This window comes from Toxorhynchites rutilus, chromosome 1 (assembly GCF_029784135.1).
Source record: "Toxorhynchites rutilus septentrionalis strain SRP chromosome 1, ASM2978413v1, whole genome shotgun sequence".
NCBI lineage: Eukaryota > Metazoa > Arthropoda > Insecta > Diptera > Culicidae > Toxorhynchites > Toxorhynchites rutilus.
Genome location: NC_073744.1, coordinates 166,425,903 through 166,497,991, shown reverse-complemented (window position 1 = coordinate 166,497,991; position 72,089 = coordinate 166,425,903). Strand labels below are relative to the sequence as shown.

The following is a 72,089-nucleotide window of genomic DNA, read 5'->3' as shown; positions in this document are numbered from 1 at the left end:
GGACGGATGGAACTGGAAAACCTCAACACGACACGGCGGAGGCAAATTTCAACAGCTGATGGGATCGGGAGCTGATGATGATTTGCTATGCTGAATAAGCATGGATGGTCTAATTTGAAATGAATAGGAGCTAATCGGTTCGGGTTTCCCCTTTTTTGTTGGAATACGACCGCGTAGCAGGGAGCGGGGATCGCTTCTGGGTAATGAATTGATACACGTATCAGGCTTGTAAATCAACAAATGGTGCTCACAGATGATCACGATTTGTAGGTGTTGTTATTTTCTGCTATGTTATTCTTTTTTTAAGTCAGGTTTAGTTTTCAACTAGTGATTTTAATAGTTCCGGAAGCAGAAGCACTTATACTTTAATTGCATCGGTTCTGTTCTTTCGCTAATTTTAAATATAATGACACTGAGTGGCCAATTTATCGTACTCAAAGTAAAAGTGTTCGAAACATCTATTCATCAAATCGTTGGAAGAATCGATTTTTTCGTTAAGGCTAAGCCTTTAGTTTCCAAATCAACTCAATAACAATTTAAAATCGCTATCTAGCTTACTTCTGCTTTCTAGAACGTTCCAGTGAGACTTTTTACTACAGACATATTTTGATTGAATTGAAAACTACCCTTAATTAATTCATCTTTGATTGTGAATATTTCAAAAATAACAGCACAGCACAGAGAATTGCTATTCAGTTCTGGAAACGTGTACGAGCCTCAATAAATTCGTTCATTGAAGAATATTATCACAACTTTTTTACATTTGAATTTGAAAAATATCAAGACCAAGTTTTTGTAGTGTTTATATGTTTTAGCAAGCTACAGGTTTGTTTACCGATAAATTCCTAGTCTAATGTACCGTTCTAAATCATATTTCTGACACTTTATAATAATATCTCGAAATGCTTAATGCTCTGATGATCTATATATTAGGCTGATCTATATATTAGTCCTGCGGTATTTCCGCGAGGTGTCGTTGTAAGCGCCTAGTTCTAGTTGTATTCATTGTATCGAGTCATACTATAGCTTGTTGGAAAGGTATTTTATAGTCCTATAAAATACGCCTATATTATAGGCGCTATAATATAGTCCTTGACAGTGTTTTGTTTGGTTAAGTCGTTCGTGAGTTATAGTGTCGCAAATATGGAGCAAAATAAAGAGAAAATCCGACATATTTTACAGTACTACTATGACAAAGGCAAAAATGCATCTCAAGCTCAATAAAATTTGTGCAGTTAATGGACCTGATACAGTTTCCATTTCCTCCGCAAAACGATGGTTTCAACGTTTTCGTTCTGGTGTAGAGGTCGTCGAAGATGCGCCACGCTCCGGAAGGCCTGTCGTCGAAAATTGCGACAAAATCGCTGAATTAGCCGAGAAAGACCGGCATAGTAGCAGCCGAAGCATCGGCCAAGAGCTGGGGATAAGTCATCAAACCGTTATTAACCATTTGAAGAAGCTTGGATTCACAAAGAAGCTCGATGTATGGGTGCCACACACGTTGACGCAAAAAAACATTTTTGACCGTATCGACGCATGTGAATCGCTGCTGAATCGCAACAAAATCGACCCATTTCTGAAGCGGATGGTGACTGGCGATGAAAGTGGGTCACTTACGACAACGTGAAGCGCAAACGGTCGTGGTCGTAGCCCGCTGAAGCGGCTCAGACGGTGGCCAAGCTGTCATTAACGGCCAGGTAGGTTCTGCTGTGTGTTTGGTGGGATTGTCAAGGAATAATCTATTATGAGCTGCTTCCCTATGGCCAAACGCTCAATTCGGACCTGTACTGCCAACAACTGGACCGCTTGAAGGTAGCACTCATGAAGAAGAGGCCATCTTTGATAAACAGAGGCCGCATTGTCTTCCATCAGGACAACGCCAGGCCACATACTTCTTTGGTGACGCGCCAAAAGCTCCGGGAGCTCGGATGGGAGGTTCTTTTGCATCCGCCGTATAGTCCGGACCTTGCACCAAGTGACTACCACCTGTTTTTGTCCATGGCGAACGAGCTAGGTAGTCAGAAGTTAACCACAAAAGAGGCCTGTGAAAATTGGCTATCCGAGTTTTTTGCCAATAAGGAAGCGAGCTTCTATAACAGGGGTATTATGAAGTTGGCATCTCGTTGGGAACAAGTCATCGAACAAAACGGCGCATATTTGACTTAAAACAGATGATTGTAACTAATTTTATGAACAAATGAAAATTCAAAAAAAAATACCGCAGGACATTTTGACAGCCTAATATATATATATATATATATATATATATATATATATATATATATATATATATATATATATATATATATATATATATATATATATATATATCTATCTATCTATATATATAAAAATGGAGTGATGTCTGTCTGTCTGTCTGATTCTTATAGACTCGGAAACTACTGAACCGATCGACATAAAAATTGGTATGTAGGGGTTTTTGGGGCCGGGGAAGGTTTTCGTCATAGTTTGAGACCCCTCCCCCCTCTCTAAGGGGGGCTGCCATACAAATGAAACACAAATTTCTGCATTACTCGAGAATTAATCAAGCAAATGAAACCAAATTTGGCATGTGGAGGTTTTAGGGTGCAATAAATGTTTCTATGGTGATAAGATACTCCTTCCCCCTCTCTTAGAGGGGGCTGCCATACAAATGAAACACAATTTTTTGCATTACTCGAGAATTAATCAAGCAAATGAAACCAAATTTGGCATGTGGAGGTTTTAGGATGCAATAAATGTTTCTATGGTGTTAAGATACTCCTTCCCCCTCTCTTAGAGGGGGCTACCGTACAAATGAAACACAAATTTTTGCATTATCCGAGAATTAATCAAGCAAATTAAACCAAATTAGGCATATGGAAACTTTAGGGTGCAATGAATGTTTCTATGGTGGTTAGATACCCCTCCCCCGTCTCTTAGGGGTGGCTGCCATACAAATAAAACACAAAGTTCTGCATTACTCGAGAATTAATCAAGTAAATGGGCGGGACGAAGTTTGCCGGGTTAGCTAGTATATATATATATATATATATATATATATATATATATATATATATATATATATATATATATATATATATATATATATATATATATATATATATATATATATATATATATGTATATATATATATATATAGGTAAACTTCGATATAACGTACACATGATCGAAGTCCAAAAAAAAAAATTTTTTTTATTTTTTTTCTGAAAGAACAATAAATTATCTGTATTTTGATACTAAAGCTTGTGTTGTAACATTAATCAATCCCGAAATACTACTGTTTTGTGATTCCGGATTCTAAATGAATCAAACTTCAATCAACTGGACGAAGGGAAACATCATGAGAAAAGTTGGCTTTGTCTTCTTATTGATTTTATTCATCAACCTTACTCAAACAGCAACACAAAAAAGTAATATAAGCTACGTTTCAGAGTTCATTATTATGCTTCGATATAACGTACATTTCGATACAACGTACAATTTTGAAATCAAAATGTACGTTATATCGAAGTTACCCTGTATATATACTGGATTTGTGTCTGTCTGTCTGATTCTTATGGACTCGGAAATTACTGAACCGATCAACATGAAAATTGGTATGTAGGGGTTTTTGGAACCGGGGAAGGTTTTCGTCATAGTTTGAGACCCCTCCCTCTTTCTCTAAGGGGGGGCTGCCATACAAATTAAACACAAAATTCTACATTACTCGGGAATTAATCAAGCAAATGAAACGAAATTGGGCATATTGAGGTATTAAGGTGCAATAAATGTATCTATCGTGGTTAGACTCTCCACCCCCTCTCTAAGGGGGGGCTGCCATGCAAATGAAATACAAATTTCTGCATTACTCAAGAATTATTCAAGCAAATGAAACCAAATTGGGCATATTGAGGTATTAGGGTGCAATAAATGTTTCTATGGTGGTTAGACTCTCCACACCCCCCCCCCCTCTCTAAGGGGGCGGGGAGTCTGCCATACAAATGAAACACAAATTTCTACATTACTCGGGAATGTAAGTGGTTGAAAAATCTTGAACGAAAATTTTGCAGAATTTAACCGTTCATTAATATTTAAATTTCTCTCGTGTTCCATCAGTTCTCATCATCGTTATCAGTTTTCTGTTATTGCTCTAAAAGAAGAAACGTTGCTGGAGGCGATCTGGCGTAGTGCGTTAAAGATCACGAGTTCAATTCTCACTCCCGACATTCTTCCAAAAATGGAAGTAAAGTGACGAACCAGCCAAAAAGTGTTGAAAGTCACTATGATACAGATAAAAAAAAAAGAGGAAACGTTGAATCCTCCCTATGCTGTCGTGTATCCTGGCAACTCATCAACTCACGGTGAAAGTAAGCCTCACGTTACACCTGCAGTTGCCACAAACGAGTCCTGGGATATGTTGTACAAAGAAGTAGAACCTGTGAAGAAGTTGATTAAAACGACGAAGCGCCAACAACTTGAGGAAAGGAAAAGTGAGACTGAGAAAGCTGCAAATTCACGAATCACGCTAAGTTGAGGAAACAGTAAGAACGGATGAAGCAGAGAGAAATACTTGAAGAACTGAGAAAGCTGCAAATTCACGAATTAGAAAGCGAACGTGTCAGACGTGGTTTGCACGGTTTAAAAGTGTTAATTTTGACTTGGAAGGCGAAGAACGTTCCGGACCGCCAAAATAGTTAGAAGATGAAGAAGTGCAGGCTTTACTCGATCCAAATCCGTCACAAACGCCATAAGAACTTGCAGATACACTTCACGTAGATCGTTTAAAAGCAATGAGAATGATCCGAAAGATAGAACATTGGGTGCCGTATTAATTGAAGTCACGAGATGTCGAACGCCGTTTTTTCACGTGCGAAGAACTGCTACAACGGCATAAAAGAAAGGGTTTTTGCATCGAATCGTTACTGGCGATGAAAAGTGGGTCCATCACGACAATCCTAAACGTCGAGCAAGGTATGGATACCCCGGCCATGCATCAACGTCGACGACCCCGCGGAATATTCACGGCCAGAAGGTTATGCTTTTTTTTATTTGGTGGAACCAGCTGGGTGTGGTGTACTATGAGCGACGACAATTGATGCGTTTGAGCCCCGCACTGAAGGAAAAACGGCCACAATACGAGCAAAGACACGATGAAGTTATATTGCAGCACAACAATGCTTGGCCGCATGTCGCGAAACCGGTCAAAATATACTTGAAAAGGCTGAAATGGGAGGTACTATCCCAACCGCCGTATTCTCCAGACATTGCTCCGTCCGATTACTACCTTTTTCGATCGATGCAACATGGCCTGGTTGACCAGCACTTCTCCAATTTTGATGAAGTTAAAAATTGGATCGAATCGTGGTTAGCCGACAAACCGGCTGATTATTTCCACAAAGGGATCCGTGAATCTCCAGAAAGATGGGAAAAAAGTTGTGACTACTTTGAATATTAAATTTGTATCCATTTTTGCAGAATAAACCATTAACTTTAAAAAAAAACGAAGAAACTTACCAGTACTCCTATTATAATTATCATTTAGTAATATAACCCTTACGGTATTTCAAACCATGAAGCTACAACATAAAGAAACATCAATAAACAACGAGCATTTCGGGGGAAAATAGGGGAAAGGGTCAAATGCTTGCAAATATCACAAATGAGGTTGTTGAAAATTGTTTCAAGTTAATTAAAAAAAACAAGTGGTGAACGTTCTATTACAAGTTTACAAGCCATCAATAGTTGTAGACAATATTTAAGTCATGTTTGTGTGTATGGAAGGTTGCCGTACACTTTTAGACAGTGTAAGTCGTTGTTTTTCCGCATGTTTGATGATTTTGTTGCATTAGAAATTGTACAGAAATATAAATTGAGCTTAAAACGACAAAACACGCTATGGAAATAGAATGTCCGAAATTCTAATTCACTCTGTCCGAAGTTCGATATTTTTCATAAATAGTGTCCGAAGTTTGATTCTAATTCGCTTCAATTGAAAATCATTTTTATTCTGTATTTTTTATGTATTTTATCAAATAGGTTCCACAATAGGAAGCTTAAAAGCATATTGAACTAGTTTACCTGTGCATAAAATTTTCATCTGTTTTCTGCATCAAATGCCTCAAGCGTCCGAAATATGATTCAGAACGGTATATACAGTTTGAGAAGAAAGTTCAAATTTCAAATATGACTTTTTTCAAAAAAGCATAAAGCACGCTCTTCAATCCTATGAACTGACAGAATGCCTTCTATTGTTCATATGCTTTGTTTGTTGTTTGTCAGTCAAGATATTTCGTTGGATCTCCATAGTGGGATTAGACGATGTGCCTATACTTGCAGATAGGGTCACCAGCGATTGTGCCTCTGCATCAACAAGAAGCAATCAAGTTTGTTATGCACTTTTTGGGATAAAAATGATAACAACAACTTAAAAACCATTAACTTTTATGCTTTCTACTCACAAAATGTTACTTAAATCTACCAATTTAGATCTTTCATATAAAATATTTAAAAAAAATGAAATATAGAAATATGAAATACACTCGACAAAAAAATTAAAGGAGCAGAGTGCGAAGTCGGAAACTTAAGGTGATTTTTGACATGCTGTAACTTCGTGAAATATCAACGCATATCGATCATTTTGAAGCTACGCCTTTCAGGTATTAGAATATTTTACGTACATATTTTTATCTTGGTGTGTGTAGGTGTGGTGGGCAACAATAGCGAGAAGAAATGAAAGCGAGTTTTCTCTGTTTTTTTCAAGAATATTCTGGACCAACACATTTTTTTGCTAACCAACTCAACAGCAAATCCAATTAACCTTATCAACCAGCTTTCATTTGATTCCAAGAACGTTCCTGTAGGACCTTCCCACACAGAGATATTTCAGATTGAATGTAAAATTATCCCTTCGTCTTTGATGATTCATTATTGTGCTCGCAGAACAACACATGCTCGAGATAAGCGCAGTTGTCATCCCTAGTGGAGAAAGTTTTGCTACTGGCAAGCGAAACCAAATAACATACAAAATTCCAGAACGACATTTACCTTTTTGGTGACTAAATAAACGAAATCAACTCTATCTGTTAATCTCCAAAACCTCGAAAAAAGTAGCACTGCTTCATTATGATCAAGATTAACGCAAATACAATCCTAGTTGAAAGCAGTTTTGCGACTGGCACGCGAGCCCAAATAAATTAATAACTTAATATAACTTATTGAATAACTTGGTATTCCCCAAAACATTTTTTGGTGCACAACCTTAACACCTGCTTCACCATAGCGTCAGTTCAATGCATCGATTACAGAAAATGAACTAGCGTAAATACTTCCCTCCCGCTATCTCCCCTCCTTGTTTATATTTATCATTACGACTGCATAATTTGCAACACCAAACAATCGTCAATCATATCATAAAAAAATTAGGCGATTTTTGCATCGTTACGGGGCCAATGCACACGGGAGCCGATACAAATGGGGTTTCAGCGTAGCGTAGATGCACTATTTGTACGTACGGGTTTATGAAGCACGCACGTACGCACACAAATATCCATATACGATGGATTGAAGCAACTAAATATAGACACACTTATCTCCGTTTTGCACTCTTCTCAACAGAAGCCCTTTCTGTTAATATTGCCAGTCTAGATTAGCTTACCTATCATCCTTTGTGGAGAGAGTTTTCCTACCGTCATGCGAAACCAAATCAGTGACAAAATTCTAGAACATTTATTTTCTTGGTGAGCTGACGATAGTCTAGCTTGATGATTCCAACAATTATGTAGCTCAGAAGCTTAATGCAATGGCGTCAGTTTGATGCAATGATTGCAATGCTAGAGATATCAGCAAATGAGTAATTTGGTCGCGTTCACAGCTCAATCCGAAACGTAGACATGTGATGACACAAAACAAGGAAAAACAAGCGATATTCATTGCTTTGAATACAGAAAAATACTGAAAATTTGCCTTCCTTCCGTGCTTCCTTGAGACTTTAAGCTCTTCAGTTCATTCGTCTCTAACCTGGGCCCTTGGAAAACTTTACTTTATCCATCATATTACTCCTCCACCCCCATTGCCTTCAGAAAGGCATTCGATCACTCGCCGTCCAGCTCGCCCAGCAACGATGTTGTTCAGTCGATTTCCTCACTAAGAATGAAAGTGTGCCTCAGCGAGATCCACTGTTTATACTCTAGGAAAATATTCCCCTTCGTTCTTCTTCTTTTCCTTTGTTCACGGAGACTTTACATCTTACGATTTCACCTTCGATGCTCGTCGATAAGTTGCACGTTATTGACAGCTCTGTTGGGGAAAGCACACAAATGGACAGAACAAATGTATGAGAAAATGGGAATGCTTTTCATCAATTTAAATCATATACAGACTATGGGATTGTAATGTATACGATATCAAACAAATCTTAGAAAATTTCCGATTCGTTTGGTATGTAAATCGCCAAAATCCGTTTGCGGCAAAAATAGTTATTAACGTTAACTTTATTCCATAGAAACGTGACATGTTTTCTGACTTGGCACCCTTAATGAAAGACGTAGTTCTACGTCAAAAAAATCGCTCGAAAGTTGTGGAGGAGTGAGGTATAATGAGAACGTTACAAACAAAACATCGGAGCGCAGAAAATGCGAGCGAACCTTCAATTCTTTTAAGACATCCAATTTTTGTCCACCAATTCTGCACATGCTAGTTTTCCGAAACTGTGATTTCATTACGGAGTAATTCTATCTTTAAGACGCGGTGCGTTATATAATCCCATCATACACTCTGAAAACGAATACCGAGTTTTTGTGACTAAATCTTTGGGGGTAGTCAATATTCTGCATGCAGTCTGATTTTTGTCACATTCATACTAAATGGTGAAAAACAAAATTTACTCTGAAAATCGTGAAATTCATCTCTTCACCAGAGCCGCTAATGAAAGACAACTGGCGGCCGAAGCGTGTAGGATTTCAAGCGGCTTGAATTCTAGTCTTTTTTTTTTGGGCTATTGAAGTCATATTCAACTGAAGCGGACTATGAAGAAATTCACCTTCGTATTCAATTGGAAATGAGTTTTAGCTTCTTCATGCAGTTTTCCGTCAACATGACATAACAGTCATTCGGGCGTTTAGTTGCTATCTCACTCTAAGACTCCACTATCGCATTTTCTTCCCCGTCAAATGGACGTCAATGCATATTGAAGTGACTCCCCCCATAATGAATTCGTTTCTCTCTCTCATGTATCACGTATGCATGTATCGATGTTTGAGTTCAACGTGGTTGGACATATACAAATTCCTTCCAAGTTTTCTTTTCACTCTACAAGGACGTAAAAAGGTTGTGTACGCGAGCAACAAGATTCATATCAGAGGGAGTAGAAGTGTGGATTGAAGTCAGGTTGAATGAGGAGGCAGATTTGTATTCATTAGTCACGTCAATTAGAATAACCATTGACTTGGATAGTTCATCAGTCATCCTTGCTCTCAACGCTAGTCAATTAATGTTCTAATCAATTCAAATCATGTGGACGGCAAATGCCGAAGTAGTACTAGTCGAAACGAAGCTACTGAGAGGAGAGTCGATTTTCAATATTCATCTTCGAAGATCCTGCATATAGGTATATATGTACCTCATTAAATGCTCAAGATAGTCAGGGATTTTCTCACATGCATAACTGGCGACCAAAGCCAGCGAATAACATGTACATTTGACGGCTACCAAAACTGAGCAATCGATTTTGAGCAAACATATTGTGGCATTCAAAACCCCCATCACCACGGTCGCACCTTCCGACGCGAATCCTTTCAGACGATCCTTGTAAGGAATTCCATCCTTATGAATCTGATCAATCATTGCATTGTTAATGTTTTTATGATCAGCAGCACCAATCAATACTGCGGCGTAAAAGTCCACATGTACCCTCATGTTGCTTTGTTCAAATGTAAGAAATTTCACACGCAGAAAAAATCTGAACCAATCTATACTTTTTGACAAAAATTACGAAAAAAAATCTGTACCTTTCCCGATAAATCTGTACGTGTGGCAACACTGTACACAAACTGTATATGCCTCATGTACATCTATGATGCCATTTAAATCGATCTTGCGATAGTGTATATCATAAAACCTATCCTTGTTATTCCGAATTACGAGTTAATCTGTAGAAATAAGTAAATCGTTTGTTCGCATTTTATATGATTTTAGGTATACGAAGGGTATAATTTCTTCGACATTGTAATTTGATCCCACTTTGTATGCCGCTTAGAATTGTTTGTTGGGTATTGTATCATTATATCAAGATCGTTAGTATTTTTATTCAGTAGGTATTTTCCTCGCGATATTTTGACGACCAGTTTTACCAAGGATCCCTCACACGTAATAATTTGTGTGTGAAAACATATCAGTTACATCAGTCGAAGCCTCGGGCAGATTCTCAACTGAAACCCCGGACAGTCGACACAATTCCCACCGCTCAGCCGGTTCTTCTCGCCGTCTACTCATGTACTCCTATAAACTGTCCATTCCCCAATCTGGTGGTCATCACAGCGGCATTGACAGCCCTTTCTAAAAACCTGCCGATGATAACCGACAAACCTTTTTAATTACGGCTTAGGTTTGGTTGAGTGCCGCCAAATGAAAGTTTATATTCACCATCACTTAGGCAACCGTTTCCCGGCTGTGGATCAGCGCCGCCAGTAAGTCCTTTTTATTTTTTTTATTTTAATCAATCTTGGCGCTAACACTGGTAGCTAAATGGCTACGGACAGCTTTCGCAACGCCTTCCATCAATTAGCACCGGCAATTATTGCTTAAAAGCCGCCACACACTCGCACAAGACCGGTAGCCGCAAAGGAATTTTACATCACGGCTCGACAGTACGATAGATTACAACCTATCGGCTGCTGCTGCTGCTATCCGATATGGATCTACCGCCCCACTTGGAGAGGGTTGGACGGCCGAAAAGTGACCCCTGCGCCAACGGACATCACCCGGCACAAAAGGTGTACACATATCGGATGGCTCGTGAATAAATTATCGACTCTTAGCACTCGTGATCGCTTACTAATAATAATGGTTGACTGGCAAGCGATCGCAACATTTGAACCGGCCAGGAGAGAAAGAGGACGCGAGACGCGCATATCATGATCGCGCGGAACGTCAGCGGTGATTTAAAGTGCTACCCCAGTGCTACATTCATGTGGGCACACATCAAGCGGGAAAAGCGAAAAGAAAAACAAAATGATCTTCAAAAGCAAAAAAAAAAAAAGAAATATGTTAGCGCACGACGGCTTGGCGGCTACCGGTGTTTAGCCATAGAAGCGGCCGCGGCACAGATAACGACGCCGATGGCCCCAAGTTGAACGTGACGATGCAGAAAATGGTCGCCAACTGAGGGCAAGGGTCTGTGAGAGGAGTCGGTAATTAAAGCAGAGATGATCGAGAAGTGTACTGCTAATCGGTTGACCGACGCTCGCTTGTAGATTCGGTTGTCGTGGCGTTCGGGTTCTTGAACATCCTCTGCGTAGAGTTTCACTCCCGTCCAAATGGTCCCAATGGTCGATCGGCAGAGTAAGATTCCATCTCCCGCCCGATTATCGGTGCATTATCCGCCGCTAATGATGATTATGATTTAAAGCGGAAAACTACGAATATTAGAATAATAAGTTTTTGTTTTCTCCGCGAAAAAAAAATTTTGGGCTCCATTGAAGCGCGGAACCAACTTTTTCGGAAGTACGTGATTTCAGCGTGATGAATGGCGCTTTTTTGATGATGATGAAAAACGGCTGATTAATGCCCATACCAAACGAAACGGTGTGCGTTTTTGAACCGCATGGTTCGATGCGCCAAATTAGTCGTCGTCGTCGTTGTCGGCGTTTGCCAGCCGGCCTAACCGGAATGTGGTTTCATCGTGGAAAAAGCGCGAGCCTGCGCGGTGAAAATCGTTGGACAAAATCGGCAAACGATTTTCCTTTGTTGCTGAAGTACCCGTGGGGTCATCCGGCGCAATCGACGATGCGATTGTAACATTATAACCGACCGAGAGCCATTCAAACAGGCCCCATCATCAATTTGTAAGTGAGGTTAGTTGTGTGTGGCAATCGGCACCGGGCAGAGAGCGGCAGAGGAAAATGGAAATAATCAATGATCGCGCTCAGGTTTTGAGGTCTCTCGCCTCGAGAGCTGCTGCGCCTTAAGTATTATTGACAGAAGATGATTAGGCAGAATTAGCATGTTTACATTAGCTGTGATTTCTCCTCGGTTTCTTTTAAAGTAAACTTTTCGTCTGTTCGAGCTACCTATGTGTTTCGACGGATCAATACGGTACATTGGAGCATTTCATCATAAGTTGATTGTTGATCGATTTTGCTATTATCATTCGTAAAGTGAGTATAACCTTCATACAGTGGCAGACGATTGCATGAAATCGCTGTAACTCCGTTCGATCGATTTGAGAAATTTTCCATCTATTTGAAACATTGATATTTATTGGGTAGAGCAAGTTAAGCACATCTACCGTCGAGCGGGGCTCCTGGCAATTCAGGATTGCAATAATTTCTGGTAAAATAACATTTTTAAAACATGTACAGTGTCGGACATTAGGACCACTGATCAAGCAAAAAACAAAGAAAGTGACAAAACATTGAGAAAAAATCATCTAATCCAGATAATTCAATATACAGGGTTTTCCAACTTTAAATTCCGAAAGTAAATTGAAATAAAACACACTTAGAATTCGAAATTCGATTAAACTTTTATTTCAAATTAAAGTTTGGTTTATGCCATTATGTGTGAAATACAACATCATTCAAATGTCCACCTAGGGCTTCCTCGTACACCTTGATTCGGAACAGGTAATTTTCGATGACTTTTCGGCACATATGGGGCGGTATCTCGGTCATAACTTCACGAATGTTGTCTTTCAAATGTTCAAGAGTTTGCGGAGAGTTGGCATAGACACGGTCTTTCGCATAACCCCACAAAAAAAATCGCAATATTTTCGGTCGAACGCACATTACGATGATGCACAGGTTTCACAATATCCGCTCCGGATCCAGTTTGTTCGAATTTACGCACTACATTAGCGATTGTGTGCTCTGTAGGCCGTCCATGACGACCAAAATCCGTCCGTAATGCTCGAAAAACATTTGTCGGTTTTTCGTCATTTTTATAGTATAATTTAACAAAATTAACATGTTGTGCGATGCTAAAACGATCCATATTGTAAAATGGCAGACATTCAACTAACGATATGACGCTTTGGTTGACAGCTATGTCAAACGGTTGTCAGCGCAGGGCTGTATACTTTCGGAAGCCCGTAATTTAAAACCCTGTATTTATAATATTTTATTTGTATTGTTCGAAGAAATTTATAACATATGTAGTTAAAACAATAGTCATTCATTAAACAATGAGTTTTAAGCATACTTATCAACTAAAACGACGCAACAAAAATTAAAACCGGCCCATAAATTCATGGTAGAAAATAAAAAACAAAAACAAATTCCTACTGTGAGAAGCTTCTAGGCTTAATACTTGGTCGTGTAACCTTTGTTACGCATCACTTCACTCACCCGGTTCGGCATGGATTCCACCAGCTTCTGGCACGTGGTGACCGGGATGGCGCACAGTGGTCCCTGAGAAAATTTAGGCGGCGAAAACCCAAAAAATGAAGTTGCATAGAATCAAAAATATCCTACAGTCCGTTATTCTAGGATGTTCAACGCATCTAGGATCACGTGTTTCACCCCATTCCGCGCGCGCATCATTGCTCTGGCAACGCGATAAGATAGGGGTATTGGGGGCAAATTGGTCATGGGGGGCAAAGTGGTCACCTGCTTGTTTGGTAGGATAACTATTGACTATAGATGCCGTATTGATAGTCACCTTATGTTTGAAGAATTTAATGGCTTTTGAGTCACCCTGTACTTCAGTAGAGCTGTCGTATGTCAAAATACAAATAAAAACAGAAATTACTCTCTCGATAGCCATTCGGCCGTAGTTCTGTGCGCATGGTATCTAAGGAATTTCTCGTGAAATTTAGTTTATTCAATCTGATATGTTGGACAAATCATCAGTTTGGACGACTGTTCACATATTCTAGGAGAGATGAACAAATATTTTGTTTAATCTCAGCGATTAATTAGCATAGAAATTATTTTCATGTTTGGGGGCAAAGTGGTCATAGGTGAATAGCAACTTACAATGTTCTGTTTACTAAAGCTGATATACCTCATCACACTCTGCTTTCGAAGAAGATCCTTTTGTGGCTTTGACCCTGGATAAATATGCCACTCCAACTAAACCAAGCCTTATTATGCGGAATGTTATGTTTTTCTTGCTACGTTTTTGTATGCAAGATTGCATTTTCTCTTGATTTTATTTTAGTCTTATCAATGCCCTAGACTAATGAAGGAGAGGTGTGACAACTGCCAACTGCTACTTGCCTAATTATTTTCTAGCTTTTAGTACATTATTATGTTTAATTACAATTAAACCGTTTAACTTAAAAAGTTTTTTTTACTTATTTTTGGTTTTGGTTAAGTTTTTGAACGATTTTTTTTGGCTCATTGTGTTTCTTGAAGCATTTTTAACGAAGAAGTTGCATTTGTTGTCGGTTTCAAAATTCGGTTGGTTGTAGTATGTGTTCACTCCACACAAAGTAAGTACTATTTTGGAAGTTTAATTTTGTTCTGGATGGACTTATAAAACTTGCCCCGCATTTTCCCGCAAAACTTTTTTAATGAAAGTGTTCCTCAAAGTGTCTTTTATCACTCAGCACTTGAGTTTTTCACCCGAAATCCCCCCCTTTTGGATTTTTTTCTCTATATTAACCTGAAATCAGCCATTCCATGCCAAACCGATCCAGTGGTTCTCAGATTTCCGTGAAAAGTGGCAGTTTTGTTCTTTGTCGCAAAACATTAGACCTGTATTTTTTTTTCAGTAGGGTGACCATTTCCTTTTTAGGGTTATCCGAAAAATCAACTTTTTCCTCATTTTTCCAAAAATGACTTTTTTCTCAAATTAATAACTACTGAACCGATTCAGATGATCGACATATAAAATTGAAGGCAGTCGTATTTTTATTTCTGAAAAGCTGAGGATTTTTCACATAATATATATCGAAACCAGAGAGTTTGTTTTTGAGTTATGATTTTTCATAATTAACCGATGGTCCAAAAAATAATTTTTCACTTTCTTTCCAAAAATGACTGTTTTCAAAAATTTATTACTTTTGAACTGCTGGACCGATTCAGATGATCGATATATCAAATTAAAGCCAATTAGCTAGCCTTTTTCAAAAAATTGTCATACAAATTTGCCAATAAATTAAATTGATAATGTTCTAGGGCAATTCTCCGTGGAACCAGCCGAAGCTTCATATAAATGTTATAGAAGGTGAGAGAATGCATCGTAATACAGGGTCCTTCAGATCAAACGTTCACGCAACAAAAATCGAATGGCTCCTTATATTTTTTTTGACGTAGGACTACGTCTTTCATTTCTATACCGGGGTGTAAAATCAAAGTTTCGAAAACGAAAGCGTTACGCCGGAGACCGAGATTCTGAGCGTTAATAGCTCCTAAACAACTGAACGAAATGGTATGATAAACACTTCATTCGAAAGATAAAATGTCTACGCGTTCTATACTTGTTACTTTTTGATCCAAAAACTTGTTTCAATAGTCTAAAAATTGCTTTGAAAACAGGCTATTGAAATCACCAATCGGTATATAAGCGAGCGCCGCTCGGAAATCCACTCATTTATAATTGAACAGCGATTGGAGCATGTTGTCACTGTTGTGGTAAAGCTCTTCGTTTATCATGAATGCGCGGATGAACGGTGTCACCAAGAGCCTGTTTGTGCACCTTAGGCCAGAAGGGAATCCATCAGGAGGAGAGTGATGCCACCCGGGAAGATCTCGAAGCAGCCGCTACACACACACACATACACGCGCGGAATTCTTTCCGTTTGGATGCCATTCAGCATCGAGAAAGATCCGGAAAATAATCTGCCAGTTCCTCTGGGAATTTAAAAATACATTCATGTGAAAGAGTTTATTTGAATGTTTTCTATCCATGTAACACTGTGACCAAATATTTTTCAATCAAGTACTATAAACAGGTGGTTATCGAGTTAGTATTAACCACTGGTGGGCTTCCAGTACCGAGGAAAATGTAGAAATATCTAATCGTTGCTGGAAAATAATCTGCCAGTTCCCCTTGGAATTGAAAATTACATTCAAGCGAAAGAGTTTATTTTAATGTTTTCTATCCATAAAATATCCAAATAATACATTTGGGTTTGTGATTTGTCAATCAAGTACAGTTAGCAGGTTAGCTTATGAAGATTATTTTTCAGAACAAGGTTTTTCGTATCCTATATTGGATGCATAAAACCTTGTGCCTCCAACGTAACGCTCTCGTTTTCGTCCCCCAAATATTCATTTATTCATTCATTCAGAATTGATTTAGATTCAACTTCAAACAAATGATCTCTAAATCAACGATAGTCCTACGTCACCCTTGCGGTTATACCATAGATATAACCCGCTTCCTGTTTTTCGTTCCGTCGATGGTAACACTGCATTGCCCACTTCGGGACGATAATATTCGGCTACCCGTTCCGTCTGATCGGATGGTTTTTAGTGTCAAGATGTACAATTTACAAGAACGTGTATTTTTAGTGAAATCTTATTACTCGAGCAACCGAACCGAATAAAAATCGGTTCACTTTTGAAGAAGTTATCAAAATTTGTTGCGTGAACGTTTAATCTGAAAAATCCTGTATTAGAATTAACCTTTAGTGGAATGTTCTGGTGGCCCTGAGCAGGGCGTGTAGTGTGTAGTTTTGTAGAAGTAGCTAAAAATGAGTGGTTCATAAATCATTTTTGCTCCTACGAGAATTATACACAAGCTCCTTCTCCTGCACTGCATTTGCATTTCGAGCGGGCGATTTACGCCGGCTGATTTGCACCGCAGACTTCGTAAAGGTACTAGAATATAAAAAAAATGTGCCTCGTCACTGCATTAGTTGATCGTTATAGGCCACAGAAATAGTAGAACAAATGTATGAGTAAATGGGAGTGAGACCAATTCCCGTCAATTTAAACCATTTTCGGATGAGGGAACTGTAATGTCTAGCACATCAAACAAATCCTAAAGAAATTCCGGTGCAAATGGTATGCAGATCATCAAAATCCGTTCACAACGAAAATAATCATTAGCGATAAAACTATTTCCTGAAATCGTAAAAATGTTTTCTGATTTGGCACCCTTACTTGAAAAAACGTAGTCCTATGTCAGACAAAAATAACCGTCGGATTTGATACGACACATAGAACAGGTTACGAAATCGTTTGATAGCCTACAAATGACGCTTAATCATGTTCCCATCTTTAACAGACCGCCCCTAACATAGTTTAAGGACAGCCTCAATTTACTCACTTGCATAATAAGCTGTTTCCCACATTTAAAATTATTGAGTTCATTGAATTCATCAAAACATCGAAATTTATTGAGAAAAATCATGGTCACTCCAAACGGACGCGAGCCCGGAAGCTGTACACCGAAATGCTGACGAAGCTTACTACCACTATTGAAGCAGCACGAGGGCCCGACCATCTTCTGGCCGGATCTCGCTTCGTGCCACTATTCAAAGGACGTGTTGGAGTGGTACGAAGTCAACGGGGTTCCTTCGTGCCAAAGGAAATGAACCCGCCCAACGCGCCGGAGCTTCGCCCAATAGAGAAATATTGGGCGATTATGAAGCAGGCCCTCCGGAAGAACCCAAAAGTTGTCAAATCGGAGGCGGACTTCAAGAAAAAATGGATTTCTGTTCAAAAAAAAATACAACCTGACGTTGTACAGAACCTTATGGACGGGGTAAAGAGGAAGGTGCGAGCATACGGGCTTGGGCTCGAAGTATGAATAAAAAGTCACAGGAGGGTTGTGTCCGAGACACGACCGCATAGTTGACGTAGGATTCCATTAGGATATCTGCTGATTTTGGATATGTTTGAAGAAATACATCGTTTAACTCTTTGATAACGATTTGGTGGCCCTGAAATGGACCGTTTTGTTGAGTTGTTGGGAACTGTTTGTTCACCCCACCAGTGTTTGCCGAGTGATGATGACAGAAGGATGGTAAACAGTCGTTGGATGGTGCGTATCAGATAAAAGATACTGAAGTAAAACGAGATATGATGAAAAACGCCCTCTGTGATCCTAGACGAGATGCCTTCTGGATTATGTATAGATGAAATAAAGAAAAAAAAACTCACCAATGTAATATAAGATAATTACCAATACCGAATACAATTATCAATTTTTCTCATCAGTAAAAACATGTTACTTTAGTATAGAGAAAACATATTTGAAATGGAAAAGGTAAATTTATTTTATAATTTTTACTTTCTGTGTGTTTATTCAACCAAATGCGGATTTTAATTGAACTAACAAAAACTAATACTAAATATAGAGCATATGGGAAATCACTTTTTGTACTATTTCTACACTTTTCCAATTTTTATTGCCGCATAAACTCTCCTTGGGTGAAAATGAACTAAATAAAACAGACAGTCTCAACCAAACGACTCTAGCGGGAACACACCTTGGTTTTTTTTATGAAAATTGAAAAAAATCGTTTCATATTTCAAGTCATTTTCAACACAACTGCTACCATATACAATTTTACACTTGCACTTGTGCTAAATTTTTCACAATACACAACGGTCATTGATATGAAATTTCACGAAGCAACGAACATTAAAGTTCCAAATTTTTAAATTTTATTTGCTAGAATTGTAGCATACAGGCTAACTTCAATGCAATTCCTCGCTAAAACCATCGCGACCCAATTCCGTATTCCTAAAATCCCAATAAAGGAAAACCACTTTTCCGCATACCACATTAACATCCGTGTCTAAGACTTTTCCGCTTTCTTCTCTAGCAACTCTCATCATAACACAGGTAAGCTAAACGCTTCCGCCTGTGTTAAAATAATAAAGGAATTTCCGTAAAATAACCCTCATGGAAATTCCGCTAACGACCTTCAAACTAACAAATAAATAACCCCGGCTGAACGCTAATTATTATGCGCCAGCTGTCCCAACATTTCCCATTATGCGACCTTCAATAAAATAACAACAATAAACGTAAACACCCCGCTCGACGCTTGTCGTAAAAAGAAAACAGAAAAACCGAAAACAAGTAAGCAATAAACCTCATTTGTAGGAAATTATGTAACCGCTTTAGGCTAGCTCGTAAGATAGTTAGTAAGAAATAATACAGTTCAGTTCAAACCTTACAAGAGCAACATCGTTATTCCCTAAATCCGAAATCCCTAGTTTGTTGGGCAAACGGGTTGATCTGATCGAGTGAGTGCCAAAAGTAAGAAAGGACAATAACATAATTAATCATATCACTCACCTTACTTGCAATATACAAATACCCCCGACTTGTATATATTTGCAATGCCGATTTCCCCCGGGCACCTTGGTTTTGATATCTCTGTTAGGGAATATATTTCGGTAGGAACAAAAACTCCCCCTTCTTTTATGTATTTGCAAAGCCGTTTTCCCACAGTCAGTTTGATTTTGATGTCTCTGTTAGGGAACACTTTTCGATGGGAACAAAAGCTCCCCCTACCTTCATGCATTTGCAATGTCGATTTCCCCCAGGCAGCTTGGTTTTGATGTCTCTGTTAGGGACCCGCCGCATGTGTCGTCAATTTCAACCAATCAGAAGTGGGTATTTCCGTTAGGATAGGGAATGAGATTTTTCAATTGTTCGATAGTTAGTTTCATGACATATATTATTTTCTTCAATATAAAAAATTGTTATGAAGTACCGAAATCGATTGACGCAAAAAATTCATCAATCCATCATGAAATGACTGAGCAATAAGCGTTTGAAATTGGACAATTTTCACGATGTGATCGATTTTAGATTTTCAATTTGTACCCCAATATGTTCCCGAAAGACGTAATCCTACGTCAAAAGAAAATGCCAAAAGTTGTTTAATAGTTTTTATTTTACTGTCTAAAATTTTCAAAAGGATCGGTCTACTGGGCGAATTTCTACAGCGTTTTTTCCGTGATGCAATTTGATGTGACACACCCTTTATTCGTCTCTACTCATCAATGTTACGACGAGAAAAATCGTAGAATTTTTAGAAAACTTTGAAGGAAAATGGAATTTATTTTTACGCATCAAATATGTATTACATGTAATATAGATGTGTGTTTGGGATTTTTTGGTTTTTGTTTGCAAATCATTCAAGAATTTTGACCAAAAATTATATCCGATAATATTTTCTATTATGATGACGAGTTGTGAAAAAAATAATTGTGAAACGGCCAATGAAAAGATCAATTAATGAATAGTTCTACGATGAAGCTTAGTAAGAAAATGTGAATGTTCGAATGTATTCATATCAAAAATCAATTTTAAGCGAGACGAAGTCACTGGTTCAGCTAGTAAAGTATATATTTCATTTTTATCATCATCATCAACAACAACAACACCAAACTGATGTCAAAACATTACGGAATCGACCATTAGGGGCGTTGTCATAAACTGAGCAGAGATTCCAGATGCTAAATTACTACAGCTCCAGCTTCCGGAAAGCTTAGAATTTTCTACAAACAAAACCATTATGACTTCAATATCAAGGCTTGCGCTCAGACAAACGGCTTTTACACACGCTCCTTTTCCGCCGCAATGAAACCGTTGAAAACATTTCCAAAGCCAGCATATTCTCCAAATAATTCGAGCCGCCATTAGCGGCGCTAGGCGTGATAGCAAACAGGGGCCCCCCTCACTAAGAGACCGGAGAAGCAATGAAGCAAGATGATTTGTTTAAATTTGTTCATTTGTACGTGATTATTTGTGATTCCGGGGCTTTTCGGAAGGAAGGAACTAACGAAACACACTCTCATCGGAAATTGGCTCAAATTGGTGATAATGATGAGAATTCTCGACAGAAGGCAGAAAAATAAAGCTTATTTACGCACCCCAAAAACGATCCGAGACTGGAAGGAGGAGAGAGGTGGAGGAGAGCAAAATAAAACCTTCCAAAACCCAATCTAGCCTTCCGAATTACGCTGTGGCAAAGAGAGATGCTTCATGGTTAAAAGTGCGCTGCTAATTGGGCAAAGCACAGCTTCTCGAGCGAGAGATAAAAGCATTTGTGAGGTGAAGTGATTTGCTACAGCACTTTCCACCGTTGTTTTCCAATGGAGACCCACCGTAAAGTGAGAAAATGACTTTTTAGCACTTTTCGCCTCTCTGTGTTCGATGGACAAAACGAAAAACAAATAAGCTTCGGTGCCGTTGATGGATTATCACCGAGAGAAGAAACAATTAAAGCAAACGGAAATGACCAATCGGTTGTTTGTTTGCCTGTTTGGATCGCGTTAACCGAATCCTTGGCCAGAACAAATGCGTCAGCGCGGAGCACACCGTTACTCGGAGGTTTAATCGTAGAGATTGGAAAATCAGCTTACAAGTGAACGGATCACTCCTAACAGCTCTTCCGCTCAGTTAAAACTTCAAGCCCTGGTATATCAGACATATTTGACAATGATATGACAAAACATTCAGGATAACACCCTGAAAATCCGAAAATAATTTAATAATTTTTGTTCTCATATTCCATCCGGTTTTATAAGGTTATTAGCTGACCCGGCAAACTTCGTCCCGCCCAAAATTTATTTTTTGTCATCAATACCTTCAAACATGCACGTTTTCTTACTAAGTGCAAGTTCATGGGTCCAATCGCAGAACTGTTGATTGATCTTCTAATCGACCCCGTTGAATTTACTTTTTACTATAAAATTCCTAGTACTTCTATCAAAACTCATCATTATAATATCAGATTATTTTCAGACACAATTCTCGTTTAAGATTTTTCAACCACTTGCAAATAACATGTTTCTCCGTTACATGGAATAAATGTTTGATACAGAAAATATGATATACTAAAGACAGACTCCCCTTCTCCACCTTAGAGAGGGAGAAGTGTCGATTCGCCATAGAGACGTTTCGTGTCTTCTAAAATCTTCACATGCCAAACATTTGCTTGATTAGCTCTCGAGTTATGCATTTGTATTTCATTTGTATGGGAGCCCCTCCCCCCTTAGAGAGGGAAAAGGAGTGTCAAACCACCATAAAAACATTTATTGCTCCCTAAAACCTCCATATGCCAAATTTGGTTCCATTTGCTTGATTAGTTCTAGAGTAATGCAGAAATTTGTGTTTCATTTCTATGGAAGCCCCCCTACCCCCTCCTTAGAGAGTGGGGTGTGGTGTCTTACCACCATAGAAACATTTATTGCCCCATAAAACCTCCATATGCATAATTTGGTTTCATTTGCTTGATTAATTCTCGAATAATGCAGACATTTATGTTTCATTTGTATAGCACAAATCTTTGTATGGCATATCCATAGTTAGTAATGACTTTTGGCTTCTTCACGCAGTTTCTCCGCCAAAACGACTGAACAGTCAGTCGGGCGACCTAACGCTAGTCCCACGTCAACTTTGCGGTTATATCATAGATATAACCATTTTCTCGTGTGTTAACACATTAAGGACTAGGAAAAAAAATTTTAGACATACGCCTGGAACCGCACGTTTTGACTTGTGTGAAGTTACGCGGATGAAAGTTCAGCGAATAAAAATTTTTGTTGCGCGCAAGTTTCTGTTCAACGTATTGCTGGATTGATTGAATAATGAATTATTTCAGTAGAAATAAATTGATAGTTTATCAAGTAGCAACCTTCAAAATCATGCTCATTAGATAGAGAATTAATTCAATCATCTTTCCACATAATTCATTTTTTTCTTGATCGTGACGGAGAAAAGTTATACACTGAAACGTGAGCATGGGTCAATATAGGAAAATATACAGAATTTATAAAAACATTAAAAGTTGTTCGAATAGAATTATCGAAGTTATTCTACAGAGAAATATTTTACCTATCTTCCACACACACAATATTTGCAGAATTACAGCAGATTTTACAAAACACTGTGAAAATGTAAATCGATGCAGACATTATATATTTGTTTCGTCAAAGTAACAAATTATTATTGCACACCGAGGTTTTCATCGAGTTTTTTTCCGTGAATTTTCCAATTAACGCGGTTTTTACGGAGTCCTCGCGCAAAAAAAAAACTGAGCAATATCACATCTCTCCCTTATGCTCCCTCAAAGCATATGACGATAGTGCTTGGACTTGTGCTTGTGACGGAACATAGTGCTTATGACGTAAATTAATACCCATCCTATCACGATTCTCACGTGAATTTTTAGGTGACATAGTTTTTTTTTATTGCGGATTTTCCAAAATTCCAAATTTCGACTTCGCATTCTGTTCCTTCAATTTTTTTTTTCGAGTATGAAAAAGTTCTATGTACAGGTCGGACTCGATTATATGTGATTCAATTATATTCCATTGACCCCGCGGTGCAGACTTATCCGCATATTCTCGGCTATATGATCGGTATTTCACTGGCAATCGTGTTCCGTGGATGACAAAAGAGCTCAGACAACTGAAGACCCTAAAGAGAGTAGCACTCAGTCAGTATTCAAGGGCAAAAGTGTGTCGCTCTGCGAATCACGTTGTGCTGCCGCTTGGAGAACACTACCGTAGACTGAACCAAATGTATAAATCACAAAGTAGGCGCAGCTTCGCTAAACATCAGACACGCATCCAGCCAAAGCTAAAATCAAATCCGAAAGCCTTCTGGAAATATGTCAAAGATCAACGGAAGGAATGCGACTTGCCGTCATCAATGTTTTACAAAGAGGAAGTCGCGACAGACACAGACGATATTCGACGACTTTTCGCACTCAAATTCTCGGGAATGTTCGATAATGCCACGATATCACCCGAAGACAGCTTCGACAGCCGGGAATGTTCCGGTTAATGAGGTTATGTTGAGCCGAATTCTCGTTAACGATGAGTGTATTCTCAAAGCCGTGGCCAAATTGAAGTCATCAATGTCAGCGGGCCCCGATGGGATACCTTCATTCGTATTAAAAAAAATGCGCCCAACCGCTGCTCGTCCCCCTCCATCATCGTTGTCTAGTGGCAAATTCCCTATCCTTTGGAAAATTGCGTATATGTTCCCGGTACATAAGAAAGGAGACAAATGGAACATTGACTACAACTACAGGGGAATCGACCATTATTTAATTTTTTCAGACAGTCTCAGCTCAATAGAGGCAATCCACTCAATGAAAGTTGATAAACGCTCATTTTATTTCCTAACAAGAATAAGACAACTATTGAGTGTTTTGGTCGAAAAATTATTCAAGATTACCTTAGCATGGGTTCCCTCTCATTGCTCGATTCCGGGGAATGAAAAAGCGGACTCGCTAGCTAAGGTGGGCACTTCAGAAGGCACACTTTTTGAAAGGCAAATTGCTTATAATGAATTTTTTCACATTCCTCGTCAGCACACACTTGTAAATTGGCAGTGCAGTGGAGTGAAGATTAGTTCAGTCGTTGGTCGTGTATCCGGTTCCATGCTGCTCGCTCTCAGCTCTCTAGAGCACTGAGAGCACAAGGCAAACAATCGGATATCCCCGTCCGGGATATCTTAGGTAGGCGTGATCCTGATCTTCTGCTTCATCTGTACCTGTTCCTCAGAAACGCCGATGTCAACGTTTAATGATGTTTCCTTCGTTGTGTCCCTGTTTCATATCCCTCCTATCCGATCTATAAACTTTTACTTAGTCGCGGCAATACATACACACACTCTTTACAGATACACAGGCCAAACGTTGTGCAGTCCACTGATCATTCAACAAGAGCCAAAGGTTGTACCGCTCATGACAACTCTACACGAGTTGATGTTTGTGCCGGCTAGTGACCATTCTATCCTGGATTCCTCGAGTCGAGAAGACGCACCACGCTAGATATGAGGTACAGACTAGGGGGGCGTTGCTGATTAATGGTCAGCTGCATACCAGAAGGAAGTATCCCGTGTCGGGCACACGTACAGAGCATTGGAGACAGCAACATCACAATTATGAAAACACTTGTAATATTAACCTCGAGCCAACCACGTGTAATCGGTTACATATTACTAACATAGTTGAAAGACAAACATTGTCTAAATAGTGAACTCCCGGTCCCGTCAGGCTGACGCCATATGAGCCTTAATAAAAATATATATTTTGGATTTGGATTTGGATTTGGAAAAAAAAACTACAGGGGAATTTCCAGCCTATGCGCCACGTCAAAGATTTTTGAACTCGTAGTTCTGCCATCTATGTTGTTCCATTTCAAGGAACTCATCAGCAAGGATCAGCATGGATTCATGCCCGGACGCTCCACAACTACGAACCTGCTCGTCTTCACATCGCATGTCACCGACGGCTTCTCGGAGGGATGCCAGACAGACGCCATCTATACTGACCTGTCAGCTGCCTTCGACAAGCTGAACCACGCGATCGCAGTGGACAAATTGGAACGCATGGGAGTTTGCGGTAATCTGCTGCAATGGTTCCGATCTTACCTGACTGGCAGAACAAACTGCGTGAAGATTGGCGAACGTCTATCCTCATATTTTGCATCGTTTTCTGGTTTACCACAGGGCAGCCATCTCGGTCCGCTTGTTTTTCTATGTCACTTCAACGATTGCAATAATTTACTAAAGGATCCACGATTACTTTACGCAGATGACTTGAAAATCTTTAGCCACATCAGATCGATCGATGACGCCATGTTCCCCAAAGGCAACTGGACTCCTCTGCAGCTTGGTGCGAGGTGAATAGGATGATACTGAATCCCAGTAAATGCTCGGTCGTGTCGTTTGCAAGGAAACGAAATCCAATCTTCTTCGATTACCGACTTTCAAACGTTGTTCTACCTCGCGTGAAGTGCATTAACGACCTGGGTTTGCTTCTGGATGCAAAGCTCACATACAAGGATCACATCGCATATATCGTTAACAAGCCATCGAGAAAATTAGACTTTATTCTTCGAACGACTAAAGCATTCACATACATTTACTGTCTGAAGGCTATTTACTGTGGCCTCGTTCGTTCCATATTGGAGTATTGCTCTGCCGTCTGGAACCCGTACTACCAGAACAGCGTGTACCGCATCGAAAACGTGCAACGACGGTTCATTCGCTTCGCTCTACGTTTACTACCGTGGCGAAATCCGCATAGTCTACCCAGCTATGAAAGCCGCTGTCAGCTTATCAACTTAGACACTCTGGAAGTGCGGAGGAACACTGCCCGAGTCATGGTGATAGCTGACGTTCTAACTTCAAGAATCGACTGTCCTGCAATTCTCCAAAGGACCAATCTTCTGGCTCGCCCAAGGCAACTTCGGAATGCTGCGCTTCTTTGGTTTCCCACCCAGCGAACGAATTATAGTGCTTACAGTGCTGTTACAGGCCTGTTGTGCATTTTCAACCGTGTAGTTTCTATGTTTGACTTTAACTTGTCTCGTGTTTGTATTAAGCGGAAATTTTTAATGTTTTTTAAACCTTGACTTTGGACAACTTTCTTAGGCATTCCATTTTTTTTTTAATGTAATATTTTTATGTAAAGCAAATTTATATACCTAGACTACCATTGGGGCTTTGAGCCTGTTGGTTTATAAACATAAATAAATATTTAATTTTGGGCTTGATTATATACAGTTTGAATTTTTTTTTTCATATTTCAAATATGACTCATTTCAAGAAAAAATGTTACATTTAAACGTTAAAGGGAAATTTATGTGACATGTACAGTGAGGTAAAAATTGTGATTTTTGAAGAATTTTCTTGAATTTTTACCAAGAATTGTTTACATACATATCGCAGCCAAATTAAGGTGCATAGAAGATGGGTGTAAAAGAATAAATTGCAGAGCGGCTAGAGAGCTTCAATTTAATTGATAGAAACAATCAAGTTTAATATAAATTTTTACGACAAAACTGATGATTAGATATTAAAAATTACTAACTCTTAAGTTTTTTACCGCCAAAAAGTTATTAAATCGACTAATTTAGATGTTCCACTACTATATCCTGTATCTCATCTTTCAAATGAAAGCAACAGAATCAATTTCTTCTTTTTTATTCAAAAAACGAAAAATACATGCAACAAAAAAGGATAGAAAAAAATTTGTTCATGACTCGTTTATATACAGGATTCGGTTATATATAATCACATAATCGAGTCCGCCCTGTATATTCATTTTCGTTAAATTTATTAATTTCCCTCCTACAACATGTATACATTTTGACCCATAACTTTTCTCAGACCCTTTTCCGGCCAACGAAAATTTGGCTGGAGATGGATGAAAATATTCTCTATCCAATGAGTATTATCTCAAAAATGTGTTTTGGGTGCTGTCAAATAACTTTTTTAAATTTTCTTCAAATTAATTAATATCCCTCATACAAGTTGTATAGGTTTCGGGCTATAACTTTTCTTAGACCCTAATCCGACCAATGGAAATTTTGCTAAATATAAATAAATATATTCTATATCGATTAGCACATTCTCGAGATGGTACGAGGAAGTGCTTTTAATCCTTCCAAAACACTTTTTTTCATTGATCATAATTGTGACTTGATAAACAATCAATTAATTTTTAATTGAAATTAATTCATTATTCATGAAATCTGGCAAAACGTTGAACAGCAACTGGCACGCAACAAAAACTTTTACCCGCTAACTTCTCACAAGTCCGCAAAGAAGGAACGCGAGAACGATAAAACTCGTGCGGGTCCGTAAAGTGTTAAGAGTGTACTTACGTGGACTTTCCTGGAAAGTTTAACCGAAAATACCTAAACCATTGAAATATACCTATCTGAACATTTCCTTTGGGTACCTGGAAGGAAAAGGAGATTTGTGGAAAAGCAGGATGGAAGGACAGTTGGTATGATTCAGCCCACGACCTCGCTAATGGCGGGTTTACACTAGGGAGATATATAGCTATAGATGGATTTATTCACCTGAAAATAGGTTGTAAACGGATGAGAATAAATATGATACACTTATTCGAGGTATATATAACTTGAATAAATTCAGCATATGTAAACGCTTGTGAATTTCTCACTGGTGAGAAATCACTAAAGTTGGATGCAGTTCTACTTCAGGTGAATAAATTCACCGAAAATATGAATATATTCATTATAGAAGTTCACGCTAGTGTAAACGGTTGATGCGATTTCTATAAATCTCATCATATTTCTTCAAATGAATATATCACTAGTCTAAACCCACCCTAAGACCCAACAGAATCCTCTGAGATGCTACTGCATTGAGCTGCACTGAGGAGCAAATTTCGCCACCCATATTCATTCGTCTGTGGTTTTGCGTAAACGATTTGGCCCCTCATCCCTGCCCCGACATCTTATTAGTTTGTTTATTCTGACCCAGCCAGGATTTATCCTCTTGCTTTCGGCTCCGCTTGATGTCGATTGCTGCGGCAGCGGCGGTGGCGCCATTGCTTATAACAATAAAAAGAAGGAACAATATCTGCACGCTTCGCTTGTTTTGCTTAATTTATTTTATTGTAATGCGAACATCATAACTCGGTTTGTGGCCACAAAAACAAATATGCTGCGGTGATCCGTATTACAATCTTATTTACAAAACCAATCGCGGCCAGTGGCGGTATCCTTTCAGCGCTGTCTGGCTTTCTTTCTGGCCGGACCGAGGCCGCTCTCGAACTCGGATGTGTTCAGCATCCGTGAGTTCTGTGCGTAGCTGGCCAGATCTCGCCGCTTGTTGCCGCCTCTTGCTCCAGCTGTGGCTGCTGTTGATGAGGGCGCCTTGTGGAATGTACTCGCCACGGACCTGGGCCGCTTCCGCGCGTTCATCTGCGAGTGATCCCTAAAATGAGAAAGAGCGTAAAAAACAAATTTCATCCGAGAAAAACGCCGAGTTACCCTTTGTTTGGACCGCCGCGATTGGCGGAGTGCTCGTGCTCCCGGGGACCCGTGTACTGCCGCACAAACTGCTTCGGAGGGTCCCTCAGACCCAAACATTTTGCATAATGACCCATGTTGACCGCCTTGATGGAGAATATCCGACGCAGCTCCTTCGGAAAGTTCGAGTAGTACCGCACCCAGGAAACGAACGCTGGAATCAAAAAGTACCACCACCGGTATTAAACTCCCATTAGCAGTGATTCGCTTTGTCCCGCAGAAGTTCCCTTTCCCATGCGTGTTTTTTTTCTCTCTCTCTCTCCCGTCAAGAGGTCTCATAATCCGTAACATGGTTATTGCGTTCAATTGAACTCATCGAGCAGCGGCGAGTAACAAAACAATTATTTTATCATTTGGCGGACCCCATTCAGAGTGGTGTTGAAGGGAACGAGGGTTCTTCGCCGCCAACGGGAAAAGGGCAAACGGGAAGATAAATCAAACATTGAATTGATGTAAATTTGAATGAGCAATTGTGAGCAATCTTGAGGTGGTGGTTTACATGTGTTGTTCCGCTCTCTCACGGGGCCGGGTGCCTAATGGGACTTGGAAATGGTGCGATTGTTCCGAGACACTCGAGTCTCGAGAGAGAGCAGAGACTTCACTCTTTCCGTCATCGGTAAGCAATAATTAATGGAAGTTACATTTAATGAAGGGAAATATTTTTCACTTTAGCACCATCTTTAGCTGCCGTTTCGGTTGATGGGACGGAATCGATAAATCGTGTAGTCGCCGTCGTTGTCGTCATTGCCGCTGTCGTCAGCGCGGTGCGGCGGGCTTTTCAAGTGGTAATTGAATTCTTGACTTGAGGTTGAGATCGGATGATTTTGTGCTATGTATCGTGTTCCGAGTGGTGGGAAAGGTCATTCATACTTACATACGGCAGCATGAGTGAGAAAACGAAGGTTGGATTTGGGGACCGCAACAAATGATGCAATTGCCTGGCCCGCGAGAGCCTAATGGGTGGTTAATGACGGTGAATGAATTAAACTTGGGTGGAAATCTCAACCATTTGTGGCATTCGGAAACAATCATTACTTGAAGGTTTGGTAGGGAAGAATGATGCCTTTTTCCAGATCAGATTCGTGGGAATTTATTCCTGAAGGGAATTGTCGATCGATGTGTTCCTGAAGAATCGATAACTAGTTCAGTTTTTGTGTCATTTGAAAGTGATACTTCAGAAAGTATTGGAAAGAAATAATCGATGTAAGCTTCTGGGGTTGGATCGACTTTGCGAACGACGGGATACGGCTAGAGCTATGTTCGTATACGATCTCATCCAAGCCAACATCGATTGTTCTGAACTGCTGAGTTATGTTAACATCAACGTTAGAAGGAGAAATTTGCGAAATCACGCCTTTCTCCGACTACCAGCTGCACGCACTAATTACGCCTATCATGACGAATGAACTGCAAAGTTTAAAGCCTCTTAAAAACAAAGAAAGAAAGAAAGAAGACAATCCGTTGGCTGTCAGATATAAGACGACATGTCAAAAAATCACGAAGAAACATTTAGAAAATTTGGATAGTCGCATTGTGCCTGACCCAGAATCTTTCCGATGAAAAATCCGTCTTCAATATAATTGAATCTCAATTATGAAAGAGTTATTGACTTTTCTTGTTTTAGCCTCTGTTTATCAGTTTTTATTCAATTTCATTAATTTTATTAGTTTTTATTTTTTTTATTTTTTTACAGTTCAAGTTTTTTCCAGGTTTATCTGTTTTTTTTTTGTTTCATCAGTTCTACCAGTTACATTTCAGTTTTAATTTTTTTCAAATTTCATCAAATTGGCGGTTTTTTTGTTTAACCATTTATTTTAAGTTTCGACGATTTTTTCCGGTTTCAAAATTTCTAGTTATCTTTTCATTTCATTAGCTTTATCAAGTTTTCTCAGTTTCATCAATTTTATCCATTTTTACAGTTTGATTGTTTTTGTTTACAGTTCCGTCAGTTCTATCAGGTTTTGCTTCAATTTAACAGTTGTTTACTGTAGCATCCATTTTATTTTTTTCCAGTTTTATCTGCTTTATCATTTTTTCCAATCTTCTTCTTCTTCTCAAATGGCACCAACGTTCCTAGTGAAACTTCACCGTCTCATAGTATTACTTGCGTCATTTCGACTAGGTACTAATAGTTGAGATTTCTATGCCAAAGAACACGCCTTGGATGCATTCTAAATGACAAGCTCCAGAATACGCGTGAACACAGTGCAGATCGGCAGAAATTTCTTTGACGAAAAATTCCCCCGACCAGAACGGAAATCGAACCTGAACCCCCGGCATGTTAGGTGTGACGCTATCCACCCGGCCACGGGAGCACAATTTTACCAGTTTTTATCGTTTTTATTGTTTTCAATTTTCATAATTTTTTTGTTTTATTATTTCCTTCAATTTCGACAATTTCTTTTCAGTTTAAAATTTTTATATTTTTCTGTCAACTCTATCAGTTTTTTTTAGATTCATCAATTTGATCAATTTTTACATTTGTATTGCTTTTTTTTCAATTTCATCAGTTTTATTAGATTTTCTCAGTTTTATCTATTTTATTATCAGTAACTTTATTAGGTTTATCATTTTCTTTCTGTTCATCCAATTTTACTAGTTCTTGTAAATTTGATCAGTTTTCATTTTTTTCAATTTCATCAATTTTATCGTTTTTTTGTCTGTTTCCAGTTTTGACCATTTCTTTAGATTTATAATTTTGAGATTTATTGCTATTTTAACTGTTATTTCGTTTTATTAGTTTTTGCAGCATTTTATCAGTATTTCAAAATATTTGTTTCTTTGTAGTTTCATTAATTTTAAGTTTTTTTGACGTAGAACTACGTCTTTCATTAAGGGTGTCAAATCAGAAAACAGGTCACGTTTTTATGAAATAAAGTTAACGTTAATAACTATTTTTGCCGTGAACGGATTTTGGCGATTTACATACTAAACGAATCGGAAATTCCGTAAGATTTGCTTAATATGCCATACAATAGAATCCCCTGGTTAGTAAATGGTTAAAATTCATGAAAACTTTAAGTGTTTCTATTTTCCCATACATTTGTTCTGTCCATTTGAGTGCTTTCCCGAACAGAGATATCAATAATGAGCAACTTATCGACGACCAACGGAGGAGAAATCGTAGGATTTGAAGTCTCCGTGAACAAAGGAAAAGGAGAAGAATGGAGGGGAATACTTGCCTAGAGTATAAACAGTGGATCTCGCTGAGGCAAACTTTCATTCGGCATCGGACTGTTGAGTAATCCAGTTCACTTTGCTTTCGCTGCGCTTCGATCTAAGATTGGACCCCACCAGTGGTAATCCAACTTGGAAATCGTCGTTTGCTTTTTCTGTTCGTTTTTCGCGTTGTTCGTATCGTGTGTTCTTCTTTCCGCGTCATAAATTGAACGCTTCGCGTAGTGTGTGATGAGCAAGAAGAAGAGGAAGGCAAGCTCGAGCCCTGCAAAAAACGAACGCATTGCCAGGGGCAATAAAATTACGAGGTAAGCGTCATCTAATGATGCACGCGGTGTTGGTGCAGTGAAAAGCGCTCGCACTGAACCGATCTTTCGCAAATGTGACACTGCACCGAACAACAGCGAAGTAGGCGATTTCGGCGCGTCGGTCAAAAATGTAAACGCCCAGGCAGCAACCAAAATCAAGCTCCTCCCGCTGGTGGTGAAGGCGGTCGCTCTTGACAAACTCATCAGCGAATTCGCATCGATGGGTGTTACAGCAGAGTACAAGCTGTGTGGCATAATTCAGTCTTTTTCCAAGTAGTTAACATTGTTTATTTTCCGTCTTCATAAGGGCTTCGTTGGTGCCTTTGAGAAAGCATCAATGCCATAAACTGACGTTATGGCGAAGCAGACGTTAAGGTTGTGCACCAAAAAATTATTTGGGAATACCAAGCATCTTCAATGTCTTACTGGAATGTTATAAGTTATTTGGGTTCGCGTGCCAGTCGCAAAACTGCCTTCAACTAAGATTGCATTTGCGCTAATATTGATCATAATGAAGCATTGCTACTGTTTTCGAGGTTGTTATTAACAAAAAGAGTTTATTTCTCTTGCTTAGTCATCAAGAAAGTAAATGTTCTGGAATATTGTATGTGATTAGGGTTTGCTTGCCAGTAGCAAAACTTCCTCCACTAAGGGTGACAGCTGCGATTCTCTCGAGCATGAGAAAGTAATGCAACTCTTTTCGAGGCCAGTAATATTAACAGAAGCGTTTCTTTTGAGAATAGCGCAAAATCATGAGAAATGTTTATATTGCTAGAAGAAGCCACCAATGTATGGCTCTGTGTGCATGCTATGGTGAACGCTTGTTTGGCGCTTGGTTTACGCTTAGTTTGTACGGACGTGCGATTATCTAGAGATGCGATTCCTTTGAGGCAATACTAAATAACATGTAGCATGATATTTGATACTTGCAAATGTTGTCATTGTTGTTGTTTACATGCGGTGCCAAAGATATATTATGTAATTATGAGATATGGAATAATGGTGCTGGTGCAACATGTATATAATCGACTGTAGCCGAGTCTATGTCAATTTCGAAAAAGGCAACCGGAATAGCCTTCGAGGTAAATTTTCAATGCATTGACATGAAATAAATTGCGACATACGATTGTTTAGCGAGGGCAAGAATGAATCATCAATCAATTATCGTCAACTGATTCTCCAATGAAAAAATCATTTCAGAGATTATTCTACCAAGCAGTTGTTTCTAAAATTTCACAGCATTATAGAATAATATCCGAAGGTATAAACAAGCGACTTATATAAAATAACAGCGTAGTTCTACGTCAACAATGCGGTCGTATCTTGGACACAACCTCCTATAATTTTTTTTAGTTTGATATTGTTTTAGTTCTACAAGTTTTTTCCGTTTAACCTTTTTTTCATTTTATCAGTTTTTCAGTTTGATCAATTTTATGTTTTTTTTGGCAATTTTTACAATTTTGCCAGCTCTTTAGTTTTAATGACTTTTATCATCTTTTTTTAGTTTCATAGATTCTATCAGGGATGGCATTTCGCATTTCGAAACGAGTGATTTTTGTTCGTTTCGACCACTTCTGCCATTATGAATCTCGAGGCGATCCCGAAACGAGCGAAATGAAAAAGACAGTAGTAGAGTTTCGAGCAAAGTTTGACATCACGTAACATTGTGTTCGAGCATTTTTCAACTCGAAACGAGAACAAATGTCTCGACAAGAAATGGTTGATCGTCGTATGGGAAAATGCTAGTGAAACGATGATTTTAATGCTAAACCTTACATCAAAGAAAATTTCAATTGCATTTTCTTTAGTTTTGACGTCTATTTGTACAAGTATGTGAGTATAAATACAATACTTTTATTTCTGCATTATGGAACACAATGAAATACAATAAGCATCACATTTGCAGTAGATTTGTTCATTTTCCGTAGGCCTTAGAATGGGTATATGAGTACCATCAATACACCGGGTATCTTGAATTTGTCGAAGAAATATTGCTTTGTTTCATTAAACGATGTTGTATCCAATTCGATCCATTTTTCGCATAAGCTTCTTTCCAGAAGTGGCATCATTTCATTGAACACTGATGAAACTTTTGGTTGAGCCACATCAAGTAAAAAGTTTTCTCCTTCATACATAAAAGATACAAAGATACATAATACTAAAATCGATTCGATTCGAGTTTGAATTATCTCGAAACGAGTTACTCGTTTCGAAATGCGCAATGTCACCCCAGTATTGAGACAAATGTTAAAGTAGCACATTGAAGTAGTGACAACGTGATCTTATTGTGAACTAAGCTAGTTAGGAAATTGAACAAATTTGAGTGTGGAATATTTCCAATTTGTGTACACAAATATATGTTGACATATTTTTGACCCTTACGCGATGACGTAGTTTGTATCCATTTCGTGAACAAACATGAAAAAATAAAGTCTTGTCCAGTTAGAATCCGTACGCGTTGCACATTTTACAGCGGCACAGTCAGTGGCCGCTGCAAGAAAGTTTTTACAGCGGTTTGTTTACAAATGTTTCCTCTTCTGGTGGTAAAAGTTTCAAATTTTTTCGTGCCGTAAGTCCGGAGTTATTCCACATGGAAGACAGAAGAAGAAAATTAATCTTGCACACCCACGTTGACAATCCAACGTGGTCGGGTGCGAAGATCGCAAAACAGTTGGATATCGCTAAAACTACCGTATGTGATGTGCTCAGACGATTCCGCGAGCGGAACAGCGTGGACCGGGCGGTTCAAAAGAAGCGTCGAAGCGGAACCTACGATCGTCAGCTGAATTGGAAGGTGTTGAGAACCGTCAGAGCAAACCCTGGACTGTCCGAACATGATATCGCTCAGAAATACGGTGCCGCTCGTAGTACCGTTCGACGAATCATTCACCGAGCTGGACTTCATTCCTACAAAGCAATCAAGCAACCAAATAGGACGATGAAGCAGAGTCTAGTGACGAAAACTCGCGCTCGTAAGTTGTATTATCAGGTACTAACGAAGTACCATGGATGCCTGCTCCAGGATGACGAAACTTATGTAAAAATGGACTTCGGCCAACTTCCGGGACAAAAATTTTATCTTTCCACGGCACGAGGCGATGTCCCCGCCAAATTCAAGTTCATGTTCATGGACAAATTTGCCAAGAAGATGATGATCTGGCAGGGTATATGCACCTGTGGTGCGAAGACGCCGGTTTTCATCACTACAAAGACCATGGATTCGAAATTGTACAAGGAAGAGTGCCTGAAGGAGCGTGTGTTGCCTTTCATAAAGGCACACAATGGTCCCGTTAAGTTTTGGCCTGACTTAGCGAGTTGCCACTATAGCCGGGAGGTTCTCCAGTGGTACCGCGACAACGGGGTGGATTTTATCGAGAAGGAGTTCAACCCACCAAACTGCCCCCAATTCCGCCCAATTGAAAAATATTGGGCGATTATGAAGCGGAAGCTAAAGAAGACCGGAAAAATGGCTCGGGACGCTGCAGGGATGACCAGATTCTGGAAAAAACTGGCCACAGAGGTCGACACTGCCGCTGTGCAACGTTTGATGGGAGGAATCACCAGAAAAGTGAGAAGTTTCATCAGAAATGAAGAAAAATAATTTTAAGGACATTTTTTTGTAAAAGTGCAAGAATATATCTTTCTTTTGGTTGATCACTCTTTTTTGTATGTCATTCTATCTCCGAGATATAAATGATTTCTTCCGTACGGATTCTAACTGGACAAGACTTTATTAGTGTCCCTGAGATTACGTTGTTCACACAGGAAACGATTTGAACCAAAGTTGATTGTTTGATTATATACTAACATCTGAGCTATTTTCATACGCTTTATAAAAATATATAAATGCAGCGTGGATAATAATGACGTTACCAGTTGTTTACTTCGGGAACGCAATGCCTTGTTTAGTATGCCGTGGGTATTTCATTCATCCTACTTAAGAGGGTATTCAAGTCTAGGAATTTGGAAAAAAAACTCTAACTTCGGAGTTGAGGTTTAGACACTCTGGAATACTTTTCGAAAATTCCATTATTTATGGTTATAGTCATTTTAGTGATGCGGTATCTAATCTAAAGCAGCCGTGACTCAGAACTTCAAACGCGTTTTTCTCCAAGCTGACATACACGATATCTCAAGTTCTACTAAACCGATTCTGCAAACTTATTGCAAATTAATTGTTATACATCATCTCTGATGAACCGATAGAGAATTACTGTTTTTTTAATGTTACTATTTCAAAATCGCCATTTTGTAAAAAAAAACATGTTTTTGACTTGTCCGAGATTCATGCGATAACGGCAGTTTCACTAATTCAGAATCTGTTAGATTTTTTTTGTTTCAGATAACCAGAAGGGCTGAGAATCGTGTACGCCATGGCCCACCTTTTTATCAGCTATTTATCAGTTTAGACTACTTTCACTGCATTCAGATTTATCTGTTTGTTTGCATTTTATTAATTTAATTTTTTTTATTGCTTTTATATTTTACTTGTTTTTTCACTTTTATCAATTCTATATATGTCAGTTTTATCAATTTTGAATTTTTTACCAGCTTTTTCAGTTTTATCAGCTTTTCCGAGATTTAACCGGTTTTAAGGTTATTCCGCCTCATCAGCTTCTAGACATTTTATTAGTGTTTTTTACTTCAATTTTATATGTTTCTTTGCAATTTCAACGATTTGATGTTTTTTTAGTTTTATTAGTTTTTCAGTTTTACCAGTTGTTTTTTTTTAAATTTTATCAATATTAATTTAATAACCTTTTTCGTTTTTTTCCAATATTATCTGTTTTTTTTTGTTTCAGCAGTCTTCATTAGTTTTGTCATTTTTTTTTCTTCTTGTTTTACAGTTTTTTTTTGTTCCATAAGTTTTGTATTTTTCCTCATTATGTTTTAAGATTTATTCAGTTTTGTCTGTTTCTGTTGAGATTTAATCGGGTTTATAGATATGAGACATTCCATTTTATCAATTTTAGACATTTTATTAGCTTTCTTTGCATTTTAAAGTCAGCTTTATCATTTTTATGTTATTCAGTTATTATATATTTTTTAGAATTTTACCAGCTCTTTTCTCAATTTTAAAAGCTCTGTTCAATCAGTTTTGTAATATTTATTAATTTTTATTTATTTTATTTTTCCGTTTTGTAGTTTCTTTGTAGTTTCTTCAATTCAATAATTTTTTGGGTTTGTTTTTTTTTCATTCTCAATTTTATCAATTTTATGATTTTTGTTCTATTTTTTCTGTATCATCAGATCTACCAGTTATTTTTCCATTTCTATCAGTTTTATAATTTATTTCAGTTTCATCGATTGTATATTTTTTCTCAGTATTATTCACGTTTATCGGTTTTTTTTCCAGTTTCGTCAGTTTCTTAACCAGGCTTAACCGGGTTTACTGAACATTTCATAATTTGTTTTACACGTTACTTCAGTTTTATCCGTCTCTTCGCAATTCCATTATTTTGAAGGTTTTCTAGTTTTTTTTTTTCAGCTATACCAGTTTTTAGTATTTTCTGTTCCAACCAGCGTTGCCAACTATAATTTTAAAAAATCAGGAAGAATGAAAATAAAAATCAGGATAAATCAGGATAGCTCATAATGGGTTGTCCGAAAAGTTGATGTCGATTTTTTGGGAAAACAAAAACATAATTTTCAATCAAAGCATTATAAATTCATTTCATATCCATGGTTCTGTTTCACAATCTTTCGCCACCTTTCACACAACTTAAATAATCTATCTTCCCAGAACATGTAAGGAGGATGCTCGAACACAGTCCATTTGAATTTTTTCAATGGCTCTTGAGTTACGCGAGCAGTATGTAAACTTCACAAGTACGGCGATGAAACAGGCGTTCGGCGGTCAACGATTCGATAAAACTGAAGAAATTCGTGACGCAATTACATCGTACTTCGAAAAGTTGGACGCTACGCACTTCACGCTCGAAATAGAAGAACTCGTGCCACGCTATGAAAAATGCCCCGAACGTTACGGCGATTATGTAGAAAAATAGAAAATAAAACGTAGATTACGAAAATCATCTTGTTTTTGGCCCTAACTTTATTTTTCCGCGATTTCTGAGGTACTGAGGCCATTCAATTTATTGAACAACCCTCGTATATACAAGTGCGAAACGGAGAACTATCATGACAGAAAACGTTGATATTGTAACCAGTATATTTATTACGAATAATGTAAAGAGTACAAAAATCAGGAAAAATCAGGATCATTTCAGAAACATCAGGATAAATTGAGCGTTCGTCAGGATATCAGGGAGCGTGCTAAAAAGTCTGGGAAATCCTGAAAAATCAGGAAGGTTGGCATCTCTGGTTCCAACAGTTATATAATTGCTCAATTTTTTTTTCATTTTCATAAGATTTTTCTGTTTTGTCAGTTTCTATGGAGGTTTCATCGTGTTTTTAGATTTATTAGTTATCCCATTTTATCGACTTTCAGACATTTTATTATTATACTAGCAGACCCGGCAAACTTCGTCCCGCCTAAAATTTGTTTTTTGACCTCGGAACATTCACGTTTTTTACTTAGCGCAAGCTCATGCGTCCAGTCCAATCGCAGAACTGTTCATTGATTGATCTTCTTATCGACCCCGTTGAATTTACCTTTTACTATAAAATTCCAAGTACTTCTACCAATACCCATCATTATAATATCAGATTATTTTCAGACAAAATTCTCGTTAAAGATTTTCCAACCACTTGTAAATAACATGTTTCTCCATTACATGGAAGAAATGTTTGATACAAAAACTATGATAGAATAAAGACAGACACCCACATTTAGTTCTGTTTGCTTGATTAGTTCTTGAATTATGGAGAAATGTATGCTTCATTAGTATGGCGGTCAACAACCCCCCCCCCCTTAAAGAGCCAGGAGGAGTGTATATTCACCATAGAAACGTTTCGTGTCCTCTAAAACCTTCGCATGCCAAATTTGACTCCATTTGCTAGAATAGTTTTCGAGTTATGCAGAAATTTGTCTTTCATTTGTATGGCTTCTCCTTTCTCTCTTCTCTCTTCTATCTTCTCTCTTCTTTCTTCTTTCTTCTCTCTTCTCTCTTCTCTCTTCTCTCTTCTCTTCTCTCTTCTGTCTTCTCTCTTCTCTCTTCTCTCTTCTCTCTTCTCTCTTCTCTCTTCTCTCTTCTCTCTTCTCTCTTCTCTCTTCTCTCTTCTCTCTTCTCTCTTCTCTCTTCTCTCTTCTCTCTTCTCTCTTCTCTCTTCTCTCTTCTCTCTTCTCTCTTCTCTCTTCTCTCTTCTCTCTTCTCTCTTTTTACATAATATATCAACAAATCAGAGATGTGATTTCTGTCGTTTTTAAGTTATGATTTTACAAACTGAAGCGAACATTTTTTCCCCCTTTTTTCAAAAAATGACTTTTTCAAAAATTCTTTTTTTTTTAAATAAACTTTTTTAAATACAGGTCCGATTTTGAGATTCGACATATCAATTTGAAACTATTTCTTTTTGGAAGAAAAATCACTGGCGAAAAAATAGGATCCTGGTCGCATAGATCCAATCTTTTCGCTTTGGAATATTGAACGAAGACTGGAAACAAGATAATTTTGACAAACCATCAACCAAAAACGAAGAGAAACAGATCTCCGGTTTTTGAGTATGTTACGAAAAATCCTCAGCTTTCAAGGAAAAATATAAAGCAATATAGCGCTATCCATCTTTAACCATGAAAACTATTGAGAAAAACATCAATAATTCACAATCAATAATTACAAAAAACAAAACTAATTTTTTTGCAAATGTGATATTTTTTCATTGGCTCGAGTTTGATATGTCGATCATCCGAATGGGTCCAGAGGTTCAAAGGTTATGTTTTTTTTTGAGTCAGTTTTGGAAAAAAGGAGAGAAATCACATCTCTGAATGTTGAATATGTTATGTAAAAACTTGTTTTTCAGCTTTCACAGCTATAGATTTCAGCTATTAAAAAAAATGCGCCCTCTAGTTAAAGACCATAAAAACAACAACAACAAAAAAACAAAGACAATCAATAATTACGAAAGAAAAATTCGATTTTTTTTTGCAAGTATAGTATTTTTCCAAGAAATTAGCTGATTGCTTCCAATTTGATATACCGGTCATCTGAATCGGTCCAGTAGTTCAAATGTTATGAATTTTAGAAAAAAAGTATTTTTTGGAAAAAAAGGGGGAAAAACAAAAAAAAATAAAAATACGGGTCTAATATTTTTATTTTGTGATAAGAAACAAAACTGCCACTTTACGTGAAAATCTTGGAACCACTATATCGGTTAGGCATGGATTGGCTGTATAAATGCAATGATTTTGAGGCAGTTCAGGGTTGCGAGGTAAACCTCAATTTTGAACTTTTTTCTCTTTGTAGGACTTATTATCGCTTTCAGTTTCAAGCACTGTCATGCTGTGTGCCCCGAATAAGACCAATTATAACAATTGCATATCTTCTTCCCAAACTGACAAACCATAAGTGGAATTACTCCATATTGCGATAATCACCCCTTTTTCTCTCTTCCTTCAGACTGCGAACGGGTACTACATCTTCAATCAAATTAGGACTTCCATTAGACTGCTGCTCATATCTGTTCGCTGATTCGAAACAGGCCAAATCTGGATAGCTGTAGCAGCAGCAGCAGCCAAACAAAAAAAAAAACAGGGAACCCCCGTCAGGATACATAGAGACATTGGCAATAGTAACAATCCCAAAGGCACGAGTCGCACACGGCGACGGTAATTCGATATTTAAATGGGTCTTACAAAACCACTTTCCCCACACACGCGCGCGCTAATGTTATTTTGACGCATGAATAATGTGCGTTTGTTTTTTGCACTCGTTATTGTCGAACTGAAAACAAAATGACCAGAAGCAAGAATCGCACCTTTCAAATAGGCCCAGGCGATTGTTTTCATCTGGTCGAATTGAGTCGAACACTGTGACAGTCGATGAAAGCGGCGCGCCCGAGGGCAAATTGGGCTCGCAAACAAAGACCCTGCGAGATAGAACCGCTGAATTCCCGAAAAATAATTGAAGCGAACGAATTATGTTATATAGTTATTATTAGGCTTGTTTGATAATAATTTTCCTATTTCTCGCTTCGGCACTTTTGTCGCAGCGGGTGGGCCCCTCCGATAATCGACCCAAAAATATCGCACTGTGTTTTCCACCCCTCTTCAAACAAACGACGGCGGAGAATGAGTGGACGCTTCTCGCGACTCAATGAGCTGAGGATTTTATTGTTGTTTCTGGTGAATTTAATTACGGTTAAAAACATACATACACACATTCCAAACGGTAGTTGGAAGAACGGTGCGATAATATTCTGATTTTTTGTCTGGATGAGAGTCGAGGGACTGTTCCGTGCAGAACGGGGGATCCTAGAATTTCGCCTCGTTTGGTATCGCTTTTCCAGCAGTGAGACGACGAGAGATACTCCGGAAAATGGAGATAGCTATAATGGAGTGAGCGAGCAAGCGAATGAATACATTATTATAGTGGCGACGGTGGCATATCTCTTCCAATTAGGGGAGGAAATGAAATTAAGAGTATAATGCATAAAACCAATTGTAACACAACAATAAAATATATATCCAAGCGAGACACACCCGGCGACGAGCGATGCTAAATTTTAACATGTTTCTCTTTCGCAAAACCCCGAACCCGACTCATATGAGTTGAGTATGGGGCATGCAATCCGATTCGGCATCATTGGGATGAATCGAACGGTGGTTCTACACGGTTCTATGGCTCTTGGGAGGGGTGAAATTTCTGTGACTATTATTGTTGTCGTTCACCCGGTTGTGGAAATCGAGGTACTTAACGCGACGTTCGGAATATCCCTCGGAGCTATGGTTATTATGGTGTTTTCCTTTGTTCTGCCATGTCCCGATTCAATGCCGGCACGACAGGCTGTTGCTATTTTTATGACAAATTGTATGGGAGGATTGTTAGTATAGCTCTAACGGCGATTTAATAACGTCATTAGAAGTCATTCGAACTTGGGCTGTCGTTAATCGGCTATAAGCAGTTGCAACAGGGAATCATGTAGGAGGTCTGGTGATGGCTGTTGGTTTATTCTGTCAAATTATGTGACGGCGTTTGATCATATGAAATTTAATGAATACAGAAAAATCAGGAATATGCTGAATCGTGACTATGAGAGCAAAATAAACTCTTCGAAAAACAGGGGTACTAAAAGAAAAACTTCAAATCTCCAGCTTACTAAAGTTCTATTCACTTAGAATCCGGAATAACGAAATCAGTTTTATCTCGGTATGGTTATGATGAAATAAAGTTGAGCATTCGTAAAAGTGAATTTTGATGAATTTTCGTACTTTTCTTCGGATCCCCTCCTATAAAGTTTGAATAACCTTCTCGCATACGAATTCGCCGGATGGCACTGTAGTTAGAGTTGTATTTTTTGGCAATGTTGTAGTCCTAGGTTTGCATTAATTGTTCCCGATACCTTCAACCTCAGCTTCCGATAGTAAGTTTCACTACGACGCGCGCTCTGATCCATCCCAACAACAGTTGTACGTTCACGGAAACGTTTCAGTACATCATAAATGGTCGATTTAGCCGCTTTCAGCAATTTCGCGATTTTAGTACCCCTGACCATGCCGGATTTTTAATGTGAGTATTTAAATCTTTTTTTTCCTCTCAGTTTCCATCCTGCACATTTTTTTTTTCAAAACAAAACGGCTCAAGGTGGAACTTATTTCAAAATATTTCAGATACGCCTACTACGACCGCTGCTATAAAATGGAAATCAACTAAATAATTCATAAAATTAAGAGAGTTTGGAGGAAAAATTTAAAAAAACGGAATCGAAAATTCAGGAGAAAAGTTTAAAAAAACAGTATGTTCAGAATAATTAGAAAAAAAACAGAAAAAATTCAGAAATTTTAAAAACTAATCCAGAAAAGTTATAAAAAAATAGAAATTCATATCACTGTCTCTTAAATTTTGATATTCATTCAATAAAATTCAGACGAAGACATTCAAAAAATATGAAAAAATGTTTAAAAAACAACTCAAAGAAATTGAAAACAAATCAGAAAATTAGTTCAAACTCAGGGCCTTCAATTGACCATCTTTGTGTTGTTATAGAATAACTACGTCCACGCAACCATCATCAGCTATGGAGATCGATCCACGGTGGAACAAAGATCGATTCATCCATACAACTGCTCTGTTCTGCAAGAAACATCGGGCTGCTGTTCTATAAATAACCCAACAATGATCAAATCAACTGTCTCCGCTGTCCGGTCTGCTGAACAATGGAAGAACAGATAGAATACCCGTACGCCGAAATGGCTACTAGAGTGTAATTTACCATAATGTAATGGAACAGAAAACCTAACGCCTAAATGGCTACTACTTCTACTGTGTAATTTACAATTTATAGAAACATAAACATATGTACATGTACACGATAAAAAACCCGGCTCTGTTACAGATAAAATGCTAATGAGCCTGATAAATAAATAAATGGGATAAAAAAAATCAGAAAATTCAGAAAATTTTCAAATTAATCAGAACAATTTGTATAGAAAATACAGAAAATAATTTAGAGAAATCAGACAAGAATAAAGTAAATGGAAAATTCAGAAAATAATTCAAAATGTTTTGAACAGAATGTTCAGAAAATGATTCATTCTAAGAAGTTCGAAAATTTGAAAAGCCCTAAAAAATGACAATTGAATCATTACAACATTAGCAAAAAAAGACAATTGGATCAGAAAATTCAGTAACTAATTAAGAAAGTAAAAAAAAACTCAGAAAATTCGGAAAACAATTCAAGACCATATCGGAATTGAAATTAGAAGATCCAGAATGTTAATAAAGTCCAGCTAAAAAAATCATGAAAAAAATAAATAGCCATGAAACGAAATTCAGAAAGTACAGCAAACTTAAAAGATAATAATTTATTGAAATAAGACAAAAACAAACAAAAAAAATGAAAAATTCAGAAAATGATTCAAAGTAAAAAAAAATGAAAATAATTTTTAAAAAATTGAAAATTTGAAAATCCAAAAAATTAAATGATAATTTAATCATAAAATTCAACAAAAAAATCAGAGAATAAAATAAACATTTATAGAATGATTCAGATGATTCAAAAAGTACATAAAACTTAAAAGATAATAACTCAGATACATCAGACAGAAACAAAAAAAATGGAGAATTCTGAAAATGATTCAAAATGTTCTGAACAAGATTGAGGAAATGATTCAGAAAATAATTTAAAAAAATTGATGACGTGAGAATTGAAAAAATGACAGCTGAATCATAAAATTCAGCAACTATCGGAAGTACAAATAAGATTCCAGCGTTTTTATGAAAAGTTCAACGTTTAATTATTAAAAGAAGAGGAATCACAGATTATTCAAAGTACTGTTCATTACTAGCTACAACCTTTTCCCATCGTTCTGGTATCATACGGATTCCACGTTGAAATAAGGACTGGTCTTTTGAGGCAATCCAGGCATCGACCCATTTTTTGGTATCATCATAGAAGGGAAAATCGCTGCTCAGCCAGGTCATGTCTCATCGACCGGAACAAATGGTTATCGGAGGGAACGATGTCTGGTGAATACGAGCAAGATTTCCCATTTGATGTTCTCCAGGTAGTTTTTGACACCAATTGCTACATGGGACCGATTTTGCAGAACCACATTGTCGTGTCTATCGGTGTATTGCGACCTGTTGTCCTTCAGGGCTCGACAAAAACGCATCAGTTGTTATCGGTAACGCTCTCCTGTGATAGTTTTTCTTTTTTTGAGTAAAGGGTGTGTCACATCAAATTGCATCACGGAAAAAAACGCTGTTTCGCCCAGTAGACCAATCCTTTTGAAAATTTTAGACAGTAAAATAAAAACTATTAAACAACTTTTGGCATTTTCTTTTTATTCATACTTCGAGCCCAAGCCCGTATGCTCGCACCTTCCTCTTTACCCCGTCCATAAGGTTCTGTACAACGTCAGGTTGTAGTTTTTTTTAAACAGAAATCCATTTTCTCTTGAAGTCCGCCTCCGATTTGACAACTTTTGGGTTCTTCCGGAGGGCCTGCTTCATAATCGCCCAATATTTCTCTATTGGGCGAAGCTCCGGCGCGTTGGGCGGGTTCATTTCCTTTGGCACGAAGGAACCCCGTTGACTTCGTACCACTCCAACACGTCCTTTGAATAGTGGCACGAAGCGAGATCCGGCCAGAAGATGGTCGGGCCCTCGTGCTGCTTCAATAGTGGTAGTAAGCGCTTCTGTAGGCACTCCTTAAGGTAAACCTTCCCGTTTACCGTGCCGGTCATCACGAAGGGGGCGCTCCGCTTTCCGCAAGAGCAGATCGCTTGCCACACCATGTACTTTTTGGCAAACTAGGATAGTTTCTGCTTGCGAATCTCCTCCGGAACGCTGAATTTGTACTCTGCGGAGAAGAACAACAGGCCCGGCAGCTGACGAAAGTCCGCTTTGACGTAGGTTTCGTCGTCCATTACCAGGCGGCTTCGTCAGCATTTCGGTGTACAGCTTCCGGGCTCGCGTCTTCCCCACCATGTTTTGCCTTTCGTCGCGGTTAGGAGTCTTCTGAACCTTGTATGTACGCAGGCCCTCCCGCTGCTTGGTCCGCTGGACGAATAAACTTGACAAATTCAGCTTATTGGCGACATCCCGGACCGAACTTCTCGGATCACGTCTAAACTGCTTAACTACGCGCTTGTGATCTTTTTCACTGACGGAGCATCCATTCTTGCCGTTCTTCACCTTCCGGTCGATGGTTAGGCTCTCGAAGTATCGTTTTAGTACTCTGCTGACCGTGGATTGGACGATTCCCAGCATCTTACCGATGTCCCGATGTGACTCCGGATTCTCGAAATGAGTGCGCAGGATTAATTCACGATGCTCTTTTCCGTTCGACGGCATTTTTCCAAATTTACGAAAAATTGACAGTGAAGCATGGCCAACGTGATCTATACACTCTTATCTGATTATAAGCGAAAGCTGAAGATATAATTCCTAAAAATTTAATTTCTACAGCGTTTTTTCCGTGATGCAATTTGATGTGACACACCCTTTAGCTCATAAGAAATGACTCCGAGCTGATCCTACCAGATACACAGCATAAGCTTGGAACTATGAATATTCGGTTTTGCGGTTGATGTTGATGGCTGGCCGGGCTTAACCCAAGCTTTTTTACGCTTAGAATTGTCGTACCGTATCCACTTTTCGTCACCAGTCACAATGCGGCGCTGGAAACCTTTTCTTTTCTGTCACTAAAGCAGTTGTTCGTAGGCGAAAAAGCGCCATTCAATGTCTCTCGGGTTCAACACATATGGGGCCCAATTGCCTTGTTTTTGAGTCATTCCGAGATGCTTTAAACGATCTGAAATTGCTTGTTGTGTTACTCCCAAAATTTCTGCAAGTTCTTCTTGTGTCTGGCATGGATCTTGATCGAGTACCTTCTCCAATTCTTCATCTTCGAATTTTTTGACGTAGGTTTACGTCTTTCGAGAACATATTGGGGTACAAATTAAAAATAGAAAATCGAGCACATCGTGAAAATTGTCCAACTTCAAACGCTTATTGTTCAGTCATTTCATGATGGATGAATGAAATTTTTGCATCTATCGATTTCGGCACTCCATAACAATTTTTTATATTGAATAAAATAATATCTGTCATGAGACTAACTGTCGAACAATTGAAAAATCTCAACCCCTATCCTAACGGAAATATCCACTTGTAATTGGTCGAAATTGACGACACATGCGAAACACATCGACACATCGAAATTGACGACACAATCGACATTGCAAATTCATGAAAGTAGAGGGATCTTTTGTTCCCACCGAAATGTGTTCCCTAACAGAGACATCAAAACCAAGCTGCCCGAGTGAAATCGGCATTGCAAATATATGCAAGTCGGGGGCATTTTTATATTGTAAGTAGGGTGAGTGATACGATTAGTTCTAGCAAATAAAATTTAAATTTGGAACTTTAATGTTGGTTGCTTCGTGAAATTTCATATCAATGACCGATCATGTATTGTGAAAAAGCACAAGTGTAACTGTAAAATTGTATATGGTAGCAGTTGTGTTAAAAATGACTTGATATATGAAACGATTTATTTCAATTTTCATAAATGAAAACCAAGGTATGTTCCCGCTCGAGATCGGGTCGTTCGGTTTAAGCTGTCTGTTTTGTTGTGTTCATTTTCACCCAAGGAAACGGTTAACAAAGTTCATGCGACAAGGAAAAAATGGAAAAGTGAAGAAATATTCCAAAAAGTGATTTCCCATATCCTTCTTTACATAGTGTATTAGGTGTTGTTAGTTCAATCAAAATTCGCATTGGGTTGAATAAACACTCAGAAAGAAAGTAAAAAAGTATTACATTGGTGAGTTTTTTTTTTCTTTATTTCATCCATACATAACACAGGAGGCATCTCGTCTAGGGTCACGGAGGCGGGTTTCATCATATCTCATTCCACTTCAGCATCTTCTATCTAATACGCACCACCCAACGACTGTTTACCATACTTCTATCATCATCACTCGGTAAACACTGGTGGAGTGAACAAACAATACCCAACAACCAAACAAAATTGCCACCAAACCATTATCAAATAGTTTAATGATGTAATTGTTCAAATATGTCCAAAATCAACAGATAGCCTAACGAAATCCTACGTCAACTGTGCGGTCGTGTCTCGTACACAACACTCCTGTGACTTTTATCTTAACTTTTTCTCCAAAAAAATCTGTATTGACATCTGTGTTAGGTTTATAAGTCCTTGTCATTGATTTGCAGAGACATTATAAATTAGACGATGTTGATTGTGTCCACGTAATGCCAGGAAGCATATACACTGTAGTAAAAATACATTGCTTTATTAATGTAATGGAAATGTATTCAGTTACCAGGGGATGCTTGTTCACATTGGGCATTATAATAAATTTCAGGTACACACAAAAATGTAATGATAGTAATGAATTAGAAGGTAGCGTAATAAGGCTAAACTGGAAAACTATCAACCCTTGAGATGGGCACATAAAAATTTGTATAAAGCTAATTCTTAGGATATTCATTTTTTTTAATTTCTATTTTTTATTGAAACTTTGGTTGTCCAACCATTTGATGGTCCAGCAGATGATCCTAGAAGCTATTGTTTTGTTCTCGCCCAGTTCAGTAGCTTCTATTTCTACATCTTCAACACCTACGTAGATATCTTCAGGAACATCAGATTTGATGTTTTATTCTTGGCATATATTACTCACGAAAGTAAGATAAAGTATTCTGGTGTCCGAATTAATCTGAGTGAATTCAGGTGTTTCTGTTTGTTTTGTTCAGTTCAACAGTCACTAGTAAAACGTAGCTCAAAAAACAGTGAAATAGGATTTCTGTCGTAATTGAATCTTTCTAGGTTATGTTTAACGACGGATTCCAGTGAGAACGGGCGAATTCAGCATTTTCAATGGTTCGAGCTTCAATATTTCCTGAACTGATTTAATCTCTTCCTCCTCCACCTAGTTGTGCATTTTCAATTCATTTTTATAATATATATATATATATATATATATATATATATATATATATATATATATATATATATATATTATATATATAATTACTCGAGAATTATTCAAGTAAATGGAACGAAATTTGGCATGTGAAGCTTTTTGGCTGCAATAAATGTTTCTATGGTGGTTAGACACTCCACCCCCCTCTCTAAGGGAGGGGGGGGAGTGTCTAACCACCCATACAAATCAAACACAATTTTTTGTATAACACGAGAACTAATCAAGCAAACGAAACCAAATTTGGCATGTCGAGATTTTAGGATGCAATGAATGTTTCTATGGTGGTTCGTCACTCATCCCCCCTCTCTAAGGGGAGAAGATGGGGGGGGTCTGTCTTCATTAAATCATATTTTCTGTATCAAACATTTATTCCATGTAACGGAGGAACATTTCATTTGCAAGTGGTTGAAAAATCTTGAAGGAGAATTGTGTCTGAAAATGATCTGATATTATAATGATGAGTTTTGGTTGAACTACTAGGAACTTTTTACTAAAAGGTGAAGTCAACGGGGTCCATTAGAAGATCAATCAATGAACAGTTCTGCGATTGGACTCATGAACATGCGCTTAGTAAGAAAACGTGAATGTTTGAAGGTATTGATAACAAAAAACAAATTTTGGGCGGGACGAAGTTTGTCGTATCAGCTAGTATTTAATATATTATAACGCTATCCCCTTTATTCCGCGCTGCGAGTGACGTGAGATAGCAAATGTTATCACTGTTTTGTGGAGTTCACCTTACTTTTCTGCTCCTATTTGATACCCGAGTCGAGAACATATGAGGACAAGTCTCCGAATCTCACCTAAGTGACAATCTATAATCAAGTAATTCGCCTGCGGGAACACCGTGACTTGAGTCACTTTACGCAGCTCGCCGCGGGGAATGAAGGGGTATATGAATAAAATAGATGAGATGGGATAAAATATTATGAACGTTAAGCCATTATTGCAACGTTATTTTAAAAAATCTGTAAATTATGTATGAAACACAAAAAAAAATGTAATTTGGATCTGTAGATTCTTGGTTTAAAAAAGGCTAAAAAATCTGTAGAAATACAGATTATTATGTAGATATGGTAATCCTGTTCGAGATGCATTCATCGATGCCTGTTAAAGCCATTAAAACACGTTCTTTATAATCTTGGCTCAGGAAACACATCTCATTCGGTCCCAGAATCGAAGCTAGCTGCTCGAGCGTATAGAGGCCCGTGAATTCATTAAGGAATAAAACGGAATTTGGTTACGTAACGATCACAACTAACCAAAGAGTTATAGTGTATTGATGGTTGAATATGAAAAAATGTACACTGAGAAAAAAAATTAGTACTCTTTTTTTTTTATTTACAAAATAAAAATTCAATTTGCAATATCCAAAATGATGGTAAAACTATTTTTGACGAACTTCGTGGAACATTGAATTTTTAGGAATTTTCGAAACTTCGAATTTTTGTATGTTAACAATAATTTTTAGCGATAAATTATGAATCCTGATATAATTTAAAACAAAAAAGGTTATTATCAGTCTCCTTCTAAATATAGCCATTCTCGAAATATTTAAAAAAAATATTTCTAATTTATTGTCTTTTTTATAGTAAATAATCCCTTTTAATATGTTTGTCGTGTTATACCGTCATGTTCAAGAAATTTTATGAATTTTCTTATAATTTCCAACATTTTTTTTGATTGATTGAAGATCTTAATAAGATAAAAAAGATTTTTTAGTTTCGCTACGTTTTGCATTAACCCACATGTCTTCGAATGTTTCGTAACGTAACTCCTAAACGTTTGTCTTTACCATAACAATGTATTTGGAAAAGTTGTTGGAAATTATAAGCGAATTCATAAAATCTCATGAACATGATGGTATAACACGACAAACATATTTAAAGGCCCTATTTACTATTAAAAAGACAATAAGTTACAAATATTTTTTTTAAATACAGTCAACTCTCCCTAACTCGATGTTCTGTATCTCGATATTTTCCCTAACTCGATGGATTTCATGGCACCTTCGATTTTACAAGCATTCTTCTCTCCATAACACGATACCTCCCTAACTCGATGCCTCTCTTACTCGATGTGTTTTGATTCATTTTTCCATGGATTTTCACCTCCCTAACTCGATTGATTTTCGCGTACATGGTTTTGTGCGTTATTACCTCAGATTTCAATTGCCCTTGAAAGTGAAGACGGAGTGTTCGTGTCATCAAACAATTTCTTTTCAAGTATGGAAAACCACGAGAAACCTTTCAAGCGAACAATCAAAACGCTAACCATTGCGCAAGGTTTGAGCATCATCGAGCAGTTCGAAAAATATGGACGGAAGGGGTCTGAAGCTGCAAATAATTTCAGTATTGCACAAAGTGCGGTATCAACACTACTCAAACTAAAGTAAAAATGGAATCGGAATGGAAAATTGTATCTAGACCAAAAAGCATATAAGGTTGGTCAGAATCGAGAAGCTGGAGCGGTCAATGAATTTTTGTCTTGTCAAGCTAGACAGAATAATTTACCCCTCTTCTATTCTTCGGGATATGGCTTGAGAATTTGTCCAGAAACTGGGAATTCCTAACTTCAAAGCACAACCAACATGGACGGGAGTGATATTCCGCTGGCATAATTAATGCGTCGTGAGCTTGCTGATGTCGACGGTACAATACCGTTCGATTGCTCAATGTCTTTTAATAATTAGTGCAAAAAGGACCAAAACGTGATTTGCTGTGATCTGATGCCAGATACCGATATACTGGAAAGTGTTGAAAAACCTGAGAAAAACGCTGAAGATAGTAGTTCTATTGAGATGTTAATTCGAACGTTTAATCAAACCTGAAGAATATGTCCGGAGTATTGAAATCAACTGAAAATGTTCCTGTGAAACTATTCGAACATTTCTTTGTGATTGAACAGTTCCTGCGTGATCGTTACAATTCAGTTTGAGTAACATACTTAATCAATATTTTCTTTGTTAACCTAGTGCCTCATGCAAGTTGGACTCGATTATATACAAACTCGATTATATATGATTCGATTATGTAAAATTTAGGACTCGATTGTATACAGTTTGAAAAAAAAAGTTTTTTTTTATAATTCAAATATGAATAATTTCAAGAAAAAAAAATAACCTTTAGCATTAAGGTGAAATTTAAGTGGCTTTTATAAGTACAGTGGGTTAAAAATCGCGATTTTTGAAGATTTCGATTGAATCTTCATCAGGAATTGTTTATATCGATATTGCAGCGAAATTAAGAGAGATAGAAGTTGGGCGTCAAAGAACAAATTGTAGAGAGGTTAGAGAGCTTTAATTTAATTGATAGAAACAATCAAGTTTAGTATGAATTTTTAGGATAAAATTAATAATTACAAATAAAAAAAAAAACTTTTAAATTTTCCACTTCAAAAATGTTTAATCCACTAATTCAGATGTTGCACTACTATATCCTGTACTAAATTTTCTCATCTTTCAAATGAAAGCAACAAAATCGGATTACGTAGCATACTTTTCAATGTAGAGTCAGTTTGAGCCAACAGAATCCGAAACAAAGAAAAAGTTCTATAAGTCTGTCATCGTTGAAATTCTAACATATGCGTAGAAGGATTTTTTTCGTGAAATATAACCGTCTATCACCTCCTGAAAGATTCTGGAAAAAATATTTTTTTTATATGAGAAAGGTGTTTTTTCACTTTAAGGGAATGAATCAAAAATTCAAATTCATACCATAATTGGGACACTTACCCTAATATATGACAATTTGAGACATAAAAAAAATTAGGAAAAAATGTTCTGTATCTCGATACCTCCCTAACTCGATGGTCCCTTTGGATATCGAGTTAGGGAGAGTTGACTGTATCTCGAGAATGGCTACATTTAGAAGGAGATTGATAATAACCTTTTTTGTTTTAAATCATATCAGGATTCATAATTTGTGGCTAAGAATGATTGCCAACATACAAAAATTCACATTCGACACATACGATGAGTCTCGAAGTTTTGGCAGGAATACCCCCGCTTACTCTTCGGTTCACAGAATTATCCTACAGATTTCTCATCCGTTGCAAGATCATGAATCCATTGGTAATTGATAACTTCGAAAATCTACTCCAACTGACTCCTCAGTCAAGTTTTATGTCTTTATACCATGAGTACCTTACCCACGACGTGCACCCTTCACCAGGCATCTCCAACCAAGTTTGCTTCCCATACTTTTGCAATTCCTCTGTCATTTTTGATCTGTCCATGCGACAAAAAATCCATGGAATCCCAGATCATCTACGCTCAGATTCTATTCCGCCGATATTTTCGGCAGAATATGGGGGCATAGTTAGATCTGATAAAATGTTCTTTACTGATGGTTCTCACATAAACGGGTCCACTGGCTTTGGCATCTTCAATGAAAATTCCAGTGCCTCTTTCAAACTCAAAGATCCTTGTTCCGTGTATGTTGCTGAACTGGGTGCGATATACTACGCACTGGGGATCATTGAAACATTGCCCATCGACCACTATTTTATTTTTTCAGACAGTCTCAGCTCATTAGAGGCAAACCGCTCAATGAAGGTTGATAAACGCTCATCTTATTTCCTAACAAGAATAAGACAACTATTGAGTGTTTTGGTCGAAAAATTATTCAAGATTACCTTAGCATGGGTTCCCTCTCATTGCTCGATTCCGGGGAATAAGAAAGCGGACTCGCTAGCTAAGGTGGGCGCTTTAGAAGGCACTCTTTTTGAAAGGCAAATTGCTTATAATGAATTTTTCCACATTCCTCGTCAGTATACGCTCGTAAGTTGGCAGCGCATGTGGAGTGGAGATGAGTTCGGTCGTTGGTTACACACGATTATCCCTAAGGTCTCGACGAGGGCATGGTTCAAGGGATTGAATGTAGGTCGTGATTTCATTCGCGTGATATCTCGGCTTATGTCCAATCACTACAACCTAAACGCGCATCTCTATCGCATTGGGCTCGCAGCAAACAATCTTTGTGATTGTGGCGATGGCTACCACGACATCGAGCATGTTGTCTGGTCGTGTATCCGGTTCCATGCTGCTCGCTCTCAGCTCTCTAGAGCACTAAGAGCACAAGGCAGACAATCGGATATCCCCGTCCGGGATATCTTAGGTAGCCGTGATCCTGATCTTCTGCTTCATCTATACCTGTTCCTCAGAAACACCGATGTCAACGTTTAATGATGTTTCCTTCGTTGTGTCCACGTTTCATATCCCTCCTATCCGATCGATAAACTTTTACTTAGTCGCGGCAATACATACACACACTCTTTACAGACACACGGGCCAAAGGTTGTGCAGTCCACTGATCATTCAACAAGAGCCAAAGGTTGTACCGATCATGACAACTCTACACGAACTGATGATTGCGCCGGCTAGTGACCATTCTATCCTGGATTCCTCGAGTCGAGAAAGACGCACCACGCTAGATATGAGGTACAGACTAGGGGGGCGTTGCTGATTAATGGTCAGCTGCATCCCAATAGGAAGTATCCCGTGTCGGGCACATGTACAGAGCATTGGAGACAGCAACATCCCAATTACGAAAACACTTGTAATACTAACCTCGAGCCAACCGCGAGTAATCGGTTACATATTACTAACATAGATAATAAGAAAAATTGTATTGAACTCCCGGTCCCGTGAGGCTAACGCCATATGAGCCTTTATAAAAATATATATTTTGGAAAAAAAAAATACAAAAATTCGAAGTTTCGAAAATTCCTAAAAATTCTATGTTCCACGAAGTTCGCCAAAAATAGTTTTACCATCTTGGGCCCATTTTTTAAATTTTCTTCATGACTTCTATTTTATATGAAAAAATTGGAAAAAATATAAAAAAATACATATTTTTTTATATCGCAAATTAAAATTTTATTTTGTAAATAAAAAAAGAGTACTAATTTTTCTTCTCAGTGTATATTTTTTTCAAAATAAGTCAACAATACTCTATAACTCTTCCTAACACACTATTTCGGTACGACTCATATTTTTCGAGATATAAATTATCAAAATTTCTCTTACTAAAATCGATACGCCCTTTTCAAAAGTTACGCTTGAGTAAAAAAATTCCCAATTGCTGTGAAAAACTCATATTTCCTCCAACCCAAACGGAATACACACTTTCATTGGAATCAAAAATACAAGTTTTTGAAATCTGCATTTTTGAGACGATTTCATTTGGAATTGCTGGATAAGGAACAAAACTACCGCTTTTCACGGAAATCTGAGAACCACTATTTCGGTTTGGCATGGAAAGGCAGATTAAGATTCAGATTGAAATCATAACAAGCTTACACTATTGCCTAAATCTTATTCCGGACTAATAAAGCACGAACGCAGACCATCCTTCCGGAACAGAGCATAATTCAGCCAAAATTCGACATCACTACCGCTGGGAAGCCTATCACCCACAATTCCGCAAATCACATTTCCTTCTCGATGCCAATTCCTATTGTTTTCGGTTAATGACAAATACACACCGACCCCAAATGAGGCCAGGTGTAATTCTCTGCGGCTGCTCCAATCCAATACATTTGCACAGCGCAGCATCTACTTCTCGCGCTAATGCACTGAAACACTATGGCCACCATTGCTGGCGAAGGGACGGCATGCTGACAAATAATATCAATTAAATCTAGTGGTGCCACTTTCGGGTTGTGAATTTAGGCTAGACACTACTAGGACCGATAGGACCCATAATTAAGGCCAATTTCGTCCGCTGTGACTGCTCGGGACGACGATATCGGCTTCGAGATTCAAGCGAAATGTTGGATAAGTATGCTAATATCAATTGAATTTCGAATTTCGGGGGGGAGGAAAAGTGTTTACATACGAGCGAAATTAATCCAATTTTATCTGGTCGTAATATGTTTGTGGCGCAGCGAGCGAAAGAGGACCATTTTGGTACGACAGTGAATACGACATTAAAGCAAAACAACTCACCCTTGCACGCCCCGCTGAAAAGTTCCTTTTCCGCCAGAACCAACTTCTCGAATCGATGCTGCAACTCAATTGCCGCCTGTTCTTTGTTCTTATTTTTCCTCGCCTCAGTGCTATTCAACATCAGTCCAACCCGGTTGAAGATGGGATCCACCTTCTCCTCGAACAACCGGATCTGTTTCCCGGTGAGATATTTAACGAAATCCACCTCCGCCGGTTCCACGAACAAAACCGCCTTACCGCGTTGGCCGGCGCGGGCCGTCCGCCCGATTCGGTGCACATAATCGGCCAAAATCTGTGGCGCGTGGTACTGCACAACCAAATCCACGCACGGGACATCGATACCTCGGGCCACCACATCCGTACACAGCAGCACTGCCGATTTGGACTCCCGGAACTCCCGGAATACCGAACTGCGTTCGATTTGGGTCATTTTTCCGTGCAGCTTGAAGAAACTGACGTTCGGAAGGAGAATCGAACCATCGGAGCTCGCCTCCGTCTCGGATTCCGATTCATCATTTTCCTCATCCTCGTCGGAGCTGTTCTCGTTGTCCGAATCGAGCTTCTTTTGGGTTAAAACTTCAACCATCACGTTGTAGTGATAGTCAACCAGGTCCTGAGTGGCCATAAAAACCAGCGCTTTATTTGCTTTCCTGTTGAACTCATACGCAATCACTCCGCTGAGGGTGACGAGGCGTAATTTAGGTGGGATTACAATGTAGTTCTGGCGAACCGTGGCCGGAATGGTGATTCGTTCTTTCATATCCTCCAGATTGACGTTATCGAACCTCCGTTCCACAGCAATGTCACTCGTGTCGATGTAGGCAGGCTCTTTCAGCGTCAATCCTGCCAACTCCTTCACTGAATTCGTCAAAGTTGCCGACAGAAGCACCGTTTGGACGCCGGATTCCTGTTCCGCCCTGTCCCGACGCGTTGCTTTAATCGACTCCACAATCTCCTTCACGTCTTTCTCGTAACCCAGTTCCAGCAATCGATCCGCCTCATCCAGAATCAAATAACGCACCGAATCCAGCTTCATCGACTCGGTATTCTTAATATGATCACAAAACCGCCCCGGTGTCGCTATCAGAATATTCAACCCCGCCCTCAAACGAGCCTTCTCGGCTTTCCGCTTCTCACCCCCGCACAGATAACCGGACACAATCCACGTGAACGGCTTGAGCAACTTCACAAACAGCTCATACGTTTGCAGCGCAAGTTCCCTCGTGGGAACCACAATCGCCGCCAGGATGCCATCGCTACGTGCAATTTTCCTCTCGCGCGAGTGCAACATTTCCACCAAGGGCAGTGCGTAGGCTAGCGTCTTCCCGGAACCGGTCTGGGCGCGGACGAGGGCATCTCTTCCCTCCAGCAACTTCGGGATGGACAAACTTTGGACCACCGTTAGCTTCTCGTAACCCAACAGATCCACCACGTTTTTCTTCGAGTGGGGATGGATGTCGAGCGAGTCCAGCGTGGAATCACTGAAAACTTTCTCCGTCAGTGGGTGAACCTCCGGCAGATCTACCTTAGGCATGGCGGTCTTCATCCGATCGAACATGTTCGATTTGTTGTGCTTTTTAATCTGTTTGAACTTCTCGCTGAGGGAAAATTGGGATTGCGTTTCATTATTACCACCCTCATTTCGATCTTTTTTAAACTTCTCTGAGAACGACGTTTTTCGCTGTTCATTGGAATCTCTCGAAACTGATTTTGACTCCTTAACAGGATGTACTCTTCTGACCGCTTCCGGCGATTGCAAAGCGAGCGATGATTTTCGATTTGCATTGGAACCGTTTGGTCCATCTCCTCTCTCCTCTGCAGGTTCTGATTTCTTGCTCTTCTCTGGTGGTTTCAATGTGAACGGTGCCTTGCTCTTTTGATCGCCCTTCTCTGCAGACAGTTTTTCAGCAGCAGGAGCCACCCTCTTTCTAGCCACTATCGCCTTCACCGGTTGACTTTTATTGAACACCATGGAAAATTGGCCACCTCCATCCGTTCCGCCGAATGATTTGTTTTTCTTCTGGAACCACAGATTATGATGCAATGTAATGTTTCGTTCTTGGGATGAAAGAATAACAAACTACCCTTACCTTTTGCACGATTGGCTCACTATCGGTGATAAAATTGCTTAGCATTAAATCCATTTCGGGAGAAGTGCTCTAAAAACTGCTAAAATCAACTAAATCGTGTATAAGCACTTCAAAACACACCGCACCAGACCGGGAATCAAAACAATAACACGTGCGAGACATGCAGAGAGCGAACAGAGAGAGAACTGTCAAAATGCCTCCACAGTCCCTGTGGCTGTGCACAGCGCATATTAGGTAAGACAAGTTTTCGCATGAATTCCGATGAATAAGCTGTTTTTTTTAACTACAGTTGAATTTCACTCGTTGGGCTATCTTTAGTTGGGCTTCGATTGAGTTGGGCTCCCGTTCGTTGGGCTATAGCCCAACTAAATCGAAGACAAACGTCAATTCTGACAACGTAAAATTTTTTTCGAGGGGCTCGTGGATGGTGTTTTTAGGTTTAAAATAAATTTTAAATGAATCATTGAAATAAATAAAATCGAATATTATTCAACAAAAACAATATTTATTTTAAACGTTTCAAACAAAATTAAACAAACCACGTAAATTCATTTTCAACAAAATGGTAGAGTTCTTCAACATGCTCGTTTTAGCCATTCAACTTCAGTGATTTTCGAACGTAGCGCGTTCAAACGGCATACTTCTGCAACATCATGCTTCATATAGCGAACTAGGCAATCAATTGACTTGATTGCATCGCCAAAATCAGGATCTCCGGTACTAGTAATGGAAGTATCAAACGAATTACTTCCATCTTCTGTGTCTACCAACCATTCTTCTTGCATTTCAGGTTGATCTTTCTTGAGAACTGATGACAAAATCTCGTCATCAGAGAACACTTCACTGGTTACCCAATCTGGATTATGATCAGCATCATACACCTGATCTTTGATCCACAGATCAATATCTTGCTCAGATGTTTTTGTTCCTGCCAAACTGTCAATCCTGGACACAAGCGCTTTGAAGTCATCATCGGCCGCTTTCGAGTCTACATTAACAGCATCCTCCGGCAAACCATCGATCAATTTCTTCCACGAATTACGTATAGTTTTGTCAGATATCTCCTCCCAAGAGGTTGCCAACCACGAAATACACTGTTGAAGATTAATCTTCTTCAATCGTTCATCGAAACTAAAGAGGAAAGTACATAAATAAAACCTCAATTAGAATTTGAATTTAAATTTTGAAAAAACACAGACGAAAAACTATCGTGCGCATAGTTTTGTGTTTATATTTGGAATTAATTACAAAAATTTAATGTTTAATATTTGGAAATTTACCTTAAGTGTTCGTTTTCCAGAATTAATGCGAGCATCAGTTTTCTTTTATACTTTCGCTTGATTGCATTGAAGACCGCTTGGTCCATCGGCTGGCATTCAGCAGTTACATTTGGTGGGAAGTAGATCACTTGAATCAGTCCATCGTCACTCTGTAGAGATTCGTCAACGTCATAATGACTGGTGCAATTATCAAGAACCAGCAATGCCTTTGGCTCCAATCCTCTCTCGGCCGAAAATTTTCGAACAGCGGGGACAAACTCTTCGTGGAACCATTGACGGAACAACAGTCTGGTCATCCAAGCCTTTTTGGAATGATTATATGAAACGGGAAGTTCTTCGATGTTGATTCCTCGTGGTTTTGCAGCAGTGCAAATGAAATAGAACGGAAGCTTTAGGGAACCATCTATGTTGGAGCAAGGCATAAACGTATACCTTGTCTTGTTTTGCTTCCGTCCGCTTGCCACGGTCTCATCACAGGTAACGACAGAGTGTGTGGCTAGGAGCTTGATGAACAAGGCAGATTCATCTGCATTAAAGACTTGGGATAGTGATAGCTGCATTTCCTGAATCTTCTTCTGTAGAACCTTCTTGAAATTTAGGTACGCTTCAACGTTTACCGATGCCTTTTCTCCTGTTACGGCTTTCACGCGCAATCCAAACCACTGCTTAAAACGATGCATCCAGCCATCCGAAGCAGAAAAACCGTGCACCGCATAGAGCCCCCGGTCCTGGAACATCTTAAACAGCAGCTCCGCCTTTGCTTTAAGAATATCCACTGTCAACAAAATGTTGGACTGCCGCTGCTGTAAAATCCAGATGTAAATAGCTTCTTCCAGCAAAGGGAACGTCTGCTCTTTCAATGTTTTTCGATTATTTACACCATATTCCTTGAACTTGTCCACCGCCTCACGAATTGCTTCTTTCTTTTGGATTATTCTCGTGACCGTAGAAGATCCTACGCCGTACTTCTTCCCAAGAAAGTCATGCGTACCACCTCCTGCTTCAAAATCTTCAATTATGCGAACCTTCTCCACCAGCGTCAGGAAATTGCTCCTCCGTTTCCGGTTAACGTTCGTACTGGATCCTTGCAAACCATCCATTTTGAGCCTGGCGATCGAAATGAACGTATATTAAATCTACGCTAATTTTAATATCAAACTTCATTAAGAACTTACCAATTAATCCAACCTAGAACTAAACTCAACCACGAATGAAATAAACGTCAGTGGTGTGAAAACTTTTCTGCGTTTCCCATAACAACAAACAATCGGTGTGACCCTCGATCGATTTTCGACTTTGACAGTTCAGCCCAACGAGTGAAAGTCTTTCACAAATTGGGCTAAGAGCTTAGTGCAACGAGTGAAATTCGACTGTATTCAGAAAGTTAGGTGCCTTCCATACCGTTTTGTCTCATATTCCGAACAGTCTCAAATTCCGAACACTTCATTTTTATTTGTAAATTTACTAAACTTTTATTTCATAAATAGGGCAAGTGCTCCTATAGTGCAGGTAGTACCAATAGTGGTTGTATAATAATAAAAGTCGTTTTTTATCAAATTTAACGGTAATTAAGGCAAATAAACTGAAAACAGAACGTTCGCTAGGTATTTACGTCACATTTGAGGTAATAATGACGTCATTATAATACCAAATGATTCAGAAAAACTGTTTCAAAACTCGTCGCAAAAATCTGTATAATTTCTTGTGATTTCTCTAACCGAATACCAATTTTGCTTAACACTTTTACAAGTAGTAAAATAATGTTGTTATGTCCCTTTGCTGTTTTTTATCAAGAACATGACTTATTTCAAGTTATAGAAAGTTTTTTTTTTCAATATAAAATTACTTGTTTTTCCTGCTTTTTCCTTTTGTGCCATTATAGGCACATAAAACCATGCTTGTTCCTATAGTGGCACATCGCAATGTTTACAAATGACAGTCGCAGATTCGGTCGTAAACAAATCGTAGACAGTGAAAGTTTTGATTAATATTCGTTGTTATATCGGGTAAGAAACAGTTATTTACTCATGAAAATACATATAGTGACTCCCCAATTGTGCACCCGTGGCCGAGTGGTTAGCGTCTCACATTATCATGCCGGGTGTTCGGGTTCGATTCCCGTTCTGGACGGGGGATTTTTCGTCAAAGAAATTTCCTTCGACTTGCACTGTGGTCACGCGTATTCAAGAGCTTGCCCCTCGGAATACATTCAAGGCGTGTGATTTGGCTCAAGAAATCTCAACTTAGTATTAGCAAATGACGCTAGTTAATGCACACGTTGAGACGACAAAGGTTCCACAGGGAACGTTAACGCCATTCAAGAAGAAGAAGACTCCCCAATTTATTACAGAACGGATTTGTCAATGGAGACTGTGCGGAAATACGGTGAAGCGACCATTTCACGCTGCATGGAGTTAGTGACCTCCAAGCAAAAGACTCTTTACGCAGCATGCATAGCTTACGGCATTCCTCAATCTACCGTCCGTTACCGGCTTAGTGGCAAGTGGACAACAAAAGCTCGGAAAGGGCCGCGGACTGTACTTACCGACCAGGGCGAGCGGAAGCTCGTCCTATACTTGGCTACAATGCAGAAGAAAGGATTTCCGGTGACGAAACAGTTGCTGGTGCATAAAGTAAAGACTTTCTTCGAAACCAATTCTGGTCCCAATCCGTTTAGAAACAACGTTCCAGGTTAGTATTTAATCTTTTTTTAACGTAGAACTACATCTTTCAATTCAATACCGGGGTGTAAAATCAAAATTTCGAAGACGAAAGCGTTACGCCGGAGACAGAGATTTTGAGCGTTAATAGCTCCTAAACAACTGAACGAAATGATAAACACTTCATTTGAAAGATAAAATGTCTACGCGTTATATATTTGTTACTTTTTGATCCAAAAACTTGTTTCAATAGACTCAAAATTGCTTTCAAAACAGGCTATTGAAATCACCAATCGGTATATAAGCAAGCGCCGCTCGAAATCCACTCAGTTATAATTGAACAGCGATTGGAGCATATTACCATCAGGAGGAGAGTGATGTCACTGAAAAAGCGACCAAGAAAGTACCAGCATCGAAAAACGGTTCCGCTTGAGACATCGGAGCAGTCGCCACACACACACATACACGCGCGCAACTCTTTTCGTTTGGTTGCTATCCAGCATCGAGAAATAATCTGCCAGTTCCCCTTGGATTTGAAAATTACATTCAAGCGAAAGAATTTATTTTAATGTTTTCCATTCATATAATACTGCGATCAAATGTATTTCGTTTTGTGATTTTCCAATCAAGTGCAATTAACAGGAAAGCTTCTGAAGATTATTCTTCCCCATCAGTAGAATATTTTCGTTTACAATATTGGATGCATAAAACTTTGTGCCTCCATCGTACCGCTCTCATTTTCGAAGTCCCCCAAATAGTCATTTATTCATTCATTCAGAATAGATTCAGATTCAACTTCAAACAAATGATCACTAAATCAACGATAGTTCTACGTCAACCTTGCGGTTATACCACAGATATAACTGTTACATATTTGTTTTTTAAATAGATATGTGTTAAGAATATCCTTATCGGTTGCAGGTCGAAAATGGTTGAAAGGATTTCCTTATCGTCACCGCGAGCTTACCTTCCACACATTGGAAGCAGTAACGTCCGCCAGTTCAAAAGTCAAAGAGGCTGACCTTGGCTCCCTTCTGGAGAATAACAATCTCATGGCAGCCGCACCGGATCCAAGTCGCATGTTCAACGGCGATGAAACATCATTCTACATCCGCAGACAAAAGCCGTGCTTGCTATTCGCGGCAGCACGTCATAAACAGAACCGTCATGTTTTCTTTTGGTGCGGATGGATCAGTTGTCCTATGCAGCGCTTATCTGTGGAGGTCTTGCGGAGTTTTCCTGACGACTGGGGTATCGGTAAAAGCCCAAAAGGATGGATGGATACATCATGAATGTTTTCTACCCACATCTCCTGAAGAATAACATTCAATTACCGGTGTTGTACTTTGTGGATGGACACTCCTCCTATACGGCTGCGGAGGTGGCCGAACTTTGTTTGGATTTGGGTATCGTATTGGTTACGTTATACCAAATACCACGCGCATTACGCAGCCGGCAGACGTTGCCATATTTGGGCCTTTAAAGAGCGCTTGGGCAGATGCCATATCGGAATGGTGGATTAACAACGGAGGTGCGATTCTTTCGCTGAAGGACTTTCCCGGCGTGTTGCGAAAAGCGATAAATAAAGGAATCAAAGAGGAAAGCATTAAAAACGGATTCAAAGTTTGCGGTCTGTTTCCTTCTGGCGCTGATAATGTTGACTACGAGAAATGCATTGCCAGGACAGTAACTGAAGATGACGACCATCCTGCAGTATCCGATGCTCATGAACTAGCTGAGAAGGATCCTGTTGCATCCGATGCGGTTGAGGTCAATCAAGGCATTGCTAAGACAGTATTCGAGAATGAGGCTAGTCCGCCAGTATTTGATGCTTCCGAGACAGTTCATAAGGATCCTGTAGCATTCGTTGTGGTCGAGGGTCATGGATTAAACGAATATATTGTTGGCTAAGATGTTCTGGAAGATTCGATTATCATTCCAGCGTCAACAATCCAATCTGCGATAGAATGTATTGGCAGGGAACGCATAGACGAATTCAATGACGGCTCAGTCAAATCCTAGGAAGAAAAAATCATTCGACAGCTTTACGAGATGTTGCTAATGCTCGTTGATATGCAACATATGGAAGCCCCTAACTTGATGCCTGAGGTGCGATTACTAAAGACTCTATCCCTGGAGAGGATTCAGCATTTGTCGAGGAGATGGGCGACGATTGCTCTGAGTTGGAAGAGCGTAACATTACACCACTCAGAGCACTGAAGGAAGTAAATGGAGACAACATTGCAAGACATAAAATGAGCATCTCGGAGCTGCTTCAGACGCCGCCAACTCCAAGAAGAAGCAGCAGTCACCGAAATTATGAAAGGAAATTTCACCCAGTCTTGACAGCTTCGGAGCGGCTTGCGGAAATTCGTCAACTTGAAGAAGGAAAGGAGAACGAAGCAGCGAGGAAGAAAGCCAAAGCAAAGGAGAGAGCGCTAGCGACAATTAGGTCCGAAGAACTGAAGAAAGAGAAATCATACAGTCGAAAGCAGAAACAAAAAGAAGTTGAGGGACGTAAAATTGAAAGAGAGAAACTCCGAAAGCAGAAGCAGAAAGAAGGGCAACAACGAAAGAAGGAAAAAGAGAAAAGAGAACAAGAAGCAGAGTAAACTGGCAGAACATAACCGACAGAAACAGCAAAAGCTGGAGTTGCTTGAGGCACTGAAGCTGAAACAACATAACTAAGCTTCTGTCTGCTTATTTTGATATTTTTACATGGAGTTTATTTTTCGTTCGTTCTTTATCAATGAGACTTGAAGTCAATGATTGACTCTCTTAATACTGAATTGAATTTGAGACCAAATGTGCACGATGCAGTCTTTTCACATATAATAAATCCAAGCCATGTGTTTTGTCCATAATACGGTGGTATTTTTAATTAAAATTCTATGGAGAGAACCATAAACTATGCAGCTATAATAAATTGCATTACTTAGGGAGCTATCCATTAATAACGTCACGTTGTAAGAAGGGAGGCGGTTTCACAATTAGTCATAAATAATATGAAAGATATAAGAAAGTTGCCATAGTGGGGTGAAGGGAAGGGAGGTTTATTTTCATTAAATGTTGCCTGACGTACTAAATGGATACTTCTTAATTAGTGCATAGCATCTTAACCGTGTTTAACATTTTGCTTTATGTTGAATCCAGTCAAAAAAAGAATTTAATATCAGTTTTACCTAAAACCCAGATATATACCTTTTTATATACCTCCACTATAGGTACGTAGTGCCACCATTATAGGAACCATGCCACCACTATTGGAACATAAACGATTCTACAAAACTCTTATTTTCTTCAAAATGCATGCATGTTTAGTATTAAAAATAGTTACTATTGAAAAAACAATAAAATTTTGAATCTAATGATTTGTTGCAACATAAAAATTTTTATACAGATTTTACTTGACTTTGACTGATTTTTTTGATTGTCTTGACTAAATGCGCCACTATTGGTACACTTGCCTAATTCGCTAACCCGGCAAACGTTGTTCTGCCATACAAATTAGAATATTTTGGGTGTTAAATAAAACATAACTAACATATTTTAAGTGTGTTTGAATGTTTTAACGATCTATAAAATGGTTCGAATGTCGATAGAAGGAACGAATGAAACGATTTCAACGGAAATTGGTATGATGTTTCACGATGCAATGTATTTCATGAACGTAACTGATATGTTTGATCTCTAAAATGTCCAATGTGACATAACGAAAATCAATATTCATATCGTTCAAATGCTGTCTCGCTGGAGGAAAATACGCGCTTCTCTTATTCAATATGCACGGCTACATTTATAACTGCTGGGTTTCGTCCATGATTTTGGAAAACCAACAATACGCCAGACAATAATGGAGCTGATGTATCGTTCTTATTTAGAATCGCATTACTTCGTTGTTCAATCATTCGATCGAGGAGTATTCACAGCGGTATTCTAATTCAGAATCACAGCCATATTCCTACTTCCTTTATCCACGGACTTGCAAATGTATTAATTGATCTTTTCTCAGCTGAGGCGAATATGTTACTACTCAACGATTTTCAATTTCAATGTCTGTGATAATGATATTTGTGAATAACATTATCAGTATTTATTCGTTGATATATTAGATATCCGTCTACGCTTGCAAACGTGTCGTTAGTGAAATCTCTAGGAAAACGCTTTGTACATATTCCATCTATCATGCAAGGCGATAAAGGTTTCGCATTCCCGCATTGACGCATTGATTTCTATTTGTATCGAAGTACAGTATCGAAGTTATTCATATTCTGGAATCCGATTGGTTTGAAACTCTAGCGAATTTCACGATTGCTCGATATCGTTTAAATACATAGAAAACATAGTCCTGACCGTAACTTAACTTTTATGTCTATAAATTTCCTTGCACTTCTACCAAAACTTTATCCATAACATAAAATCATCGTCAGGCACAATTTTCGTTCAAGATTTATCCCCCAATTCCAGAGAATGTTGCTTTGTCACATCGAGTACATTTTTGATATGTAGAATTAATTTCCATTAACAAATTTTGGTTCAAAAATGTGTTCATTCTTCCCGAATATCCATTTTGGATTTTTGCTTCACAGATATGGAACACGGAGCTCAATGTTATGTATGTCGAATTGCGTTGCAAGGTTGACATATTGGCAAAACTCGATTGGACCTGAGTCGAATGGATTTCAGAATGCAAAATTGCAATCCGTTCGATAAATTTGACTATGATGCTGTTACGGCGTTGCTCATGATAGCGTTTCCCAAGTGAATGTATTCTTCCTCAAGCCATTTATGTAGGTTCGGTCGTAGAAATCCTAAGCCTATAATTTATAATGTTAGACATTGGCAAAAAAGTGACAGTCAAAACCAATGATAAATTGTTTGCGTTAGCAAATTTCGTAAAAAACAAGCATCGTCCATTTTCAGTATTTGTAGTTTTTTCTACTATTTTGTTTGTTGTTTTCATGTTAAGTGCTAGAAATGGTAAGAATCTACAAAAAATGGATGAAATAAAATGATATTTTATGCAGAAATCTTCATTAAAATTAGTGTTCGGAATATGAATCAAGTTTTTACGCATGATTCAATTTGCGAACACTTCATTTTTAAATGTGAATTTACTGAACTTTAATGTTACAAATAATTTAATACTCCAATGCCTGACATCCTTTGGGTTATAGACTTCATTTCAACATCATATACAGGTATCGATACCGATATAGCGCCCTTGGTCCCGAAACCATGTAAACTATTAGAAACAAATACAACCAATAATTACAAAACCAATTTTTTTTGCGAGCATAACATTTTTCCAATAAAGACTAGTTAATTGACTTTAATTTGATATATCGATAAATCAGTTTAGATAAATGATAGTCGATCTTCCCAAAATAAAACGGTTTTACTGTTTTTTTAAGAGCAATCTTCCAGTTTTTTGAAAAATATGATTGGCCCCCGCCAGGGTTACCAATGCGTTCGTTGTAAATTTTGGCTCCCGAATGCATCCCCGTTGTAAATTTTGATCACCATGTGACCACACTTTTGCTTCCAAAGTCAGAAACCTCGTTCGACAGCTCATTTATCAATAGCATTGATAGTTGCCTAGATCTTGATGCTTGATACCATAAGCGTGTTCCCCACCGCTACTAAAAGGTTGTAAATTTAGTGTTCGTATTTTCGTTGTAAATTTAGTGTTCGATTTAATCTTGAGGTACACTAGTTTCTTCGCGGAGGCGCACGTCTTCTCCGGATTCAGGGCTACCACCTCCACGTGCTGTCGGTTCTTTCTGAATTCATAATAAAGAATCCCGTCGGAGATACAATGAACGACTTTCTCTAAGTGACGATTGGTTTTGGGGATAGCTTATGGTGGTTCATTTCGTTTGACCAAATATTTTTTTTCGATCAACATTGTTGTAAATGATCAAACTTTTCATCGCCCATCACAATTTGCTTGAAAACTGCAAGATTTCGTTGAGCTTATAAAGCGAGTCACCGATGGAGTCGATCCATTAAATGTTTTTTGGGTCAACTAGTGTAAAACCTATACATTTCACCATTTCCCGTAACCGAGGTTAAACAGGTGCTCATAAATATAAATACTTGTAATGAATTTACTATTTCATGTGTCGTGTACTGAGGATTATTCTTGATCAGCGCCTCGATTTGATTATCATCAGTGGCGGTACAAACTTCCCGGACAACCCAATACAAGTGTATTCCAGAAAATCTTACATTCTAACGAAGATTGTATTCTTTCCAGAGATACGGTGTGTGCACTCATGAAAGAAGTTGTTGTTCGGGCTCCATTTTTGCAAAACTTGGGAGTTTAAAAAGATTTAAACGAAACAGTTTTGAAATTTAGTGACGTCTTCATCTCTCATCTTCATCGCTCTCATATTGTGTGCGTTATTCTCAGCAGAGGCCTAGTGTGCGGCCAGCAAACCCTTCATTTGCCGGGAGCGCTGACCCTTTGGGGCGCCATCGCCATCGAAAAATTTTCAAAGGCAATTTTTTTCCCGGATTATATTTCATCTTTCAATTGAGTAAAAAGACATCCATCATGAGGTAGTTGCTTCTTCCCGTACCTAAGTGTAATTATACTGATAAATTTGAAAAAAAAAAATGGTATTTTAGGGGCGCCATTTTCATAGTTTGCCAGGGGCGCTGTCAACCCTCACTACGCTGCTGATTCTCAGAATACACATTTATGAAAGAAGTTCAACGCCATGAAAAAAAAAATATGGATGTTCGACTATCAGGCAGCTATACCCTTCCATTGATAAATATAGCTTCTCTTGGAAATGCAGAATAGAATTCACGTATTGTTGAATACAGAAGTGATTGTTTTTTTTTTAATATTCGTTTAACGGCTTCACGTGGATAAATGAGAGAGAGAGTGTGGAAGAGAGAAAAAGAGAGAGAGATTAAGTTTCCTTTCAATTGTTTTTTTTTCGGTTACCTATGATGTGATTGAGACGATTCCGGACACAAATCAATTACACTGAAGGTTTTGTCAGAAGAGCCTAGCCGAGTCTAGAGACTAGCCGACAACGATGGCACTGTTATATGCTAAACTCCCAACCCGTTGTCTCGGATTGAATGGTTAGGGCTCCGGTCGCTGTAGCTTCCGGCATCCGATTTCCCCCCGAACCAGGCTTCCTAGAAGTCGATAAATGCTCTTCGATCACTTTAATTACATTTCTTTGATTTGCCCACCTTTAACAATTTTGTCAACTTCGCCTGTGGGAAGCTTCAGTTTGCGCGAGCAAAATTTTGAAATTTTGAATTGGCGTTTTTCTTAGTATATAGAACTACCAACAGAAAAAATAAAAAAATTTAGATGAAAAATTAGACCAAAATAAACGCATTTTTCTTCGACCAAATTTTCATCGCTCCACCCTTTTTTCTTCTTCTTCTTCTTGGATGGCACTAACGACGCTAGAATACGCGTGACCACAGTGCGAGCCGAAAGAAATTTCTTTGATGAAAAATCCCCCGGCCAGAACGGAAATCGAACCCGAACCACCAGCATGATAATGTGGACGCTAACCACTCGACCACGGGAGCACACTCCACCCTTTATAAAGGTGGTCGTACACTGTTTGCCCGGAGGTCAAATATTTGATATTTTTTGACAGATAAGGTTTGATTTGATATTTGTACAAACACTATTTTGTTTGCCACTCTTCAATTTTAAACAGTAGTAAACAATATCAAACACCGAACATGGAAAAAAATCAACTGAAATATCCAAGGTAACCTAACCATGTACCGACAGGTTCGAAGAACAGACTGAAAAAATATTTTAGGCATCCAATAATTGAATATTTGCTTGTCGTGTTTTGTGTAGAATATATTTGATCAGTACACGTTGACCAAATTTTATCTGTCAAAAAGAGTCAAATATTTGGCTTCGGTCAAACAGTGTATGAGCACCCTAAGGAATATTAATTAAGGTGAAAGCACTAAAAACGCTGCCATTAACCCATTACTACCCAGGTGTACAAGAACTTGATCCAAATGGCATGAAACTTTCTAGTACATCTAGCAGTGCTTTCACCATTCATTCAAATTTGAATGAACGAACAGTAAAACAGTTCAGCTGCTCTGAAACTCTCACACTAACACACCGAGCAACTGATGTTTGTGCTGAAGATGCCACGCGAGGGAAAAGAGCGAGAACGAATGTTTCCATGCGTATGTGCTGAAGAACTTGTACTCATAACGTTAAACAGCTGTGAGAATTTTCGGAGAGAGTTTAGCAATACTCTCTTGTCCTCTGAACGTAGCCTGTAAGCTGTATAATTGGTTCGGTAGCATATGAGATTCACGGGCCGGTTTGCCGTTGAATCATTCAGATTCAGAGATGGTTACTGAGTCTGAATGCAGATATTTTTCTCTGTCCTATCAAGCGCATTCCATTTGAGCCAGCTAGAACTAATATATTAGAACTACATGCAACCCGCGGGTCGTTTCTTTAAGTTGTGCGTTCGCTAAATGTGCCTATTTTAAATGGCTCTTAAATAGGGCGAGCGTTGACTAGGCTGCAGCCCATTTGTATATCAATAATAGGCGTCATATTCAATTCGTTCTTTTGATTTCGCTGTTCTGCAGCTCACTAAGCGAGTGGAATTCGCTAATTGGATTGAATTTCCAGCCTAGTTAACGAACGAGTATTGTATCGACTTTTTTTTAAACATCTTCAAAAGGTGTTTCATCATAGGCTGTGAATTTACATAAAGGTAATATGATGCTCCCACTTTTTTTCCTTTGTAGTGTTTATCACTTTTTGTTTAACCGTTTGAGTACGGAGCCATTTTTTTGAGCATGCAGATGAGCTTGGTTATATTTAAATGAATTGAAGGATTGGTGCAGAAAAATTCTTAAATCCACCGAAAAATGTATGAGTAATAAGCGTTAGAATCAAGATTTGTTCAATTTGTACACCCAATGTAAACACGTTGAGCCCAGCGTCGGTCCCTGGGGGATTGACAGTTACAAAATAAGAAAATAAAAATAAATCTGGTTTGTTTTCGCATGTTTTACAAAATGTGACTACTTTCTAGTCGAATCCCTGACTAATAATTTCTATTTATACAATAAGTATCTTTGGGAGCTGGGACCGACACTGATATTGTGAAAATGCTCTTGATACAGGCTGAATGGAATGCTCAGCAAGAACAATTCGGGGCTCAACGTGTTAAAAAGTGCCAAGTCTAAAATGTTAACATAAAACGAGAGGAGCGCTAACGCGGTCCACGTCCCAAAACGCTACACATGGTTGGCCCCTCATTCTTAAACATTCCTATAGAAATTTCGCCGTCTCAACGTAGTGTTACTTGCGTCATTTTTTTATCAATACTTGAAATTTCTATGCCAAATAACATGCCTTGAAAGCATTCTGAGTGGTAAGCTCTAGAACACGCATGACCACAGTGCGTGCGAAGGAAATTTCTTTGACGAAAAACTTCTCCGACCAGAACGGGAATTCAGCCCGAACCCCCGGCTTGTTAGGTGTGACGCTAACCACTCGACCACGGGTTGGTTCCTCTGAGTATTGAATTTTTCTTTTAGTTGCCATTTTTATCAAATTCCACTAAACGCATAGTCCAAACACGTGTCCAACGTTGAATTTTAATATAGAAGAATAAGAGAGTAATTCAAGCAATGTAATCTGCTGACAGAGCACAAGTAAACTTGCTTTCCGCGATAAGAGAAAAATGCTTCCGTTCAATTATCTATCCGTGCACCACACATCATGCTTTCATGCACCACAGCTCACCCGATGCCCGCTAAAAGAGCACATGCGACTATAATACAGAAATAAAAAAAAAAAAATCAAACTTCGAATGTTGATGGTTCACCGACGTTAGTGGTAGTGAATCAAGGCAGTTCGCCCGGCATCACGGTGTTGGATGGTTCAAAAGGAGTATTGTTCATGAATGAATAAACGAATGAATGGCATTGGTTCATATTCAGTTCATTCAATATCCAAGCACTGACATCTAGGTTTGTCCCGAAAGGGGCGGAGGGGGTGGTAAACGCAATATTTTGGTTTGAAGTTCTTTGGACGTTGAGATATCTGACGTAAGAAATTTCATACGCTGAGCCGATACAGTATCAAAAATGGAAA

The 72,089-nt window shown here is 38.6% G+C and overlaps 2 protein-coding genes across 3 annotated transcripts; both read right to left on the bottom strand.

Annotated features, from left to right (window-relative positions):
• Nucleotides 1-28,476: 28,476 nt before the first annotated feature.
• Nucleotides 28,477-58,180, bottom strand: LOC129761855 (probable ATP-dependent RNA helicase CG8611). 2 transcript variants are annotated; one of them, XM_055759665.1, is made up of 4 exons: nucleotides 58,018-58,180; nucleotides 55,928-57,944; nucleotides 28,882-29,074; nucleotides 28,477-28,825 (listed from the first exon to the last, which is right to left on the bottom strand). In XM_055759665.1, the coding sequence occupies exons 1-4, from the start codon at nucleotides 58,069-58,071 to the stop codon at nucleotides 28,615-28,617; spliced, it is 2,475 nt and encodes an 824-aa protein (XP_055615640.1). In that variant the 5' UTR covers nucleotides 58,072-58,180; the 3' UTR covers nucleotides 28,477-28,614. The 2 variants fall into 2 exon arrangements, with proteins under 2 accessions (XP_055615640.1, XP_055615639.1); XM_055759664.1 differs by having other exon boundaries at nucleotides 55,928-57,947; nucleotides 58,018-58,179.
• Nucleotides 58,181-58,502: 322 nt separating this feature from the next.
• Nucleotides 58,503-60,397, bottom strand: LOC129761579 (jerky protein homolog-like). The gene is made up of 2 exons (XM_055759316.1): nucleotides 59,298-60,397; nucleotides 58,503-59,148 (listed from the first exon to the last, which is right to left on the bottom strand). The coding sequence occupies exons 1-2, from the start codon at nucleotides 60,395-60,397 to the stop codon at nucleotides 58,593-58,595; spliced, it is 1,656 nt and encodes a 551-aa protein (XP_055615291.1). The 3' UTR covers nucleotides 58,503-58,592.
• Between the last annotated feature and the right edge of the window lie 11,692 nt (nucleotides 60,398-72,089).

Bases quoted from the DNA above. Each gene is read 5' to 3' on its own strand.
- LOC129761855 (XM_055759664.1), bottom strand. From the start codon at position 58,071: ATGGATTTAATGCTAAGCAATTTTATCACCGATAGTGAGCCAATCGTG. The intron at 29,075-55,927 runs GTGAGTTGTTTT...TTTTGATTCCAG, and splicing joins TTTCAGCGGGGCGTGCAAGG to CGTTCGTTTCCTGGGTGCGG. The intron at 28,826-28,881 runs GTAACTCGGCGT...TTCTCATTTTAG, and splicing joins CGCGGCGGTCCAAACAAAGG to GGATCACTCGCAGATGAACG.
- LOC129761579 (XM_055759316.1), bottom strand. From the start codon at position 60,397: ATGGATGGTTTGCAAGGATCCAGTACGAACGTTAACCGGAAACGGAGG. The intron at 59,149-59,297 runs GTAAATTTCCAA...TTTCCTCTTTAG, and splicing joins CTGGAAAACGAACACTTAAG to TTTCGATGAACGATTGAAGA.